The sequence below is a fragment of the Coregonus lavaretus genome (assembly GCF_964263955.1).
Source record: "Coregonus lavaretus genome assembly, chromosome: 6".
In the NCBI taxonomy this organism is placed as follows: domain Eukaryota; kingdom Metazoa; phylum Chordata; class Actinopteri; order Salmoniformes; family Salmonidae; genus Coregonus; species Coregonus lavaretus.
The window spans coordinates 63,942,100-63,994,583 of record NC_139993.1 but is presented as its reverse complement, the minus strand read 5'-3'; the positions used below and the strand labels follow the sequence as shown (position 1 = coordinate 63,994,583).

Genomic DNA, 52,484 nt, shown 5'->3' with positions numbered 1-52,484 from the left:
CACACACTCACACACACAGGCACACACACACACACACACACAGACACACACACACACACAAAGACAATACACACAAACAGACATGCACACACACACAAAGACCAAGAGATACACACTGACACTCTCTTTCCCTGCCTCTTTCTCTCTCTCTTTGTTCTCAGGACAGTTCATGAGATACTGTAATTGAAATTAAAACATATTGTCAAGGAGTGTGTGTGTAGCATGGCGCTTGCAACGCCAGGGTGGTGGGTTCGATTCCCGGGGGGGGGGGGGGGGGGGGGGGGGCAGTATGAAAAATGTATGCAGTCATTAACTGTAAGTCGCTCTGGATAAGAGCGTCTGCTAAAATTACTAAAATGTAAGGAGTAACACGGCTTCTGAAATGAGGTTACAGTGGCTCCACGACAGCTACAGTAGCACCACCTTGTGGGGATAGAGGCTTACTACAAGCTCTACGCAAACAAGATTCTGAGTGTCGCAATGTCGTTTTTTTGGGGGGGGGGGTCACAAAATGGACGGTTCCTTGTAATACCCTCCTGTAGCTCAGTTGGTAGAGCATGGCGCTTGCAACGCCAGGGTTGTGGGTTTGATTCCCACAGGGGGCCAATATGAAAAATTTATGCACTCGCTAACTGTATGTCGCTCTGGATAAGAGCGTCTACTAAATGACTAAAATGTAAATGTAAATACGCTCTGGCATTCAACAAGAATCCAATTACTTTTGTTTAGAAGTAATAACTAGTGATTGTGAAAAGGTTGAACTTGCTGTAGCCAACTAGATAGCCATGAGCAAACAATGATGTTATATTTTTAGCTTCTATGGGAATGAATACACAAGCAGCGTATCAAACTGGGATAGTGTTTTAGGTTACACTGGCAAGTATACGAATATTTGCCAGGGCATATTTTTTAAATTATAAATCAGATTATTTCACATGGAAAGCTAAAATGGCTAGCTAGCTAGGCTGCCAGCTGGCTACTACTAGCAAGGGAAGGTGACTCTTCCTTGCTTTCACAAAATGAAAAGACAAAAATAAAATAAACGTTGCTATTGGCCCCTTGTGAATGGGAGTGGGACCGGCGAGGATATCGTTTTACCAAAAGGTGTCTACTTCTCCAAACATCCCACTCCACTCACGATAACTCACGCACGTAGATCAACAGAGTGAAGCTTGTAGTAACCTTAATACTTAAAGGGATACTCCGGATTTTGGCAATGAGGCCCTTTATCAACTTCCCCAGAGTCAGATTTAACTTGTGGATACCATTTTTATGTCTCTGCATGAGGTTTGAAGGAAGTTGCTAATTAGCGGTAGCACAGATTCTAACTAGCGTTAGCACAATGACTGGAAGTCTATGGTAGCAGATACCAAGACTTCCAGCCATTGCACTAACGCTAGTTAGCATTGGCTTGCGAAACTACCTCAAACTTTCTTCATACTGAACACAGAGACATAAAAATAGTATCCACGAGTTCGTCTGACTCTGGGGAAGTACATAATTGCCAGAATCTCAAAGTATTCCTTTAACATTACGTAACATCATGGTACGAGGTGACGTCATGCTAATAGTAATGATACTGATATGTGTCAGAAGAAAGCCATGGACAGACAGTACTTGCTCTTCACAGAGGAGATCACATGACACTAGCATGTCCTTTATGCTCCTTTATTATAATAATGTTATAGCTTGTAGTATTGTTACGTTATACAGTGCATTCGGAAAGTATTCAGACCCCTTGACTTTTCCCACATTTTGTTACGTTACAGCCTTATTCTAAAATGTATTAAATAGTTGTTGTTTTTTCCCCCGTCATCAATCTACACACATTACCCCATAATGACAAAGCAAAAACTGTATTTTAAAATAAATTGTTGCAAATGTATCAACAAACCCCCCCCCCCCCCGGAAATATCACTTTTACATAAGTATTCAGACCCTTTACTCAGTACTTTGTTGAAGCACCTTTGGCAGCGATTACAGCCTCGAGTCTTCTTGGGTATGACGCTACAAGTTTAGCACACCTGTATTTGGGGAGATTCTCCCATTCCTCTCTGCAGATCCTCTCAAGCTCTGTCGGGTTGGATGGGGAGTGTCGCTGCACAGCTATTATCAGGTCTCTCCAGAGATGTTCGATCGGGTTCAAGTCCAGGCTCTGGCTGGGCCACTCAAGGACATTCAGAGACTTGTCCCGAAGCCATTCCTGTGTTGTCTTGGCTGTGTGCTTAGGGTCGTTGTCCTGTTGGAAGGTGAACCTTCGCCCCAGTCTGAGGTCCTGAGCGCTCTGGAGCAGGTTTTCATCAAGGATCTCTCTGTACTTTGCTCCGTTCATCTTTCCCTCAATCCTGACTAGTCTCCCAGTCCCTGCCGCTGAAAAACATCCCCACAGCATAATGCTGCCACCACCATGCTTCACCGTAGGGATGGTGCCAGGTTTCCTCCATACGTGACACTTGGCATTCAGGCCAAAGAGTTCAATCTTGGTTTCATCAGACCAGATAATCTTGTTTCTCATGTCCTTTAGGTACCTTTTGGCAAACTCCAAGCTAGCTGTCATATGCCTTTTACTGAGGAGTGGCTTCCGCCTGGCCACTCTACCATAAAGACCTGATTGGTGGAGTGCTGTAGAGATGGTTGTCCTTCTGGAAGGTTCTCCCATCTCCACAGAGGAACTCTGGAGTTCTGTCAGAGTTACCATCGGGTTCTTGGTCATCGCCCTTCTCCCCCGATTGCTCATTTTGGTTGGGCAGCCAGCTCTAGGAAGAGTCTTGGTGGTTCCAAACTTCTTCCATTTAAGAATGATGGAGGCCACTGTGTTCTTGGGGACCTTCAATGCTGCAGACATTTTTGGGTACCCTTCCCCAGATCTGTGCCTCGACACAATCCTGTCTCGGAGCTCTACGGACAATTCCTTCGACCTCATGGCTTGGTTTTTGCTCTGACATGCACTGTCAACTGTGGGACCTTATATAGACAGGTGTGTGCCTTTCCAAATCATGTCCAATCAATTGAATTTACCACAGGTGGACCCCAATCAAGTTGTAGATACATCTCAAGGATGATCAATGGAAACAGGATGCACCTGAGCTCAATTTCGATTCTCATAGCAAAGGGTCTGAATACTTATGTAAATAAGGTATTTCTGTTTTTAATACATTTGCATACATTTCTAAAAACCTGTTTTCACTTTGTCATTACGGGGTATTGTGTGTAGATTGATGAGGAAAAAATATTATTTAATCAATTTTAGAATAAGGCTGTAACGTAACAAAATGTGGAAAAAGTCAAGGGGTCTGAATACTTTCCGAATGCAATGTAGCTTGTACTATGCATCTGACTACAAGTTTCTAAGATTGGAAAGCTTACTGTAGGCCTACTTATTGCTTTCTCTTTAAATAACAACTATTCACCAAGAACACAAAAGGTATTCACACTGAGAATAAAATGCACTTACAGTAACCCCATCCCTTGCCATAACTATAACTTGATGTCAGCAGACTACATAACTATAACTTGAAGTCAGCAGACTACAAATTATTTTTAAAAAATATCAAAAAAAAAAGAAGGTACAGTGAAAACAACTACTATTCAAAATCAAAAATCTCAGCCTCCTTCTCTTTCCAGAAAGCGAAACTCCTGTCTATGTATTTACAAATCTCATCGTTGCTGAAACTGGAGATGTCTGCTCCTTGTTTAATCAAAGCCCCTTCATCTGGTGTCGGGGTTTGGAGGATGACTTTGGGCACCGGCCTGACCTCTGGAAGGAACTGTTGTTTCTCTACCTCTGGCAGTTCAGACTGAGTCGTTGACACGTTCCCAAAGAATTTGACCTTAATGTCCTCGAAGCCGTCCTTCCACTCACGTTTCCCAGCCTCGATGTCCATCATGACGGCCTTGTGGAACTCCCGGACGCTCTCCCAGGTGAAACGACCAACGTGGTCAAACACCTCGAAGCACAGCAGGTGTCTCATCTTCCTCTCGTCCGCGGGGAGTTCGAGTTCCAGGATGTGGAAGTAGCCCAGCATGAAGAGGTCAAGGGTCAGGCTGTCGTAGTCCGCCGTCGCCCCGTCCACCTTGTGGAGGAATTACAATCAGATTCAGAACACAATCAATTTCTGTGTTTGTAGAAAGTGTCTGTGTTTGTAGAAAGTGTCTGTGTGTGTATAAAGTGTCTGTGTGTGTGTGTGTGTGTGTGTGTGTGTGTGTGTGTGTGTATAAAGTGTAGAATGACCTTGGGGAGGAACTGTTCAGGGGAGTATGGCGCCTGCTGCCGGTGGAGACGGCGGATCTGGCGAGACGGAACACTGGAGATCATGCTCCTCCAATCACCAATCATCTTGTTGATGACACTCCTCTGTTTGAAGAAATGTCCCAGAGGCATCTGAGATCCCCTCCGTGGTCCCCTCCCATCTGTCCCCCCAGGTTTACCACCAACCTCGTCCACACTGGCTCTCCTCTCGGCCTCTCTGGTCTTCAGAGTCACCGTGTAGGCTGACTTCTTCCAGTGGCCCAAGAACAGCACCACGATGCGCTCCTTACGTAGACTGGTGGTTTCCCTAACGTCGGTCATGTTGTCACCATGGGCTATGCCCGAGTCACTGTTCTGGTCAGCTTCAGGGGCTGGGTTAATCTCTTTGGGCCGTTCCTGTATTCCTCTGACCTCTGACCCCAGGCCTTCCTCCTGTATGTCTGACATCACGTGGACGTCTACTTCGGTTTCTTCTTCATGACCTTCAAAGTTGGACTTCAGATTCCGGACAGAAACCCCAAACTGGTGGATCTCGGACTCTATCTTCTCCCTGCGCCCCCGGGCAGAGGTGGGTCTGTCCGGGGTCTGGGAGAACACAGTGGATAGCTCTGTGTTGGGCATCTTAGAGTACGGCCCGTCTGCCAGGTTGGCCATCAGCAGGGACATACTCTTTACGATGCCTGAGATGCGGTTGCACCACACGGGCAGAGGGACCTTTTATTAAGGGATCACAATGAAAATAAGTCATTGACTTCATTGTGTGATCCTATAAACATTGTTTGTAGCATATAATTACATTTATCCTTTAATAGGATCTCTGTGGTATGCACTGTTTGTATTTCTTTAAAAGAAAATGATCAAATAAACTCAAACCTGAGACTCCTGGTTGGGGTTTCTGAACTGAGTGCTGGCTGTGATGTTGACGATGGGAGCTGGCAGGATGGTCCTGAGCTCCTCAGCCAGACGGGCTAGCTCTGTCTCATAGCCCTCACATTTCTTCTGGTTGGACACGCTCCGGATCTGCTTCTCCAGGTAGATCAGGTCGTCCTCGGTCAGCAGCTCTCCAAACGGGCCCAGGATAGCGTTGTGGGCCTGGGAGTACCTCCAGCTCACCGCTTTGGAAGTGGTGTTCCCATTCTCCTACAGAGGTGAAGACGACACAGTACAGAGTTTAATATACAGTGCATGTCATATCACTGACATACCAATGCTGAGGGCCGGTATCTTGGACACAAGAAATGAGTAGGTTTAATCTGGGTCTGAGAATCCGGCTCTTTACGCCCTGATTGGTGTAATGATACGAATAACATGCCAGCTCTATTGACGTGACCATACAGCATCATGGGATATCCAATCAGAGCTGCGACCGTATTGGGATATCCAATCAGAGCGCCTCACCTTCCTCCTCTGGTCCTCCTCGTCCAATAGCCTGGCTTGTAGCTGACGCACCATGACCTGTCTCTTCCACTCAGCGATCGGCCGACCCCGCTCGTCATGGGTGGGAACCAGGTAGTCGATGTCTGACAGGTTGGCCTCTTCTGTGGGCAGAACTACCATCCTGTTCTGTTGGCGACAAAAACAATTACAACACCAATTTACCATCAGTTGTAACAGCTCGGTGTATTAGTCCAATATGGAGGCTGAGCTGGACGAGATGGGTCTCTCATGGGACAGGGCAGAAGCTGTGGCCAAAGACAGACTCCAGTGGCAGAAGATTGCTGCTGCCTTAAGTCCGACACCAGACGAAAGGGACTAAGTAAGTAAGTATTAGTCCAAGTAGAGAAATCTCAAAAGGAGAAGTGATGTGATGCTTACTGCTTGTGCTACAGCTACTGTGGTTATCTCTGTCTGTTTCAGAGATGTGATGGATTTCATGTTGTCGAGGAACTTTTTGTCACCGAGCAGGTTTTTGCCAGCCAGGAGATTTTTGTCAGAAGCCTTCGTCAGATCGACAGTTTTTACCTCAGCCTTTACCAGTATATTACCCTGTTTAAGACAAAGAAAGTGACCTTTCATCCGTTATAACAGTTTGGTGTATAAATCTAAGAACAGAAAATGGAAAAACAGAAGAGGAAATCTGATGTAAGTGTTTACCGTGTGTGCTGCATTCGCTGAAGACTTCATTTCAGTGAGGAGCCTTTTGCCACCAAGCTGAACGTTATTGGTCAGATCAACAGTAATCACTTCTTCAGAAGGTTTGTTGTGACTGACTCCTTCTGCGGAAAGCGTGTGTCTCGCCACCATTTTACTCTGGTGAAGACGAGGCAAGTTAACCTTCATCAGTTATAACAGAGTGGTGTATTAGAGGCCAAGATTCAATCAGATCAAGTGTTAAATAGGCAATAACCGACACCCGCATAGCTGATGTTTTGGGGGTTGTCGGAGGTGTAACTGGTTTGGAGATATCAAATCGGTGAGCAGCTGCTTTTGTGATCATTATCACGAAGCCACACTCGTCCCACTCGTGTTAGAAGTTCAGAATGAGAAAAGTGTAGGCTATATTGAAATAACGACACTCAAACTGAAAATCATTAAATGATATATAATGAGGATTTGATCATCATCCTAATCAAGGTGTAGATTACATCACACATTCCAGTGTTCGAACTTGTAAACATGGCTGCGTGGGATTCCTACTAATGCGACTCCGTGCAGCCAATGGCAATGTCCGCGATAGCTATAACGCCGGGAGCCGCTTGTGGATTGGACAGCTCTAAAGCGGTTCCACCTCCGACACCGTCAGAACACCAGCTACAGTATGTGGGTGTCGGCTAGCGCAAATCTGATTGGATCGAGCCCTTAATGAATTCAAACAGAAATCTCTGCATTAGATATCATCCAATGTTAGTGCTTACTGCGTGTGCAGATTCCGAAGACTTCATTTCAGTGAGGAGCCTTTTGCCACCAAGCTGAACGTTTTTGGTCAGATCAACAGTAATCACTTCTTCAGAAGGTTTGTTGTGACGGAGTCCTTCTGCGGAAAGCGTGTGTCTCGCCACCATTTTACTCTGTTGAAGAAAAGCAAGACCGAACATCGGTTAAAACAACTAAAGTCCAAGAACAGAAACAAGACATCAGAGAGTGAAGAGTAATTACAGCGTTTGTTGAAGCTTCTGGAGGCTTCATTTCACAGAGGGGTTTTTTGCCACCGAGCCCAAGGAAGTTTTGGGTCAGATCAACATTAGACTCTTCAGAAGGTTTGACCTCTTCTGTGGAAAACGACACCATCTTACTCTGTTGAAGACAAAAGCCATATCATTCATCAGTTACATACAGTGTCATTATTAGGTCAGACTCAGCAGGACTTGTTTCCATATCAGGATGTCCTGATAAGGACACCATAATTACAACAGAAAGGAGTATTAATACAAAAACACAAATATCTGAGGAAGAGCAAAGAGGAAATCCAATGTATTGGCTTTTCATCAGCATAACATAACATTTTGCCGTATTAGTTCAAGAACAACAAAACAGAGGTGTTTGGTTAAAAATCAGAAAAACAAATATCTGAGGAAGAACTAACTGCTGCAGCTGCTGAGGATTTCATTTCACAAAAGGAGCTTTTTGCCACCCAGCTGAACTTTGGTGAGATCGACAGTAATCTCTTCCGCCGCTATCTTATTCTGTAGAAGACAAACTATTTATCAGTATAACAGCCTTGTATATCATCCTTGAAGCAGAAAGAGAAATATCAAAGGGGGAAGGTAACGTGATGCTTACTGCTTGTGTTGATACTAGCTCTGATCGTTTCAAATTAATCATCGACTTCCTTTCTGTCAGGAGCCTTTCATCACCGTTGCTTTTCCCAGCCAGGAGGTTTTTGTCTGAAACCTTGGTCAGATCGACACTTTTCACCTCCTTGCTGCTCTGTGTTAAAGTTTTCACCACTGAAATAAAACAGTGACAGCTGTGTTTGTTGTTGTGTGTTTGGATGAGAGCGTTGTCCTACTCGTGTTAACACATGGAAACAACCGACTCAAACATAAATTCCAAACGTCATGGATTGACCAATGATTGAACTGAACCAATGGTGACATCAATTCCCAAACCGACTTTTACAAGTAGTGACTTGCTTAGTAAAAACAATGGTTAAATAAATAAATAAATAAATAAATAAATAAATAAAGTTGAAATACAGTGCAATACTGGTATAACACTAAACTGGTAGGGTCGGGACGATACCAGTATTGCGGTAGTCGTTAGTATCGTGGCAAGGAAACAAAACATGAAGCAGATTTACCTTCTTTAGGAAAACAACCCTAATGTTGGAAACAAACATCACTATGTTGTCATCCAGAGTCACATTTATTTATTTCCCAAGATATAGCACACAATATTTTATTGTTTTTAAAGGACCAAAGCGTTTTGTCTGCTTTGTGTTTTCATTTTTGCCATGGAAAAAATATTGTGATACTGCTATGATCACAGCCCTACTAACTGGTGTTAACCTCACCTACTATCATCACAGCCCTACTAACTGGTGTTACCCCTCACCTACTATCATCACAGCCCTACTAACTGGTGTTACCCTCACCTACTATCATCACAGCCCTACTAACTGGTGTTACCCTCACCTACTATCATCACAGCCCTACTAACTGGTGTTACCCTCACCTGCTATCATCACAGCCCTACTAACTGGTGTTACCCTCACCTGCTATCATCACAGCCCTACTAACTGGTGTCACCCTCACCTGCTATGATCACAGCCCTACTAACTGGTGTTACCCTCACCTGCTATCATCACAGCCCTACTAACTGGTGTTACCCTCACCTGCTATCATCACAGCCCTACTAACTGGTGTTACCCTCACCTGCTATCATCACAGCCCTACTAACTGGTGTTACCCTCACCTACTATCATCACAGCCCTACTAACTGGTGTTACCCTCACCTGCTATGATCACAGCCCTACTAACTCGTGTTACCCTCACCTGCTATCATCACAGCCCTACTAACTGGTGTTACCCTCACCTACTATCATCACAGCCCTACTAACTGGTGTCACCCTCACCTACTATCATCACAGCCCTACTAACTGGTGTTACCCTCACCTACTATCATCATAGCCCTACTAACTGGTGTCACCCTCACCTACTATCATCACAGCCCTACTAACTGGTGTTACCCTCACCTGCTATCATCACAGCCCTACTAACTGGTGTTATCCCCATCTGCTATCATCACAGCCCTACTAACTGGTGTTACCCTCACCTGCTATCATCACAGCCCTACTAACTGGTGTTACCCTCACCTGCTATCATCACAGCCCTACTAACTGGTGTTACCCTCACCTGCTATCATCACAGCCCTACTAACTGGTGTTACCCTCACCTACTATCATCACAGCCCTACTAACTGGTGTTACCCTCACCTGCTATGATCACAGCCCTACTAACTGGTGTTACCCTCACCTGCTATCATCACAGCCCTACTAACTGGTGTTATCCTCATCTGCTATCATCACAGCCCTACTAACTGGTGTTACCCTCACCTGCTATCATCACAGCCCTACTAACTGGTGTTACCCTCACCTACTATCATCACAGCCCTACTAACTGGTGTTACCCTCACCTGCTATCATCACAGCCCTACTAACTGGTGTTACCCTCACCTACTATCATCACAGCCCTACTAACTGGTGTTACCCTCACCTGCTATCATCACAGCCCTACTAACTGGTGTTACCCTCACCTACTATCATCACAGCCCTACTAACTGGTGTTACCCTCACCTGCTATCATCACAGCCCTACTAACTGGTGTTACCCTCACCTACTATCATCACAGCCCTACTAACTGGTGTTACCCTCACCTACTATCATCACAGCCCTACTAACTGGTGTTAACCTCACCTACTATCATCACAGCCCTACTAACTGGTGTTACCCTCACCTACTATCATCACAGCCCTACTAACTGGTGTTACCCTCACCTACTATCATCACAGCCCTACTAACTGGTGTTACCCTCACCTACTATCATCACAGCCCTACTAACTGGTGTTACCCTCACCTACTATCATCACAGCCCTACTAACTGGTGTTACCCTCACCTGCTATGATCACAGCCCTACTAACTGGTGTTACTCTCACCTGTTATCATCATAGCCCTACTAACTGGTGTTACCCTCACCTACTATCATCATAGCCCTACTAACTGGTGTTACCCTCACCTGCTATCATCACAGCCCTACTAACTGGTGTTACCCTCACCTACTATCATCACAGCCCTACTAACTGGTGTCACCCTCACCTACTATCATCACAGCCCTACTAACTGGTGTTACCCTCACCTACTATCATCACAGCCCTACTAACTGGTGTCACCCTCACCTACTATCATCACAGCCCTACTAACTGGTGTTACCCTCACCTGCTATGATCACAGCCCTACTAACTGGTGTTACCCTCACCTACTATCATCACAGCCCTACTAACTGGTGTTACCCTCACCTGCTATCATCACAGCCCTACTAACTGGTGTTACCCTCACCTGCTATCATCACAGCCCTACTAACTGGTGTTACACTCATCTGCTATCATCATAGCCCTACTAACTGGTGTTACCCTCACCAGTTGATGCCACTTTAACATGTTGTACACTGGAGATGGCAGATGGTTGTGGTTGAGAGGAGGATGAGGTGGGTAGAGGAGGTTCAGGGGGAGGAGCCTGAGGGGACTCCTCTGTCTCTGGTTGCTGGGTAGGAAAACAAAGAGATGGTGAGTCTTTGGGATATAGGATATGCCGATATGGGATATAGGATATGGGATATAGGATATGTGCTGATATGGGATATGCCGATATAGGATATGCCGATATAGAATATGCCGATATGGGATTTACAACATTTCCCCATCAGACCTGGAATTCGAATCGGCAACCCACTGGGTACTGGCCCGCCTCTCAAACCTTAAAACAGAAGCCCATCAGTATGCCAACGATCAGCTCAGTATCATACTGTCAGTATGTAAGCGAATCACCTTTAAGCTCTCCATATTTGTTTTGTTGTTATTGTGGAAGTAGTCCCGGCCGGGGTCGCTAAGGCGACGGTAGTAGTCCTCTTTACTGGGCTGCCACGTCACAGCCTGTCTCCCCCTCACGTCCTCTTCCACCGGACCTAGTTCTTCTATTGGCCGGTCTGTTGAGAAGGGCTGGGAGGGGGACAGAGAGAGAGAGAGAGAGAGAGAGAGAGACAGAGAGAGAGAGAGAGAGAGAGACAGAGAGACACACAGAGAGAGAGAGAGACACACAGAGACAGAGACAGAGAGAGAGAGAGAGAGAGAGAGAGAGACACACAGAGAGAGAGAGAGAGACAGAGACACAGAGAGAGAGACAGAGAGACAGAGACACAGAGAGAGAGACACAGAGACAGAGACGGAGAGAGAGAGAGAGAGAGAGAGAGAGACGGAGAGAGAGAGAGAGAGAGACAGAGACAGAGACGGGGAGAGAGAGAGAGAGACAGAGAGAGACGGAGAGAGAGACAGAGAGAGACAGAGAGAGACAGAGAGAGAGAGACAGAGAGAGACAGAGAGAGAGAGACGGAGAGAGAGAGACAGAGACAGAGACAGAGAGAGAGAGAGACAGAGAGACAGAGAGAGAGAGAGAGACAGAGACAGAGACAGAGACAGAGAGAGAGAGAGAGAGAGAGAGAGACAGAGAGAGAGAGAGAGAGAATCTCAGATCGGAGAGGTACAATGAGTTCAGAGTAGAGAGGAGAGGAGGAGAAAGAAACAAACATTGTATTGGCAGGATTCCAACCCCCGCGGGGAGGATGCAGGATATATGGAAGCGTTTAGATCTCCCCTAATGAACCTGTAATGTCCTAATCGAGGCCATGCAGAATGCAGATCAAATTCTGCTCTCCAAGGACAGGATTAAAACCCACAACTCTCTGTGTCCCAAATGGCACCCTATTCCCTATATAGTGCGCTACTTTTGAACATAGGGCTCTAGTGTACTGTTTAGGGAATAGGGTGCCATTTGGGACACGCGAAACATCAAAGGAAGGGCTGATACGTTGCGACACACTGTTGTGCTTTGTCTCCAAGGGGCGGTCCCAACCATTTCCTCTCTCACACCACTTTGATGTGGAACAGCACCAAATATGCTGTGACGTTGCTGCATCGCTCAAGATGGCGCGGAAAGACATGGTCACCCTGTTCCTAGCTCCTAGCCGACATTGCAGTATTTTTGCTGTTGTTGTGTTATTTCTTACATGATTTGCTCAGAACGTTGTCTTGCATTATTACCTACAGCCGAAAATAACTTATGGTTATTAGATTGGCGGTCACCAGATATTTCGACCAGAAATGAGACTTTCCTGAAATGGATTCTTTGTTCATACCCCTAGAGGCATTTCCACTCATCTCAGGGGCTGCTTTAAGACGCCGCCGACGGAGAAGAGGAATACGGAGTGAGCTTTTAGTCCGACTTAGGAGGCGGGCATACTATTCACCGCTTCCGAGTATATTACTCGCTAATCTTCAGTCCCTGGACAATAAAGTACACGAGCTCAGAGCGAGGATCTCCTTCCAGAGAGACATCAGCGACTGTAACATACTTTTCCGGAAACATGGCTCTCTCCGGATATACTGTCCCCGTCCATACAGCCAGCTGGGTTCTCAGTACATCGCGCGGACAGGAAGAAAGAACTCTCCAGGGGGAAAAAAAAAGAAATGGCGGTGGTGTATGTTTCATGATTAACTATCATGGTGTGATTGTGGTAACGTACAGGAACTCAAGTCCTTTTCTTCTCCCGATCTGGAATACCTCACTATCAAATACAGACTGCATTATCTCCAGAGAGAATTCTCTTCGGTCATCGTCACGGCGACGGCTCTTAAGGAACTACATTGGACTTTGTGCAAACTGGAAAACCGCATATCCTGAGGCCGCATTTATTGTAGCTGGGGATCAATAAAGCAAATCTGAGAAGAACGCTACCGAATTTGTATCAACACATCGCATGCGCTACTCGTTCATCAAGAACTCTTGACCATTGCTACTCCCCCTTCCGGGACAGCTAAGAGGCACTCTCCTGCCCTCCTTTTGGCAAATCAGATCACTCCTCCACATTCTGCTCCTCCTTTCCTATAGGCAGAAACTTAAACAGGAAGTACCCGTGGTAAGGACTGTTCAATGTTGTTCTGACCAATAGGAATCTATGCTTCAAGATTGTCTTGATCAAGCGGACTGGGATATGTGCCGGGTTGCTTATGAGAATAACATTGACGTATACACTGACTCGGTGACGGAGTTCATCAGAAAGTGTATAGAAGATGTTGTTCCCACTATGACGATTATCCAAACCAAAACCTGTGGATAGATGGCAGCATTCACGCAAAATTGAAATCGTAGGCCTGATTACCAACAATGTCGAGACTGCCTACAGGGAGGAGGTGAGGGCCCTGGCGGAGTGGTGCCAGGAAAATAACCTCTCCCTCAACGTCAACAAAACAAAGGAGCTGATCGTGGACTTCAGGTGACAGCAGACAGAGCACACCCCCATCCACATCGACGGGGTGAAAAGCTTCAAGTTTCTCAGCATGCACGGCACTGACAACCTGAAATGGTCACAGACAGTGTGGTGAAGAAGGCGCAACAGCACCTCTTTCGGCCTGGCCCCCTAACACCCTCACCAACTTCTGCAGATGCACCACTGAGATCATCCTATCACCGCCTGGTACGGCAACTGCACCATCCGCAACCGCAGGGCTCTCCAAAGGGTGGTGCGGTCAACACAACGCATCACCGGGGGCACACTGCCGACCCTCCAGGACATCTACAGCACCCGGTGACACAAGAAGAACCTCATCGAGGACCTCAGCCACCCGAGCCACGGCCTGTTCACCCCGCTACCATCTAGAAGGTGGAGACAGTACAGGTGCATCAAAGCTGGGACCGACCGACTGAAAAACAGCTTCTATTTCCAGGCCATCAGACTGTTAAATAGTCACCACTAGCCGGGCCTCCGCCCAGTACCCTGCCCTGAACCTTAGAGTTCTGCTCTATGTCCATAGTCATTGAACATTGGTCACTTTAATAATGTTTACATACTGTTTTACCCACTTTATATATATATATATATACTGTATTCTAGTCAAGGCTCATCCTATATAACTACTGCTGTACAAACCGTTTCTATAAATATACTGTCCATACACACCATCATACAGTGTATTCAGAAAGTATTCAGACCCACTGACTTTTTCCACAATTTGTTAGGTTACAGCCTTATTCTAAAATTGATGAAATAGTTTTTTCCCCCTCATCAATCTACACACAATACCCCATAATGACATTTTTGCTAATTTGTAAAAAAAAAAAAAAAAAGATGGAAAAATCACATTTACATAAGTATTCAGACCCTTTACTCAGTACTTTGTTGAAGCACCTTTGGCAGCGATTACAGCATCGAGTCTTATTGGGTATGACGCTACAAGCTTGGCACACCTGTATTTGGGGAGTTTCTTCCATTCTTCTCTGCAGATCCTCTCAAGCTCTGTCAGGTTGGATGGGGAGCGTCGCAGTACAGCTATTTTCAGGTCTCTCCAGAGATGTTCGATCGGGTTCAAGTCTGGGCTCTGGCTGGGCCACTCAAGGACATTCAGAGACTTGTCCCGAAGCCACTCCTGCGTTGTCTTGGCTGTGTGCTTAGGGTCATTGTTCTGTTGGAAGGTGAACCTTCGACCCAGTCTGAGGTCCTGAGCACTCTGGAGCAGGTTTTCATCAAGGATCTCTCTGTACTTTGCTCCGTTCATCTTTGCCTCGATCCTGACTAGTCTCCCAGTCCCTGCTGCTGAAAAACATCCCCACAGCATGATGCTGCCACCACCATGCTTCACCGTAGGGATGGTGCCAGGTTTCCTCCAGACGTGACGCTTGGCATTCAGGCCAAAGTGTTCAATCTTGGTTTCATCAGACCAGAGAATCTTGTTTCTCATGGTCTGAGAGTCTTTAACTGCCTTTTGGAAAACTCCAAGTGGGCTGTCATGTGCCTTTTACCGAGGAGTGGCTTCCGTCTGGCCACTCTCCCATAAAGGCCTAATTGGTGGAGTGCTGCAGAGATGGTTGTTCTTCTGGAAGGTTCTCCCATCTCCACAGAGGAACTCTAGAGCTCTGTCAGAGTGACCATCGGGTTCTTGGTCACCTTCCTGACCAAGGCCCTTCTCCCCCAATTGCTCAGTTGGGCTGGGCGGCCAGCTCTAGGAAGAGTCTTGGTGGTTCCAAACTTCTTCAATTTAAGAATGAAGGCCACTGTGTTCTTAGGGACCTTCAAAGCGGCAGACATTTTTTGGTACCCTTCCCCAGATCTGTGCCTTGACACAATCCTGTCTCGGAGCTCTGCAGACAATTCCTTCGACCTCATGGCTTGGTTTTTGCTCTGACTTGCACTGTCAACTGTGTGCCTTTCCAAATAATGTCCAATCAATTGAATTTACCACAGCTGGACTCCAATCAAGTTGTAGAAACATCTCAAGGACGATAAATGGAAACAGGATGCACCTGAGCTCAATTTCGAGTCTCATAGCAAAGGGCCTGAATACTTCTGTAAATAAGGTATTTCTGTTTTTTGTTTTTAACAAATTTGCTAAAATTTAAAAAAACCTGTTTTCACTTTGTCATTATGGGGTATTGTGTGTAGATTGCTGAGGAATTTGTTTTATTTAATCCATTTTAGAATAAGGCTGTAACGTAACAAAATGTGGAAAAGGTCAAGGGGTCTGAATACTTTCCGAATGCACTGTACATGTATATTTATATTCCAGACTCTGATATTGCTCGTTCTAATATTTCTATATTTCTTAATTCCTTTGTTATTTTTGGATTTGCGTGTATTGTTTACTTGTATTACTGCACTGTTGGACCTAAAAACATAAGCATTTCGCTACACCCGCGATAACATCTGCAAAATATGTTTACGCGACCAATACAATTTGGTGTGTGTGTGTGTGTGTGAGTGCATTTAATTAAAGCCATTGGCCTCAGCTGTGCATTTGGTTTTCATCAGCAGCTCCTCATGATCCCCAAGCTGATGAGCTAACCCTATTGGATAACCCCAGCCGTACTATCCCCAGCCATACAACGCCAACCGTACTAACCCCAACCGTACTAACCCCAACCGTACTATCCCCAGCCATACAACGCCAACCGTACTAACCCCAACCGTACTATCCCCAGCCATACAATGCCAACCGTACTATCCCCAACCGTGCTATCACCAGCCATACTAACCCCATCCATACTAACCAAAACCATACTAACCCCATCCATACTAACCCCATCCATACTAACCCCAACCATACTAACCCCATCCATACTAACCCCATCCATACTAACCAAAACCATACTAACCCCATCCATACTAACCCCAGCCATACTAACCCCAGCCATACTAACCCCAACCATACTAACCCCAGCCATACTAACCCCAACCATACTAACCCCATCCATACTAACCCCAACCCTGATCCCCCTCTGCTCTGCTCTGAGTTTTTACAGCCACACAGACACTGACACAGAGACTGACAAGCACAGTTTATGGGGCCTGTTTAGTCACTATATCCGCAATCTAACACTGGCTGCGTTTACACAGGCAGTCCAGTTCTGACCTTCTGCCCAATTACTGGCAAAAGAGCTGATCTGATTGGTCAAAAGACCAATTAGTGGAAAAAGATCAGAATTGGGCTGCCTGTGTAAATGCAGCCACTGTCACACAAAACAGACATACCAATCATCAGTAGCCCCTTGGAGAAGGATCTGATGGACTGATCATCAGTAGCCCCTTGGAGAAGGATCTGATGGACTGATCATCAGTAGCCCCTTGGAGAAGGATCTGATGGACTGATCATCAGTAGCCCCTTGGAGAAGGATCTGATGGACTGATCATCAGTAGCCCCTTGGAGAAGGATCTGATGGACTGATCATCAGTAGCCCCTTGGAGAAGGATCTGATGGACTGATCATCAGTAGCCCCTTGGAGAAGGATCTGATGGACTGATCATCAGTAGCCCCTTGGAGAAGGATCTGATGGACTGATCATCAGTAGCCCCTTGGAGAAGGATATGATGGACTGATATTCCTCCATCAGATGATATCAATCTCTGCAATAAATGCATCTTACATTGTCATGGAAAGAGACACATTCAGCTGATCTGAGCCAGTCAGTACTGAGCAATCAATGTTAATAAGGAGGTATACCAGAGTATGATAGTAGCACCTGAAACGTAGCTAGGTATACAGTGCTATACTTTGTAGAAAAATGTATAATTTGACAAAAGTGCAACATGGGGCACATAAAATCGATACAGCCCATATAGTTTCCTGTAACTATTAAATATATTGCATTCCCAACGTCAGAGAGATCCCTTTCTCCTTAGATGTAGAAACCGGTAACCTACTCATTACTACTAGTACCGTTGCAAACAAAACCTGGCTTTTCCCACCACCTTAGAATCACCATGGGGTGGGAGTTTTACTGCCAAAGTTTAAAATACAGATTATTTTGCAATGGGTCTACTAATGCTCTGGTATTAAGTCAAAGTCCAGTATATGAAGTCAGAGGGTCCTACAGAAAAATAGCTGTCACGAATGCTAGAGGTTACCATGTGAATATCTAGGTATCTATGTGTAGATCTAGATCATATATTTCTATGTTGGCCGGGTGTGGTTCCCAATCAGAGGCAGCTGTCGATCGTTGTCTCTGATTTGGGGTTCATACTTAGGCAGCCATGTTGCCTACCTATGTTGTGGGATCTTGTCTCTTGTTTGGCTTGTTTGTGTGTAGCCATTGTGAGCTTCACGTTACGTTGCTTTTGTTGTTTTGTCGTGTGTTAACTTAGTGAATAAACATTTATGCATTCCACGCTGCACCTTGGTCCAATCCTGTACTCAACGAACGTGACAGAAGATCCCACCATCAACGGACCAAGCAGCGTGGCCAGGAGGAGAAAACACCCTGGACACAGGTGGGGAAGATGTGGTCTTGGGAGGAGATATTTGCGGGTAAAGGACCCTGGGCGAAACCCAAGGAGGAGAGGATCGACGGCGACTCCAAAATGCGAAACGACGAAGGAGACCCGAGAGGCAACCCCAAGAAAACATTTTTTTTGGGGGGGGCACACGGGGTGGTCGAAGAAGCAGCAGGAGGCCGTGAAAGGGCTGACTGTGGAGGAGGAGGAACGCTATTGTAGAGGTCCTCCAAGACCTGCGGATCAGCAGTATGAGAGAGGAGGCCACCACATTACGGGGGCTGTTAGAGAAGAGGGAGTAGGAGCTCTCCCTTCAGAAGGAGGCGCTGCAGGAGGCCCAAAGGGAGAAGGAGTCAGGGGATGCACGGAGAGAGGAGCTGGCCAGGCAACAGAAGGAGCGTGGGACCATACAGGCACCCTGTTCTGCTGTGATGCTCATTCACAGCCCGGTGCGAGTGGTGCCCGCGTCCCGCTCTTGTCGGGTGAAAATGAGCGTTCAGCCAGGACGGGTTGTTCCTGCTCTTCGCACCAAACCAGTGGTGGGTGTCGCCAGTCCGGTACGTCCCGTACCTGCTTCCCCGTAGCTAGGTATACAGTGCTATACTTTGTAGAAAAATGTATAATTTGACAAAAGTGCAACATGGGGCACATAAAATTGATACAGCCCATATAGTTTCCTGTAACTATTAAATATATTGCATTCCCAACGTCAGAGAGATCCCTTTCTCCTTAGATGTAGAAACCGGTAACCCGTGTCGCCAGCCTGGTACGCCCCGTGCCTGCTCCTCGCACCAGACCAGTGGTGCGTGTCCCCAGACCGGTACGGCTGGTGCCAGAGCAGTCCGCTCCACCGGTGCCTGGTCTAGCTCCGGTCAGCGGCTCCAAGTTGGCTGGATGTCCAATGGGTGGTGGACCATTCTTGATACCCACGGGAAACTGTTGAGTGTGAAAAACCAAGCAGTGTTGCAGTTCTTGACACACTCAAACCGGTGCGCCTGGCACCTACTACCGTAGCCAGTTCAAAGGCACTTCAATATTTTGTCTTTCCCATTCACCCTCTGAATGGCACACATACACAATCCATGTCTCAATTGTCTCAAGGCTTAAAAATCCTTCTTTAACCTGTCTCCTCCCCTTCATCTACAATGATTGAAGTGGATTTAACAGCTGACATCAATAAGGGATCATCGCTTTTACCTGGATTCACCTGGTCAGTTTATGTCATGGAAAGAGCAGGTGTTCCTAATGTTTTGTATAGTCAGTGTATAAATATCGGTTTTCGGCAGTAACCGAAAGGTCGCTGGTTTGAATCCCCAAGCCGACTATGTGAAAAAGCCTATCGTTGTGCCCTTGAGCAAGGCTAAGGATAAGAGCATCTCCTAAATGACTAACATATCAAATAAAAAAAAGAGACATTCAGTCACACATCTGTTGTTGTTCTGGCTCTGTACTCCAGCACTTTGGATCTGAAATGATACAATGACTATGAGGTAAAAGTGCAGACTGTCAGCATAAAATTGAAGGTATTCTCATACAAAAAAAGGATATATGTATGTATGTATGTGAGGGAAAAAAGTATTTGATCCCCCCTGACAAAGAAATGATCAGTCTATAATTTTAATGGTATGTTTATTTGAACAGTGAGAGACAGAATAACAACAAAAAAATCCAGAAAAACGCATGTAAAAAATGTTAGAAATTGATTTGCATTTTAATAAGGGAAATAAGTATTTGACCCCCTCTCAATCAGAAAGATTTCTGGCTCCCAGGTGTCTTTTATACAGGTAACGAGCTGAGATTAGGAGCACACTCTTAAAGGGAGTGCTCCTAATCTCAGCTTGTTACCTGTATAAAAGACACCTGTCCACAGAAGCAATCAATCAATCAGATTCCAAACTCTCCACCATGGCCAAGACCAAAGAGCTCTCCAAGGATGTCAGGGACAAGATTGTAGACCTACACAAGGCTGGAATGGGCTACAAGACCATCGCCAAGCAGCTTGGTGAGAAGGTGACAACAGTTGGTGCGATTATTCGCAAATGGAAGAAATACAAAAGAACTGTCAATCTCCCTCTGCCTGGGGCTCCATGCAAGATCTCACCTCGTGGAGTTGCAATGATCATGAGAACGGTGAGGAATCAGCCTAGAACTACACGGGAGGATCTTGTCAATGATCTCAAGGCAGCTGGGACCATAGTCACCAAGAAAACAATTGGTAACACACTACGCCGTGAAGTGGAGTGGTATAACATTCACTGCCATTGGACTGGAGCAGTGGAAACGCGTTCTCTGGAGTGATGAATCACGCATCTGGCAGTCCGACGGACGAATCTGGATTTGGCGGATGCCAGGAGAACGCTATCTGCCCCAATACATAGTGCCAACTGTATAAAGTTTGGTGGAGGAGGAATAATGGTCTGGGGCTGTTTTTCATGGTTCGGGTTAGGCCCCTTAGTTCCAGTGAAGGGAAATCTTAACGCTACAGCATACAATGACATTCTAGACGATTCTGTGTTTCCAACTTGGTGGCAACAGTTTGGGGAAGGTCCTTACCTGTTTCAGCATGATAATGCCCCCCGTGCACAAAGCGAGGTCCATACAGAAATGGTTTGTCGAGATCAGTGTGGAAGAACTTGACTGGCATGCACAGAGCCCTGACCTCAACCCCATCGAACACCTTTGGGATGAATTGGAACACCGACTGCGAGCCAGGCCTAATCGCCCAACATCAGTGCCCGACCTCACTAATGCTCTTGTGGCTGAATGGAAGCAAGTCCCCGCAGCAATGTTCCAACATCTAGTGGAAAGCCTTCCCAGAAGAGTGGAGGCTGTTATAGCAGCAAAGGGGGGGACCAACTCCATATTAATGCCCATGATTTTGGAATGAGATGTTGGACGAGCAGGTTTCCACATACTTTTGATCATGTAGTGTACATTCAGCCTCTTGCGAATTGAAGGAAAATTATGAAACACAGAGATATATTTTTTTATGTTTTAGAATTGTTTTCTTTGTAAATATTTTTGGGAAGCCTGGCTTCCCTTGGCATCCATGAACACACGACACTGCTTCCAACGTCGTTTTAGATAATTTGGCAGTACATCTAACCAGCCTAAAAAACCGCAGACCACGTGTATGGCGATGTGTGGGAGAGCGGTTTGCTGATTTCAACGTTGTGAACAGAGTGCCCCATGGTGTCGTTGGGGTTATGGTATGGGCCGGCATAAGCTACGGACAACGAAAACATCCCAGTCATGTGAAATCCATCGATTAGGACCTAATGAATTTATTTCAATTGACTGATTTCCTTATTTGAACTGTAACTCAGTCAAATCTTAGAAACTGTTGCATGTTGCGTTTTATATTTTTGTTCAGTATAGTTGCCTACCCCTGGCCTAGTTAAGTAATGAATCAACACTATTGACAAGCATTTGACTTAAAAGCAGTGTATCAAATAAAGCCATAGCAATCAACAAAATCAATAAGTAACTTACGGCTCAGACCCGAGTGATGCTACGTCTTGCAGTCAGTCAATTAGTTAGTTAGTTATCCGGTCAGTCGGCCCTCAATGATGAGGACGTGACAGAATCTGCCGATAGATCCCACCCAGTCAGTCAGTCAGCCGTCTAGCCTGCCAGGTAACCAGGCAGCCAGTCATTCAGGTAGGCGTTTGACACCCCCATGAACAGACAGCCAGCCTCCACACTGCCGCCCTGCCAGCCAATAAACAATAACACTGATCGGAGAATGGTGTTAATTATTAAGGTGTAGGATGGGATGGCCGGTAATGTCCCTAATGCAGGACAAACCAACAGCTATGTTGCTGTGGCACCGAACAAAGGAAGAGAACTGTCAGCGGAACTAAGGTAGTGTCCCAATGGCACCCTGTTCCCTTTATAGTGCACTACTTTTGACCAGGGCCCATAGGGAATAGGGTGCCAGTTGGGACGATACCTAAGGCTGTCAAAGCAGCTGGAAAATAGACACTTTATACACAAAAAGTATGTGGACATCAATTCAAATTAGTGGATTCAGCTATTTCAGCCACACCCGTTGCTGACAGGTGTATACAACTGAGCACACCGCCATGCAATCTCCATAGACAAACATTGGCAGTAGAATGGCCTTACTGAAGAGCTGTCATAGGACGCCACCTTTCCAACAAGTCAGTTCGTCAAATTTCTGCCCCGGTCAACTGTAAGTGCTGTTATTGTGAAGTGGAAACGTGTTTCAGCTGATCATTATATCTGTTTCAGCTGATCATTATCTCTGTTTCAGCTTATCATTGTGAAGGCCCTTTCTTGACTTTCCATTGTAAAAAAAAAAAAAAAAAATCACATTTCAAGAAGTCCACTGTCTTTCTGTGTGAATGAAGAGCGGAAGTCCTAGCCTGCGTCCCAAATGGCACCCTATTCCCTACATAGTGCACTAATTAACAGGGCTCTGGTCAAAAGTAGTGCACTACAGTCGTAGTCAAACTTTTTGAGAATGACACAAATACACATTTTCACAAAGTCTGCTGCCTCAGTTTTGATGATGGCAGTTTGCATATACTCCAGAATGTCATGAAGAGTGATCAGATGACTTGCAATAGATTGCAAAGTCCCTCTTTGCCATGAAAATGAACTGAATCCCCCAAAAACATTTCCACTGCATTTCAGCCCTGCCACAAAAGGACCAGCTGCCATCATGTCAGTGATTCTCTCGTTAACACAGGTGAGAGTGTTGACGAGGACAAGGCTGGAGATCACTCTGTCATGCTGATTGAGTTAGAATAACAGACGGGAAGCTTTAAAAGGAGGGTGGTGCTTGAAATCATTGTTCTTCCTCTGTCAACCATGGTTACCTGAAAGGAAACACGTGCCGTCATCATTGCTTTGCACAAAAAGGGCTTCACAGGCAAGGATATTGCTGCTAGTAAGATTGCACCTAAATCAACCATTTATCAGATCATCAAGAACTTCAAGGAGAGCGGTTCAATTGTTGTGAAGAAGGCGTCAGGGCGCCCAAGAAAGTCCAGCAAGCGCCAGGACCGTCTCCTAAAGTGTATTCAACTGCGGGATCGGGGCACCACCAGTGCAGAGCTTGCTCAGGAATGGCAGCAGGCAGGTGTGAGTGCATCTGCACGCACAGTGAGGCGAAGACTTTTGGAGGATGGCCTGGTGTCAAGAAGGGCAGCAAATAAGCCACTTCTCTCCAGGAAAGAACATCAGGGACAGACTGATATTCTGCAAAAGGTACAGGGATTGGACTGCTGAGGACTGGGGTAAAGTCATTTTCTCTGATGAATCCCTTTCCGATTGTTTGGGGCATCCGGAAAACACCTTGTCCGGAGAAGACAAGGTGAGCGCTACCATCAGTCCTGTGTCATGCCAACATTAAAGCATCCTGAGACCATTCATGTGTGGGGTTGCTTCTCAGCCAAGGGAGTGGGCTCACTCACAATTTTGCCTAAGAACACAGCCATGAATAAAGAATGGTACCAACACATCCTCCGAGAGCAACGTCTCCCAACCATCCAAGAACAGTTTGGTGATGACCAATGCCTTTTCCAGCATGATGGAGCACCTTGCCATGAGGCAAAAGTGATAACTAAGTGGCTCGGGGTACAAAACATCGAAATGTTGGGTCCATGGCCAGGAAACTCCCCAGACCTTAATCCCATTGAGAACTTGTGGTCGATCCTCAAGAGGCGGGTGGACAAACAAAAACCCACAAATTCTGACAAACTCCAAGCATTGATTATTCAAGAATGGGCTGCCATCAGTCAGGATGTGGCCCAGAAGTTAATTGACAGCATGCCAGGGCGGATTGCAGAGGTCTTGAAAAAGAAGGGTCAACACTGCAAATATTGACTCTTTGCATAAACGTAATGTAATTGTCAATAAAAGCCTTTGACACTTATGGAATTCTTGTAATTATACTTCAGTATACCATAGTAACATCTGACAAAAATATCTCATAACACTGAAGCAGCAAACTTTGACTGGCTGGCTGGCTGGCTGACTGGCTGGCTGGCTGGCTGACTGTAGCAGAATGCTAGCTAAATAAGGAGGAGGGAAGGTGATCTCTTTCGGAGAAAACCAAACATGATGAAAAACCTAGCACGCAACTCTCTGGCTACCGGCCCATTAAAAGCTGCCAATCGGAAATGAGACGAAGTGACGGACTGACACTTTAGAACGGACAGAAACCCTACAACCCTGTGAAAGTGTGACACTAAGGGACATGTAATTAAAACGACCCAGTGGATTTATACTGCACGTTTTTTTACAGAACTACTGTTGCAATGACTTCAATTTCATGGGATTAAATAGATAAAAAAGTACAAGAATTATCCTTGAGAGTTTACACTTTACACCAAATTTTAGGGCCTTTGTTGAGAACAGCCCTATTCTAATCTAAACTAAACCACCATAATATGATATGCTATGTGTAATGGGTGATCTGGAAACAGAACATGACACACAATCAAACCGAGGAGGACGTGTGTTTGAAGCCAACATGACATCCTGCTCCTGAGGGATAGAGTTTCCGGTTCCAGGCATCAGAACTGCAGTGAAAATGGTGAAACCGAAGACATCAGATCTCATAACCGGCTCAGGCCCCATAGGCCAGGCCCTCTCCCCGCCACCTGAGCTTCCTATCTGGGGTAACTGATAGGTCCCAGGGGCTCACGGCGTCTCCAAACAGCAGCTGCAACACTGCAGCGCCAGCGGCTCCACAGTTAATTAGCAGTCCCATTTTTTAACAGGAGGCAGGAGGATTATTTCAGGTGGAGGGGGAGGTGAAGCTATCCCCCGGGAGCCAAGCTTTGCTGGGTACGCCCCAAATGGCACCCCCTATTCCCTATGTAGTGCACTACTTTTGACCGGTGCTCTATGGGAATAGGGTGCCATTTGGAGTGCATAGTCTTTCCATCCTCATTCTAACATGTCACATGTGTAGGGGACACATCAATGGGTATCTATGGGCTGCCAGGCAGAGAGCTGCTATCACTGTGTAGGGGACACATCAATGGGTATCTATGGGCTGCCAGGCAGAGAGCTGCTATCACTGTGTAGGGGACACATCAATGGGTATCTATGGGCTGCCAGGCAGAGAGCTGCTATCACTGTGTAGGGGACACATCAATGGGTATCTATGGGCTGCCAGGCAGAGAGCTGCTATCACTGTGTAGGGGACACATCAATGGGTATCTATGGGCTGCCAGGCAGAGAGCTGCTATCACTGTGTAGGGGACACATCACTGGGTATCTATGGGCTGCCAGGCAGAGAGCTGCTATCACTGTGTAGGGGACACATCAATGGGTATCTATGGGCTGCCAGGCAGAGAGCTGCTATCACTGTGTAGGGGACACATCACTGGGTATCTATGGGCTGCCAGGCAGAGAGCTGCTATCACTGTGTAGGGGACACATCACTGGGTATCTATGGGCTGCCAGGCAGAGAGCTGCTATCACTGTGTAGGGGACACATCACTGGGTATCTATGGGCTGCCAGGCAGAGAGCTGCTATCACTGTGTAGGGGACACATCAATGGGTATCTATGGGCTGCCAGGCAGAGAGCTGCTATCACTGTGTAGGGGACACATCAATGGGTATCTATGGGCTGCCAGGCAGAGAGCTGCTATCACTGTGTAGGGGACACATCACTGGGTATCTATGGGCTGCCAGGCAGAGAGCTGCTATCACTGTGTAGGGGACACATCAATGGGTATCTATGGGCTGCCAGGCAGAGAGCTGCTATCACTGTGTAGGGGACACATCACTGGGTATTTATGGGTATGTAGAACTGTGGACGTGGTGGACTGAGGCGAGCACACACACAACAACACACACAACAACACACACAACAACACACACACATAACAACACACACACAACAACACACACACACACACACAACAACACACACACACACACACATAACAATATACACACATGACAACACACACACACACACACCTAACAATAGACACACATAACAACACACACATATAACAACAACAACACACACACATAACTACACACACACACACATAACTCACACACAACAACACACACACACACACACACACACACACAACAATACACACACACAACAACACACACACACACACACATAACAATATACACACATGACAACACACACACACACACACACACACAGCAACAACACACACACATAACAATACACACACATAACTACACACACACACACATAACTCACACACAACAACACACACACACACACACACACATAACAATACACACACACACACAACAACACACACACACAACAATACATGTGATGTAACTATCTGGACATCATGTGGTCATGGGATGGATCATGGGGGGTCATAAGTTCATGCTCTGTGTCCATCAACATTTCATGTTTTCCCAGATCCTTATTGCCTCTGTATATTACAGCCGCTATCGGACATTTTGACTGTAGTGTCAAAAGCAACATTTAGGGTTGGAACTTCCAGATAGATCAGTATTCTAGAGTATTACACATCGTATAGCAATGTGGTAGAGAACTATGTCCAGTTGAAAGAGTACACTCCTCTATAGCTATTGAACACTCCACTATATCTAGTGTACACTCCCCTATATCTATTGAACACTCCCCTATATCTAGTGTACATTCTCATATCTAGTGTACACTCCCCTATATCTATTGAACACTCCCCTATATCTAATGAACACTCCCTTATATCTAGTGTACACTTCTCTATATCTATTGAATACTCTCCTATATCTATTGAACACTCCCCTATATCTAGTGTACACTCTCCTATATCTATTGAACACTCCCCTATATCTAGTGTACACTCTCCTATATCTATTGAACACTCCCCTATATCTAGTGTACACTCTCCTATATCTATTGAACACTCTCCTATATCTAGTGTACACTCTCCTATATCTAGTGTATACTCCACTATATCTATTGAACACTCCCCTATATCTATTGAACACTCCTCTATATCTAGTGTACACTCTCCTATATCTAGTGTACACTCTGCTATATCTAGTGTACATCCCCTATATATATTGAACACTTCCCTATATCTAGTGAACACTCCCCTATATCTAGTGTACACTCCCCTATATCTAGTGTACACTCCCCTATATCTAGTGTACACTCCCCTATATATAGTGTACACTCCCCTATATCTAGTGTACACTCCCCTATATCTAGTGTACACTCCCCTATATCTATTGAACACTCCCCTATATCTAGTGTACACTCCCCTATATCTAGTGTACAATCCCCTATATCTAGTGTACACTCCCCTATACCTAGTGTACACTCCCCTATATCTAGTGTACACTCCGCTATATCTAGTTTACACTCCCCTATATCTAGTTTACACTCTTCTATATCTAGTGTACACTCCCCTGTATCTAGTGTACACTCCCCTATATCTAGTGTACACTCCCCTATATCTAGTGTACACTCCCCTATATCTAGTGTACACTACCCTATATCTATTGTACACTCCCCTATATCTAGTGTACACTCCCCTATATCTAGTGTACACTCCCCTATATCTAGTGTACACTCCCCTATATCTAGTGTACACTCCCCTATATCTAGTGTACACTCCCCTATACCTAGTGTACACTCCGCTATATCTAGTTTACACTCCCCTATATCTAGTTTACACTCTTCTATATCTAGTGTACACTCCCCTATATATAGTGTACACTTCTCTATATCTATTGAACACTCCCCTATATCTAGTATACACTCCCCTATATCTAGTGTACACTCTCCTATATCTAGTGTACACTTCTCTATATCTATTGAACACTCCCCTATATCCAGTGTACACTCCCCTATATCTAGTGTACACTCCCCTATATCTATTGTACACTCCCCTATATCTAGTGTACACTCCCCTATATCTAGTGTACACTCCCCTATATCTAGTGTACACTCCCCTATATCTAGTGTACACTCCCCTATATCTAGTGTACACTTCTCTATATCTATTGAACACTCCCCTATATCCAGTGTACACTCCCCTATATCTAGTGTACACTCCCCTATATATATTGTACACTCCCCTATATCTAGTGTACACTCCCCTATATATAGTGTACACTTCTCTATATCTAGTGTACACTCCCCTATATCTAGTGTACACTCCCCTATATCTATTGTACACTCCCCTATATCTAGTGTACACTCCCCTATATATAGTGTACACTTCTCTATATCTATTGAACACTCCCCTATATCTAGTGTACACTCCCCTATATCTAGTGTACACTCCCCTATATCTAGTGTACACTCCCCTATATCTAGTGTACACTCCCCTATATATAGTGTACACTCCTCTATATCTATTGTACACTCCCCTATATCTAGTGTACACTCCCCTATATCTAGTGTACACTCCCCTATATCTGGTGTACACTCCCCTATATCTAGTGTACACTCCCCTATATTTAGTGTACACTCCCCTATATCTAGTGTACACTCCCCTATATCTAGTGTACACTCCCCTATATCTAGTGTACACTCCCCTATATCTAGTGTACACTCCCCTATATCTAGTGTACACTCCCCTATATCTAGTGTACACTCCCCTATATCTAGTGTACACTCCCCTATATCTAGTGTACACTCCCCTATATCTAGTGTACACTCCCCTATATCTGGTGTACACTCCCCTATATCTAGTGTACACTCCCCTATATCTAGTGTACACTCCCCTATATCTAGTGTACACTCCCCTATATCTAGTGTACACTCCCTTATATCTATTGAACACTCCCCTATATCTAGTGTACACTCCCCTATATCTAGTGTACACTCCCCTATATCAAGTGTACACTCCCCTATATCTAGTGTACACTCCCCTATATCTAGTGTACACTTCCCTATATCTAGTGTACACTCCCCTATATCTAGTGTACACTCCCCTATATCTATTGAACACTCCCCTATATCTAGTGTAGACTCCCCCTATATCTATTGAACACTCCCCTATATCTAGTGTACACTCCCCTATATCTAGTGTACACTAGTTTACATTTTTTTTTACATTTTACATTATTTAGCAGATGCTCTTATCCTGAGCAACTTACAGTTAGTGCATACATTATTCTTTATTTATTTTTCATACTGTCCCCCCGTGGGAATCGAACCCACAACCCTGGCGTTGCAAACGCCATGCTCTACCAACTGAGCTACATCCCTGCCGGCCATTCCCTCCCCTACCCTGGACGACGCTGGGCCAATTGTGCGCCGCCCCATTGGTCTCCCGGTTGCAGCCGGCTACAGCAGAGCCTGGATTCGAACCAGGATCTCTAGTGGCACAGCTAGCACTGCGATGCAGTGTACACTCCCCTATATCTAGTTTACACTCCCCTATATCTAGTTTACACTCTTCTATATCTAGTGTACACTCTGATATATCTAGTGTACACTTCTCTATATCTAGTGTACACTCCCCTATATCTATTGAACACTCCCTTATATCTAGTGTACACTCCCCTATATCTAGTGTACACTCCCCTATATCTAGTGTACACTCCCCTATATCTAGTGTACACTCATGTCTAGTGTACACTCCCCTATATCTAGTGTGCACTCCCCTATATCTAGTGTACACTCTGATATATCTAGTGTACACTTCTCTATATCTAGTGTACACTCCCCTATATCTATTGAACACTCCCTTATATATAGTGTACACTCCCCTATATCTAGTGTGCACTCCCCTATATCTAGTGTGCACTCCCCTATATCTAGTGTACACTCCCCTATATCTTGTGTACACTCCTCTATATCTAGTGTACACTCCCCTATAGTAAGCTAATAACATTTACTCCTGATGTACTGACCTGTTGCAACCTCTACAACCACTGTGATTATTATTTGACCCTGCTGGTCATCTATGAACGTTTGAACATCTTGGAGAAAAATCTGTCCTTAATGGCCATGTACTGTTATAATCTCCACCCGGCACAGCCAGAAGGGGACTGGCCACCCCTCAGAGCCTGGTTCCTCCTAGGTTCCTGCCTTTTCTAGGGAATTTTTCCTAGCCACCGTGCTTCTACATCTGCATTGCTTGCTGTTTGGGGTTTTAGGCTGGGTTTCTGTATAGCACTTTGTGACATCTGCTGATGTAAAAAGGGCTTTATAAATAAAAATGTGATTGATTGATTGAGTGATCTGATTCCTGGCCATGTGACTTGTGTCTGAACGGTCAAATCGAATTTATTTGAACTCAAGTGGTTTTTAGACTGTTATTTGGCATATATTGTTGCTTGCTACCTACTGTTGACAGTTTGACAAGAACATGTGGTAGCCAACTAGCTTGTTAATTGTTTACAAACAAATGAGTGCATGTACTAGAAAGCTAAACAGCTAGTTGGCTGCTGTGGCTAGCCAAAAAGGACTCGTTTTGAAAGTTGGATCATCTTTATCCTTTGAGGCTTTAAAAGTTGTCTTACACTTTCATTTTGAACATTCAAAGCAACTGGGGAAACGTCCATGGCAGGCACTGCTCTCACCTTCGCTTGCTACATAACTTCAGCGTGACAGGAAGCACGAGCACCACCGACCAAATCAGCCTACACCACTGCGCGCACCCGTCGTTACTATGACAACTAGCGTAGCCATGTCAGCAAATGACTGCTGTCTGAACACACACACACACAAATCCGATTTGGTCACTTGTAACTTGCTGTTTGGACAGTCCGTATTCCAAAATGGATTTTGAAAAACTAAACTGATTTGAGCATTAAGGCCTGCAGTGTGAACAAGGCTTAAGGTCTGAACACTAGACACACGGACAGTCTCAAATCACAACACGACTGTAAGAGACAAACAGTTTTCCCCTTTATAGATGTTTTCAAGCTTGTTCCGACTTGGATTTTAATGCAAAACAAATATGCTTGGGAACAATATACAGTTAGAGAGGCCACAAAAACAAGAAAATAATTTCTGAACTAAGAAATATGGTATAAAGGGAGAGGTTTTGGGTCTTACGCATGTCTCCACGGCTCGGAGGTAGCCGGAGGTTTTGGGTCTTACGCATGTCTCCACGGCTCGGAGGTAGCCGGAGGTTTTGGGTCTTACGCATGTCTCCACGGCTCGGAGGTAGCCGGAGGTTTTGGGTCTTACGCATGTCTCCACGGCTCGGAGGTAGCCGGAGGTTTTGGGTCTTACGCATGTCTTCACGGCTCGGAGGTAGCCGGAGGTTTTGGGTCTTACGCATGTCTCCACGGCTCGGAGGTAGCCGGAGGTTTTGGGTCTTACGCATGTCTCCACGGCTCGGAGGTAGCCGGAGGTTTTGGGTCTTACGCATGTCTCCACGGCTCGGAGGTAGCCGGAGGTTTTGGGTCTTACGCATGTCTCCACGGCTCGGAGGTAGCCGGAGGTTTTGGGTCTTACGCATGTCTCCACGGCTCGGAGGTAGCCGGAGGTTTTGGGTCTTACGCATGTCTCCACGGCTCGGAGGTAGCCGGAGGTTTTGGGTCTTACGCATGTCTCTACGGCTCGGAGGTAGCCGGAGGTTTTGGGTCTTACGCATGTCTCCACGGTTCGGAGGTAGCCGGAGGTTTTGGGTCTTACGCATGTCTCCACGGCTCGGAGGTAGCCGGAGGTTTTGGGTCTTACGCATGTCTTCATGGCTCGGAGGTAGCCGGAGGTTTTGGGTCTTACGAATGTCTCTACGGCTCGGAGGTAGCCGGAGGTTTTGGGTCTTACACATGTCTCCACGGCTCGGAGGTAGCCGGAGGTTTTGGGTCTTACGCATGTCTCCACGGCTCGGAGGTAGCCGGAGGTTTTGGGTCTTACGCATGTCTCCACGGCTCGGAGGTAGCCGGAGGTTTTGGGTCTTACGTATGTCTCTAAGGCTCGGAGGTAGCCGGAGGTTTTGGGTCTTACGCATGTCTCCACGGCTCGGAGGTAGCCGGAGGTTTTGGGTCTTACGCATGTCTCCACGGCTCGGAGGTAGCCAGAGGTTTTGGGTCTTACGCATGTCTCCACAGCTCGGAGGTAGCCGGCACAGTCGTAGTGTCCGTTGTACTCTGCCAGGTCTGCTGCTGTGAACCCATCTATGTCCTGCTCTGATGGGCTCACCTGGTTGGCTAACAGGATCCTGCAGCACTAGAAGGAGGGGTAACAGTTAGCAAACAGACTGAATCAAACCTCTGTTACTATGACTTAACATGACTTCAATATACTGTAGATAGTTAGGAGTTCTGATTTACGATCAGTTTTAACTTTTAGACCACTGTGAATCAGATTACATGGACAAGGGGGACCAGATCCTAGATCAGTACTCCTACTCTGAGACTCTGATCTTGTCATATCTCTCACCTCCAGCTCTCCGTTTTCAGCTGCATCATGTAGAGGGGTTCCCCCCCAGTAGTCTCTGATGACCTTTGCCCCCATGCGGAGCAGCCTCTCCAGGATGCGATGGTGCCCCCCACTGGCCGCGAAGTGAAGAGCAGTCGCCCCCTCCCTGTCCTGGCACTGCAGGCTAAGGTCTGTGAAGGTGGCCTATGAGTTACAAATGTCAACAGACCAGAATGTTAAGGTGGCCTGCGAGGGACAAATGACAGGGGAGGAGAATGTTGTCTCAACATAAGTAAGTAAGCCTTTGATGAATAAGAACACCTCCTGGAAAGGAAGCTTGTCTGTCGCAGGACCTTATAACTCAACATAGTGAACTAATACCATCTGTGGTGGAGCTGATGGGTGGGATTAAAAACAACAAGTAACTAATGTCAAATATACTGTGTCTGTAAAATGTATATAGGTTCAGAACTTTTGTGAAACAGCTCAGTTAAAAATATACGCAAAATAGAACTCAAACTGGATTGGCTTCAGAGATAGATGGGAGGGGTTGATGGTAGCTGAATGATGGGGTTAAAAACAAACAAAATATAACTATTGTAAAATACATTGTGTCCGTAAAATGTATATAGTATGTATAAGCTGGAAGTAGAAGCCTAAGTGTTGTTGTCCATTAGTTTACTCCAATTAGTGGAGGGATGGTAGGGTTAGGGGAAAATAATAAAGGAACATATATTTTTAAAACGTGTGTGTATATGTGTGTATACACACCTACTCATTCAAAGGTTTTTCTTTATTTTTACTATTTTCTACATTGTAGAATAATAGTGAAGACATCAAAACTATGAAATAACACATATGGAATCATGTAGTAACCAAAAAAAGTGTTAAACAAATCAAAATATATTTTACATTTGAGATTCTTCAAAGTAGCCACTCTTTGCATTGATGACAGCTTTGCACACTCTTGGCATTCTCTCAACCAGCTTCACCTGGAATGCTTTTTCAACAGTCTTGAAGGAGTTCCCACATATGCTGAGCACTTGTTGGTTGCTTTTCCTTCACTCATCCCAAACCATCTCAATTAGGTTGAGGTCGGGTGATTGTGGAGGCCAGGTCATCTGATGCAGCACTCCATCACTCTCCTTCTTGGTAAAATAGCCCTTCCACAGCCTGGAGGTGTGTCATTGTCCTGTTGAAAAACAAATGATAGTCCCACTAAACCTAAACCAGATGGGATGGCGTATCACTGCAGAATGCTGTGGTAGCCATTCTGGTTAATTGTGCCTTGAATTCTAAATAAATCACAGACAGTGTCACCAGCAAAGCACCCCCACACCATAACACCTCCTCCTCCATGCTTTACGGTGGGAACTACACATGCGGAGATCATCCATTCACCCACACCGTGTCTCACAAAGCCAAGGCGGTTGGAACCAAAAATCTTCAATTTGTACACCAGACCAAAGGACACATTTCCAATGGTCTAATGTCCATTGCTCCTGTTTCTTGGTCCAAGCAGGTCTCTTCTTCTTATTGGTGTCCTTTAGTACTGGTTTCTTTGCAGCAAATCGACCATGGAGGCCTGATTCACACAGTCCCCTCTGAACAGTTGATGTTGAGATGTGTCTGTTACTTGAACTCTGTGAAGCATTTTTTTGGGTTGCAATTTATGAGGCTGGTAACTCTAATGAACTTATCCTCTGCAGCAGAAGTAACTCTGGGTCTTCCATTCCTGTGGCGGTCCTCATGAGAGCCAGTTTCATCATAGCGCTTGAGGGTTTTTGCGTCTGCACTTGAAGAAACGTTCAAAGTTCTTGAAATGTTCCGTATTGACTGACCTTCATGTCTTAAAGTATTGATGGACTGTCATTTCTCTTTGCTTATTTGAGCTGTTCTTGCCATAATATGGACTTGGTCTTTTACCAAATAGGGCTATCTTCTGTATACCCCCCTACCTTGTCACAACACAACTGATTGGCTCAAATGCATTAAGAAGGAAATAAATTCCACAAATTAACTTTTAAGAAGGCTGTTAATTGAAATGCATTCCAGGTTACTACCTCATGAAGCTGGTTGAGAGAATGCCAAGAGTGTGCAAAGCTGTCATCAAGGCAAAGGGTGGCTAGTTAAAGAATCTCAAATATAAAATATATTTTGATTTGTTTAACACTTTTTTGGTTACTACAGTGAGGGAAAAAAGTATTTGATCCCCTGCTGATTTTGTACGTTTGCCCACTGACAAAGAAATGTTCAGTCTATAATTTTAATGGTAGGTTTATTTGAAAAGTGAGAGACAGAATAACAACAAAAAAATCCAGAAAAACGCATGTAAAAATGTTATAAATTGATTTGCATTTTAATGAGGGAAATAAGTATTTGACCCCCTCTCAATCAGAAAGATTTCTGGCTCCCAGGTGTCTTTTATACAGGTAACGAGCTGAGATTAGGAACCCACTCTTAAAGGGAGTGCTCCTAATCTCAGTTTGTTACCTGTATAAAAGACACCTGTCCACAGAAGCAATCAATCAATCAGATTCCAAACTCTCCACCATGGCCAAGACCAAAGAGCTCTCCAAGGATGTCAGGGACAAGATTGTAGACCTACACAAGGCTGGAATGGGCTACAAGACCATCGCCAAGCAGCTTGGTGAGAAGGTGACAACAGTTGGTAATATTATTCGCAAATGGAAGAAACACAAAAGAACTGTCAATCTCCCTCAGCCTGGGGCTCCATGCAAGATCTCACCTCGTGGAGTTGCAATGACCATGAGAACGGTGAAGAATCAGCCCAGAACTACACGGGAGGATCTTGTCAATGATCTCAAGGCAGCTGGGACCATAGTCACCAAGAAAACAATTGGTAACACACTACGCCACGAAGGACTGAAATCCTGCAGCGCCCGCAAGGTCCCCCTGCTCAAGAAAGCACATATACAGGCCCGTCTGAAGTTTGCCAATGAACATCTGAATGATTCAGAGGAGAACTGGGTGAAAGTGTTGTGGTAAGATGAGACCAAAATGGAGCTCTTTGGCATCAACTCAACTTGCCGTGTTTGGAGGAGGAGGAATGCTGCCTTTGACCCCAAGAACACCATCCCCACCATCAAACATGGAGGTGGAAACATTATGCGTTGGGGGTGTTTTTCTGCTAAGGGGACAGGACAACTTCACCGCATCAAAGGGACGATGGACGGGGCCATGTACCGTCAAATCTTGGGTGAGAACCTCCTTCCCTCAGCAGGTCATTGAAAAAGGGTCGTGGATGGGTATTCCAGCATGACAATGACCCAAAACGCACGGCCAAGGCAACAAAGGAGTGGCTCAAGAAGAAGCACATTAAGGTCCTGGAGTGGCCTAGCCAGTCTCCAGACCTTAATCCCATTGAAAATCTGTGGAGGGAGCTGAAGGTTCATGTTGCCAAACGTCAGCCTCGAAACCTTAATTACTTGGAGAAGATCTGCAAAGAGGAGTGGGAAAATATCCCTCCTGAGATGTGTGCAAACCTGGTGGCCAACTTCAAGAAATGTCTGACCTCTGTGATTGCCAACAAGGGTTTTGCCACCAAGTACTAAGTCATGTTTTGCAGAGGGGTCAAATACTTATTTCCCTCTTTAAAATGCAAATCAATTTATAACATTTTTGACATGCGTTTTTCTGGATTTTTTTGTTGTTATTCTGTCTCTCACTGTTCAAATAAACCTACCATTAAAATTATAGACTGATCATTTCTTTGTCAGTGGGCAAACGTACAAAATCAGCAGGGGATCAAATACTTTTTTCCCTTGTAGAAACATCTCAAGGATGATCAATGGAAACAGGATAAACCTGAGCTCAATTTTGGGTCTAAATACTTATGTAAATAAGGTAGTTCTGTTTTTTATTTATTTTTTAACCGTTTTTGCTTTGTCATTATGGGGTATTGTGTGTAGATTGCTGAGGGAAAAAAAATATTTAATCCATTTTAGAATAAGGCTGTAAACGTAACAAAATGTGGGAAAAGTCAAGGGGTCTGAATACTTTCCGAAGGCACTGTATATATATTTACAAAAAAATATATGGGGGATTGGAAATGATGCAGACAATTACATTGATGGAATCTACAATCTATCTGCACTATTAAAGCTGATCTACCCCCTAAAAAATAAAATAAAAATAAAACATCTTGTTCCAGATAAACTATACTTTAGTGTATGTAACACAGGAGTGCTAGTGTCCAAATCCACAACAAGAGGATTACCTGGGCTTACCTTGGACATGTGATTCAGACATGAATCTGGGCTTACCTCGGACATGTGATTCAGACATGAATCTGGGCTTACCTCGGACATGTGATTCAGACATGAATCTGGGCTTACCTTGGACATGTGATTCAGACATGAATCTGGGCTTACCTAGGACATGTGATTCAGACATGAATCTGGGCTTACCTAGGACATGTGATTCAGACATGAATCTGGGCTTACCTAGGACATGTGATTCAGACATGAATCTGGGCTTACCTCGGACATGTGATTCAGACATGAATCTGGGCTTACCTAGGACATGTGATTCAGACATGAATCTGGGCTTACCTCGGACATGTGATTCAGACATGAATCTGGGCTTACCTAGGACATGTGATTCAGACATGAATCTGGGCTTACCTAGGACATGTGATTCAGACATGAATCTGGGCTTACCTCGGACATGTGATTCAGACATGAATCTGGGCTTACCTAGGACATGTGATTCAGACATGAATCTGGGCTTACCTAGGACATGTGATTCAGACATGAATCTGGGCTTACCTATGACATGTGATTCAGACATGAATCTGGGCTTACCTATGACATGTGATTCAGACATGAATCTGGGCTTACCTCGGACATGTGATTCAGACATGAATCTGGGCTTACCTAGGACATGTGATTCAGACATGAATCTGGGCTTACCTCGGACATGTGATTCAGACATGAATCTGGGCTTACCTAGGACATGTGATTCAGACATGAATCTGGGCTTACCTATGACATGTGATTCAGACATGAATCTGGGCTTACCTCGGACATGTGATTCAGACATGAATCTGGGCTTACCTAGGACATGTGATTCAGACATGAATCTGGGCTTACCTAGGACATGTGATTCAGACATGAATCTGGGCTTACCTATGACATGTGATTCAGACATGAATCTGGGCTTACCTCGGACATGTGATTCAGACATGAATCTGGGCTTACCTCGGACATGTGATTCAGACATGAATCTGGGCTTACCTATGACATGTGATTCAGACATGAATCTGGGCTTACCTATGACATGTGATTCAGACATGAATCTGGGCTTACCTCGGACATGTGATTCAGACATTAATCTGGGCTTACCTCGGACATGTGATTCAGACATGAATCTGGGCTTACCTCGGACCTGTGATTCAGACATGAATCTGGGCTTACCTCGGACATGTGATTCAGACATGAATCTGGGCTTACCTCGGACATGTGATTCAGACATGAATCTGGGCTTACCTCGGACATGTGATTCAGACATGAATCTGGGCTTACCTCGGACATGTGATTCAGACATGAATCTGGGCTTACCTCAGACATGTGATTCAGACATGAATCTGGGCTTACCTCGGACATGTGATTCAGACATGAATCTGGGCTTACCTCGGACATGTGATTCAGACATGAATCTGGGCTTACCTCGGACATGTGATTCAGACATGAATCTGGGCTTACCTCGGACATGTGATTCAGACATGAATCTGGGCTTACCTCGGACATGTGATTCAGACATGAATCTGGGCTTACCTCGGACACGTGATTCAGACATGAATCTGGGCTTACCTCGGACATGTGATTCAGACATGAATCTGGGCTTACCTCGGACATGTGATTCAGACATGAATCTGGGCTTACCTCGGACATGTGATTCAGACATGAATCTGGGCTTACCTCGGACATGTGATTCAGACATGAATCTGGGCTTACCTCGGACATGTGATTCAGACATGAATCTGGGCTTACCTCGGACATGTGATCCAGACATGAATCTGGGCTTACCTAGGACATGTGATTCAGACATGACAACTGGCTGGGGGGGTACTCAAGGAGAGGTTTGAGGAAACACTGTTCTACAGCATATTGGCATGCAGTCCACTTACCAGCCAGACCACCAGGGCATGGTGACCCATGTGTGCAGCAGCGTGCAGGCCGGTCATGCCATCGTGGGCCCTGAGGTGTACGTCCGACCCGCAGTCCTTCACCAGGTACTCCACTACATGCAGGTGGCCCTCCTGACACGCCAGGTACAGAGGGGTGGCACCGATTCCGGTCTGACGGTTCACACACCTGGTGGAAGAAACACACAGGGAGGCATCGTAAAGATGACACCAGAATGTACATTATACAACTCCAGTTACACAGTAATGTTAGTGGGCAGATAATACATTATAAAACTACAGTTATACAGTAATGTTAGTGGCAGATAATACTTTATACAACTACAGTTATACAGTAATGTTAACATTAGGTTAAAAGGTCAGGTTAGGTTAGGTTAGGGCCAGGTTAGGTTAAGGCCAGTTTAGGATAGGTTAGGTTAAGGCCAGGTTAGGTTAGGTTAAGGCCAGGTTAGGATAGGTTAGGGCCAGGTTAGGTTAAGGCCAGGTTAGGATAGGTTAAGGCCAGGCTAGGTTACGGCCAGGTTAACCCTAACCTGGCCTTAACCTAACCTAACCTAACCTGGCCTTAACCTAACCTGACCTGGCCTTAACCTAACCTATCCTAAACTGGCCTTAACCTAACCTGGCCTTAACCTAACCTGGCCCTAACCTAACCTAACCTGGCCCTAACTTGGCCTCAACCTAACCTAACCTAACCTTAACCTAACCTGGCCCTAACCTGGCCTTAACCTAACCTAACCTGACCTGGCCTTAACTTAACCTGACCTGGCCTTAACCTAACTTGACCTAGCCTTAACCTAACCTGGCCCTAACTTGGCCTTAACCTAACCTGGCCTTAACCTAACCTGGCCTGACCTGGCCTTAACCTAACCTGGCCTTAACCTAACCTTAACTTTAACCTAACCTGGCCTTAACCTAACCTGGCCTTAACCTAGCCTGGCCTTAACCTAACCTGACCTGGCCTTAACCTAACCTTAACTTTAACCTAACCTGGCCTTAACCTAACCTGACCTGGCCTTAACCTGACCTGGCCTTAACCTAACCTTAACCTTAACCTAACCTTAACCTAACCTGACCTTAACCTAACCCTAACCTAACGTTAACCTAACCTAACCTGGCCCTAACTTGGCCTTAACCTAACCTAAACTGGCCTTAACCTAACCTAACCTGACCTGGCCTTAACCTACCCTAACCTGGCTCTAACCTAACCTAACCCCCTGAATGAAACAAAGTAGAGTGGCATGGTTGCCATGGTGCCATCACCCATCGTGTGTGAATCTCTGTGGGGTTTCGAGGTGGCTGACCTGGATGGGTCGTGTGTGTGTCCCATGCCCTGGCGATCACATGTCAGCGGGGCAGAGTGAGAGGAGTCATGGGATACCCTGTGGTTACCTCTCTGGGTCAACTTAAGGTTAGGGTTCATCATGTCTTACCACCACTACTTCCTGTTCAATCAACAAATACACTATGACCACTGTAGGACAATGAGGACTATATTCTCCACTATGACCACTGTAGGACAATGAGGACTATATTCTCCACTATGACCACTGTAGGACAATGAGGACTATACTCTCCACTATGACCACTGTAGGACAATGAGGACTATATTCTCCACTATGACCACTGTAGGACAATGAGGACTATATTCTCCACTATGACCACTGTAGGACAATGAGGACTATATTCTCCACTATGACCACTGTAGGACAATGAGGACTATACTCTCCACTATGACCACTGTAGGACAATGAGGACTATATTCTCCACTATGACCACTGTAGGACAATGAGGACTATATTCTCCACTATGACCACTGTAGGACAATGAGGACTATATTCTCCACTATGACCACTGTAGGACAATGAGGACTATATTCTCCACTATGACAACTAGGACAATGAGGACTATATTCTCCACTATGACCACTGTGGGACAATGAGGACTATATTCTCCACTATGACCACTGTAGGACAATGAGGACTATATTCTCCACTATGACCACTGTAGGACAATGAGGACTATATTCTCCACTATGACCACTGTGGGACAATGAGGACTATATTCTCCACTATGACCACTGTAGGACAATGAGGACTATATTCTCCACTATGACCACTGTAGGACAATGAGGACTATATTCTCCACTATGACCACTGTAGGACAATGAGGACTATATTCTCCACTATGACCACTGTAGGACAATGAGGACTATATTCTCCACTATGACCACCACTAGGACAATGAGGACTATATTCTCCACTATGACCACTAGGACAATGAGGACTATATTCTCCACTATGACCACTAGGACAATGAGGACTATATTCTCCACTATGACCACTGTAGGACAATGAGGACTATATTCTCCACTATGACCACTGTAGGACAATGAGGACTATATTCTCCACTATGACCACTAGGACAATGAGGACTATATTCTCCACTATGACCACTGTAGGACAATGAGGACTATATTCTCCACTATGACCACTGTAGGACAATGAGGACTATATTCTCCACTATGACCACTGTAGGACAATGAGGACTATATTCTCCACTATGACCACTGTAGGACAATGAGGACTATATTCTCCACTATGACCACTAGGACAATGAGGACTATATTCTCCACTATGACCACTGTGGGACAATGAGGACTATATTCTCCACTATGACCACTGTAGGACAATGAGGACTATATTCTCCACTATGACCACTGTAGGACAATGAGGACTATATTCTCCACTATGACCACTGTGGGACAATGAGGACTATATTCTCCACTATGACCACTGTAGGACAATGAGGACTATATTCTCCACTATGACCACTGTAGGACAATGAGGACTATATTCTCCATTATGACCACTGTAGGACAATGAGGACTATATTCTCCACTATGACCACTGTAGGACAATGAGGACTATATTCTCCACTATGACCACTAGGACAATGAGGACTATATTCTCCACTATGACCACTAGGACAATGAGGACTATATTCTCCACTATGACCACTGTGGGACAATGAGGACTATATTCTCCACTATGACCACTAGGACAATGAGGACTATATTCTCCACTATGACCACTAGGACAATGAGGACTATATTCTCCACTATGACCACTGTAGGACAATGAGGACTATATTCTCCACTATGACCACTGTAGGACAATGAGGACTATATTCTCAACTATGACCACTGTAAGACAATGAGGACTATATTCTCCACTATGACCACTGTAGGACAATGAGGACTATATTCTCCACTATGACCACTAGGACAATGAGGACTATATTCTCCACTATGACCACTAGGACAATGAGGACTATATTCTCCACTATGACCACTAGGACAATGAGGACTATATTCTCCACTATGACAATGAGGACTATATTCTCCACTATGACCACTGTAGGACAATGAGGACTATATTCTCCACTATGACCACTAGGACAATGAGGACTATATTCTCCACTATGACCACTAGGACAATGAGGACTATATTCTCCACTATGACCACTAGGACAATGAGGACTATATTCTCCACTATGACAATGAGGACTATATTCTCCACTATGACCACTGTAGGACAATGAGGACTATATTCTCCACTATGACCACTGTAGGACAATGAGGACTATATTCTCCACTATGACCACTGTAAGACAAGCAGTGACAACAATCAACCATCCAACACATTGACTGGATAGACGTGTAGAGGCAGCAGTCCTATCCATACATGTTGTTCATCTTTGGTCCTACCCAGGTGCTTGGTGGACCAGTAGTTTCAGACAGGTAAGGTCTCCCTTGGCAGCAGCGTAATGGGCGGGGACTGCCCCACAGTCTGTCGTCTCCTCGGCCACGCCCCCAACCAACAGCAGCCAATGGACGACCTCTACCCGTCCGAACCGGGCTGCGAGATGGAGCGCTGTCGCCCCGGCTGCATCCTGGTCCTACAAACAACCAGAGAGAGAGACACAAATCAATAGCTTGGATTAAGTCAGGATGAGATGATTAGAAGACATACATTATCATGACAGTCTTATGAATGTGTTATAACGGCATCATAATGCATTATACCTGCAGGTTTTAAGTACAGTGTTACCAAATTATTTTAAGGATTGATTTACCTTGCACATTTACACACACAACCATAGATATGTCTGCATACTGTAATATATTACGGCTAGAAAACAAAACAGACCCAGAGATCTATTCATAATGGTTCTACTGTATCAACACAGAGCACAAGACATGTTATGAAAATCCATCCAAGAAGCCAATCATATTATGACATCATCACAAGAACATAATCCTAGGGGTCAACTGTCTGAACACCCCTATTGGCATATGAACATCTATCAAACCTAAAGCTTACAGATCACTTACTCCCACCCAGTTGAGGACAGCATAATCAGATTAATACATCTTCAATCATGTAAGGGAATGTTAATGAATGATTTAAACATCTTCTTGCCCTTTTCACCTCCCGTTGTGAAGCACAATAGGCTGGAGCAATACAGGTCCCCTCTATGGGAGAGACCACCAACCAAGAATAATGTTATCACTTTGTCTGAACAATAACAAGGGACTCTGAACGTGTTCTTTAACTTGGAGCAGCTGTATTTAAATGAGATCAAGAGGTCGGTGATGTTGAGACGGGCCGGTTTGCGTTAGGGTGAGAAAGAACTGAAATAGAACCTATGAGGCGGGGTTGACTTACACACTACTGTTAACGAAAAGATTTTTAGCAGGGAGAGGGAGGGAGGGAGAGCGAGACGGGAGAGAGGGGGAAGAGAGAAAGGGGGAGGAGAGAGAGAAGAGAGAAAGGGGAGGAGAGAGAGAGAAGAGAGAAAGGGGGAGGAGAGAGAGAGAAGAGAGAAAGGGGGAGGAGAGAGAGAGAGAAGAGAGAAAGGGGGAGGAGAGAGAGAAGAGAGAAAGGGGAGGAGAGAGAGAGAAGAGAGAAAGGGGGAGGAGAGAGAGAGAAGAGAGAAAGGGGGAGGAGAGAGAGAAGAGAGAAAGGGGGAGGAGAGAGAGAAGAGAAAAAGGGGGAGGAGAGAGAGAGAGAAGAGAGAAAGGGGGAGGAGAGAGAGAAGAGAAAAAGGGAGAGGAGAGAGAGAGAGAAAGGGGGAGGAGAGAGAAGAGAGAAAGGGGGAGGAGAGAGAGAAGAGAAAAAGGGGGAGGAGAGAGAGAGAGAAGAGAGAAAGGGGGAGGAGAGAGAGAGAAGAAAGAAAGGGGGAGGAAAGAGAGAGAAGAGAGAAAGGGGGAGGAGAGAGAGAGAGATGAGAGAAAGGGGGAGGAGAGAGAGAGAGAAGAGAGAAAGGAGGAGGAGAGAGAGAGAAGAGAGAAGGGGGAGGAGAGAGAGAAGAGAGAAAGGGGGAGAGAGAGAAGAGCGAAAGGGGGAGGAGAGAGAGAAAAGAGAGAAGGGGGAGGAGAGAAGAGGGAAAAGGGGAGGAGAGAGAGAGAAGAGAGAAAGGCTGAGGAGAGAGAGAGAAGAGAGAAGGGGGAGGAGAGAGAGAGAAGAGAGAAGGGGGAGGAGAGAGAGAAGAGAGAAAGGGGGAGGAGAGAGAGAGAAGAGAGAAAGGCTGAGGAGAGAGAGAGAAGAGAGAAGGGGGAGGAGAGAGAGAGAAGAGAGAAGGGGGAGGAGAGAGAGAAGAGAGAAAGGGGGAGGAGAGAGAGAGAAGAGAGAAAGGGGGAGGAGAGAGAGAGAAGAGAGAAAGGGGGAGGAGAGAGAGAAAAGAGAGAAGGGGGAGGAGAGAGAAAAGAGAGAAGGGGGAGGAGAGAAGAGAGAAAGGGGGAGGAGAGAGAGAGAAGAGAGAAATGGGGAGGAGAAAGAGAGAGAAAGGGGGAGGAGAGAGAGAGAAGAGAGAAAGGGGGAGGAGAGAGAGAGGAGAGAAAGGGGGAGGAGAGAGAGAGAGAAAGGGGGAGGAGACAGAGAGAAGAGAGAAAGGGGAGGAGAGAGAGAGAAGAGAGAAAGGGGGAGGAGAGAGAGAGAGGAGAGAAAGGGGGAGGAGAGAGAGAGAGAAGAGAGAAAGGGGGAGGAGAGAGAAGAGAGAAAGGGGGAGGAGAGAGAGAGAAGAGAGAAAGGGGAGGAGAGAGAGAGAAGAGAGAAAGGGGGAGGAGAGAGAGAGAAGAGAGAAAGGGGGAGGAGAGAGAGAGAAGAGAGAAGGGGGAGGAGAGAAGAGAGAGAAAAGGGGAGGAGAGAGAGAAGAGAGAAGGGGGAGGAGAGAAGAGAGAAAGGGGGAGGAGAGAGAGAGAGATAATACTACTGGACAACAAAGTAACGCCACACCAGATAGTGACCAGTCATCTGGAACGCCAACTGACACACCAGATAGTGACCAGTCATCTGGAACGCCAACTGACACATCAGATAGTGACCAGTCATCTGGAATGCCAACTGACACACCAGATAGTGACCAGTCATCTGGAACGCCAACTGACACACCAGATAGTGACCAATCATCTGGAACGCCAACTGACACACCAGATAGTGACCAGTCATCTGGAACGCCAACTGACACACCAGATAGTGACCAGTCATCTGGAACGCCAACTGACACACCAGATAGTGACCAATCATCTGGAACGCCAACTGACACACCAGATAGTGACCAGTCATCTGGAACGCCAACTGACACACCAGATAGTGACCAATCATCTGGAACGCCAACTGACACACCAGATAGTGACCAGTCATCTGGAACGCCAACTGACACACCAGATAGTGACCAGTCATCTGGATCGCCAACTGACACACCAGATAGTGACCAATCATCTGGAACGCCAACTGACACACCAGATAGTGACCAGTCATCTGGAACGCCAACTGACACACCAGATAGTGACCAATCATCTGGAACGCCAACTGACACACCAGATAGTGACCAGTCATCTGGAACGCCAACTGACACACCAGATAGTGACCAATCATCTGGAACGCCAACTGACACACCAGATAGTGACCAGTCATCTGGAACGCCAACTGACACACCAGATAGTGACCAATCATCTGGAACGCCAACTGACACACCAGATAGTGACCAGTCGTCTGGAACGCCAACTGACACACCAGATAGTGACCAGTCGTCTGGAACGCCAACTGACACACCAGATAGTGACCAGTCGTCTGGAACGCCAACTGACACACCAGATAGTGACCAGTCGTCTGGAACGCCAACTGACACACCAGATAGTGACCAGTCGTCTGGAACGCCAACTGACACACCAGATAGTGACCAATCATCTGGAACGCCAACTGACACACCAGATAGTGACCAGTCGTCTGGAACGCCAACTGACACACCAGATAGTGACCAGTCGTCTGGAACGCCAACTGACACACCAGATAGTGACCAGTCGTCTGGAACGCCAACTGACACACCAGATAGTGACCAGTCGTCTGGAACGCCAACTGACACACCAGATAGTGACCAGTCATCTGGAACGCCAACTGACACAACGTAACCCTCTATTCTAGGAGCACGGTCATTAAGAACCCCAACGTAACCCTCTATTCTAGGAGCACGGTCATTAAGAACCCCAACGTAACCCTCTATTCTAGGAGCACGGTCATTAAGAACCCCAACGTAACCCTCTATTCTAGGAGCACGGTCATTAAGAACCCCAACGTAACCCTCTATTCTAGGAGCACGGTCATTAAGAACCCCAACGTAACCCTCTATTTTAGGAGCACGGTCATTAAGAACCCCAACGTAACCCTCTATTTTAGGAGCACGGTCATTAAGAACCCCAACGTAACCCTCTATTTTAGGAGCACGGTCATTAAGAACCCCAACGTAACCCTCTATTCTAGGAGCACGGTCATTAAGAACCCCAACGTAACCCTCTATTCTAGGAGCACGGTCATTAAGAACCCCAACGTAACCCTCTATTCTAGGAGCACGGTCATTAAGAACCCCAACGTAACCCTCTATTCTAGGAGCACGGTCATTAAGAACCCCAACGTAACCCTCTATTTTAGGAGCACGGTCATTAAGAACCCCACCGTAACCCTCTATTCTAGGAGCACGGTCATTAAGAACCCCACCGGTCAGAAGCCATGTGACTTTGGGTTAGCGTTTCCATGCAGTACAGTCTGATGGTTAAGCATCACATTCATGAGGCACAACATGTGCAGAGAACGAGACAAGACCCCTGGGAAGTCCAGGTACCATGGACTCATCTAAACTGGTCTTTACGCTGCTCCGTGTAATCCTTGTCCTGATACATGGCTGCTGGCTAGACGCCATGGGACTTTACATTCTTGTATGAGGGCAACAACTACACCCACTTTTCTCCACCTCTCTCCAGTCCCCTCAGTGTCTCAACCAGGCTCACCTCTATGATGTAACTCTCTGGTCCACCCTCAGTGTCTCAACCAGGCTCACCTCTATGATGTAACTCTCCAGTCCCCTCAGTGTCTCAACCAGGCTCACCTCTATGTTGTAACTCTCTGGTCCACCCTCAGTGTCTCAACCAGACTCACCTCTATGTTGCAGCCCCCTTGGTTCACCAGCCACTGCAGTTCCCGGGCGTGGCCAGTGGCGGCAGCGTCGTGGGCGGGTGTGGCTCTGTTCAGGGCCCGGGCATCGGCCGCCAGCCCCACCTCCACCACCAGGTAGCGCAGGCATTCCAAGCGGCCGCATCGCGCGGCGTGGTGCACCGGGCCGGCCCCCTGGGCGTCTGTGATGGAGGCTGAGACCGTGAGGCACCCAGAGGAGGAGAGCTTCCTCAGGGCTGAGAGATCGCCTGCCCGGGCTGCCTGGATCACCCGGTGCAGAACCATCATACATCCACACCTGGCTGATGGCTAGTCTATCTCCTACTCTGGCTCTGACAGTTGGCCCACGCCTGTCGCCTGGCCTACGGTAGTCTCTCTCTGGCTGGTCTCTGTCGTCAGGTGTCTTTCTGGCTCTGCCGGGTGGCCCACTCCTGTCGCCTGGCCTACGGTAGTCTCTCTCTGGCTGGTCTCTGTCGTCAGGTGTCTTTCTGGCTCTGCCGGGTGGCCCACTCCTGTCGCCTGGCCTACGGTAGTCTCTCTCTGGCTGGTCTCTGTCGTCAGGTGTCTTTCTGGCTCTGCCGGGTGGCTGTGGTGCTGCACAGGTAGGCTAGCTCTCCCCCGATCACGACAACCTAGCCTGCTCTCACACACACACACACACACACACACACACACACACACACACACACACACACTTGAATACACACATAGGCACACTTGATCACACACACACACACACAAACACACACACACCGAGCCTTCTCCCAGCCAGGAGCCCAGGGGAAAGTGACACCATGGGGGCAGCCAGCTGGCCAACAGGCAGGGCATAGGGAGGGAGGGAGGGAGGGAAGGGAGAGGGTCACAGCGGCCCAGTGAGGGAGAGACAGAGGGGAGAGGGTCACAGCGGCCCAGTGAGGGAGGGAGGGACAGAGGGGAGAGGGTCACAGCGGCCCAGTGAGGGAGGGAGGGACAGAGGGGAGAGGGTCACAGCGGCCCAGTGAGGGAGGGACAGAGGGGAGAGGGTCACAGCGGCCCAGTGAGGGAGGGACAGAGGGGAGAGGGTCACAGTGGCCCAGTGAGGGAGGGAGGGACGGAGGGGAGAGGGTCACAGCGGCCCAGGGAGGGAGGGAGGGACAGAGGGGAGAGGGTCACAGCGGCCCAGTGAGGGAGGGAGGGACAGAGGGGAGAGGGTCACAGCGGCCCAGTGAGGGAGGGACAGAGGGGAGAGGGTCACAGCGGCCCAGTGAGGGAGGGACAGAGGGGAGAGGGTCACAGCGGCCCAGTGAGGGAGGGAGGGACAGAGGGGAGAGGGTCACAGCGGCCCAGTGAGGGAGGGAGGGACAGAGGGGAGAGGGTCACAGCGGCCCAGTGAGGGAGGGAGGGACAGAGGGGAGAGGGTCACAGCGGCCCAGTGAGGGAGGGACAGAGGGGAGAGGGTCACAGAGGCCCAGTGAGGGAGGGACAGAGGGGAGAGGGTCACAGCGGCCCAGTGAGGGAGGGACAGAGGGGAGAGGGTCACAGCGGCCCAGTGAGGGAGGGACAGAGGGGAGAGGGTCACAGCGGCCCAGTGAGGGAGGGAGGGACAGAGGGGAGAGGGTCACAGCGGCCCAGTGAGGGAGGGAGGGACAGAGGGGAGAGGGTCACAGCGGCCCAGTGAGGGAGGGAGGGACAGAGGGGAGAGGGTCACAGCGGCCCAGTGAGGGAGGGAGGGACAGAGGGGAGAGGGTCACAGCGGCCCAGTGATGGAGGGAGGGACAGAGGGGAGAGGGTCACAGCGGCCCAGTGAGGGAGAGACAGAGGGGAGAGGGTCACAGCGGCCCAGTGAGGGAGAGACAGAGGGGAGAGGGTCACAGCGGCCCAGTGAGGGAGAGACAGAGGGGAGAGGGTCACAGCGGCCCAGTGAGGGAGGGACAGAGGGGAGAGGGTCACAGCGGCCCAGTGATGGAGGGAGGGACAGAGGGGAGAGGGTCACAGCGGCCCAGTGATGGAGGGAGGGACAGAGGGGAGAGGGTCACAGCGGCCCAGTGAGGGAGGGACAGAGGGGAGAGGGTCACAGCGGCCCAGTGAGGGAGGGAGGGACAGAGGGGAGAGGGTCACAGCGGCCCAGTGAGGGAGGGAGGGACAGAGGGGAGAGGGTCACAGTGGCCCAGTGAGGGAGGGACAGAGGGGAGAGGGTCACAGCGGCCCAGTGAGGGAGGGACAGAGGGGAGAGGGTCACAGCGGCCCAGTGAGGGAGGGAGGGACAGAGGGGAGAGGGTCACAGTGGCCCAGTGAGGGAGGGAGGGACAGAGGGGAGAGGGTCACAGCGGCCCAGTGAGGGAGGGAGGGACAGAGGGGAGAGGGTCACAGCGGCCCAGTGAGGGAGGGACAGAGGGGAGAGGGTCACAGCGGCCCAGTGAGGGAGGGAGGGAGGGGAGAGGGTCACAGCAGCCCAGTGAGGGAGGGACAGAGGGGAGAGGGTCACAGTGGCCCAGTGAGGGAGGGACGGAGGGGAGAGGGTCACAGCGGCCCAGTGAGGGAGGGACAGAGGGGAGAGGGTCACAGCGGCCCAGTGAGGGAGGGACAGAGGGGAGAGGGTCACAGCGGCCCAGTGAGGGAGGGAGGGACAGAGGGGAGAGGGTCACAGCGGCCCAGTGAGGGAAGGAGGGACAGAGGGGAGAGGGTCACAGCGGCCCAGTGAGGGAGGGAGGGACAGAGGGGAGAGGGTCACAGCGGCCCAGTGAGGGAGGGACAGAGGGGAGAGGGTCACAGCGGCCCAGTGAGGGAGGGAGGGACAGAGGGGAGAGGGTCACAGCGGCCCAGTGAGGGAGGGAGGGACAGAGGGGAGAGGGTCACAGCGGCCCAGTGAGGGAGGGAGGGACAGAGGGGAGAGGGTCACAGCGGCCCAGTGAGGGAGGGACAGAGGGGAGAGGGTCACAGCGGCCCAGTGAGGGAGGGAGGGACAGAGGGGAGAGGGTCACAGCGGCCCAGTGAGGGAGGGACAGAGGGGAGAGGGTCACAGCGGCCCAGTGAGGGAGGGACAGAGGGGAGAGGGTCACAGCGGCCCAGTGAGGGAGGGAGGGACAGAGGGGAGAGGGTCACAGCGGCCCAGTGAGGGAGAGACAGAGGGGAGAGGGTCACAGCGGCCAGTGAGGGAGAGACAGAGGGGAGAGGGTCACAGCGGCCAGTGAGGGAGAGACAGAGGGGAGAGGGTCACAGCGGCCCAGTGAGGGAGAGACAGAGGGGAGAGGGTCACAGCGGCCCAGTGAGGGAGGGACAGAGGGGAGAGGGTCACAGCGGCCCAGTGAGGGAGGGAGGGACAGAGGGGAGAGGGTCACAGTGGCCCAGTGAGGGAGGGAGGGACAGAGGGGAGAGGGTCACAGCGGCCCAGTGAGGGAGGGACGAAGGGGAGAGGGTCACAGCGGCCCAGTGAGGGAGGGACAGAGGGGAGAGGGTCACAGCGGCCCAGTGAGGGAGGGACAGAGGGGAGAGGGTCACAGCGGCCCAGTGAGGGAGGGAGGGACAGAGGGGAGAGGGTCACAGCGGCCCAGTGAGCTAAAAGGGTAATGAAAGACAGGTTGAAGGAACAATGGCCCGCCGCTTACAGCCTAGCGTTTCCCTTTGTGCTGGGCTGAACACATGCTGCCACACGCTCCCCTGCTTCACTGAACACAGGGGCCCCAAGGCCCAAGTCCCAAATGGCACCCTTATTCCATATGTAGTGCACTACTTTTGACCAGGGCCCTATGCGGTTAGGCTTACCCTAGTCCAAGATGTACTCTTAAGGAGCCTGCTGTTACTCCTTAAGGTCCAAGGATGTTCTATGTTAGTTTTTTCAGAGGTTGACTGGCTCTGGCTGCCAAAACTCCATCGAAACGTGACTCGATTCTCAAACGAGAAACATAAAGCCCTTTACTTTCATATCACAGCAAAAATAAATTTCACTAAATGCTAAATATACACTTACAGTACACTGTGTTAACCAGCTTCATCACAGTTGCAGCCGACAGTATTTTTTTCCAGTGACAACACGTTTCAGGCGGCCTTCTTCCGTTACACACAGATGTTCAGAGCATGCTAGATAGCTAATTAGCACAGGTGGTCCCTCCGGTCTTCCGTCTGTCTTCCGTCTTCCGTCTGTCTTCCGTCTTCCGTCTGTCTTCCGTCTTCCGTCTGTCTTCCGTAAACACGCGCTGTAACATGGAAATACGGCCGTGTGGGAACACTAACCTTAACCCTGTAAAGGTGTGTATCAGATAACACCTTTGTCCATTGACTCTTATGTGTAATGTAATGCAACGGAGAGTCATGATCAAGGGCTAAACTTAAGGCTATAGGTCCTGGTCAAAAGTAGTGCACTATATAGGGAATAGGGTGCCGTTTGGGACACTTGCGGGGGGGGGGGGGTGTACGGAAGGAGCACGATGGAAACTGAAGTAACGGGAGAATTCTCCATTGACGAGATGAAGGGGTAAATGAGATTACTAGCGCTATTTATCTCGGCGCGGTGGGGAGTGAACAGAGTGCTACTGTGTTATCTATCAGATTACAGCTATCGTGGGATTAGACTGCTGATTAGGTTCATACACACGTGGTCATTCAAATAGCATCCCTCCATCATAAAACAATGAACGTGAAGTAGAAGTTGATATACCAGTGCTTTATTTGCGGAAGCATTTACAAGCATCTCCAATTTTAAACAGCTGATATGCTATTCACATGGAAGTTTTTGTTAGCTCCCCTGATTAAGTATTAACCAGTGAAGCTGATGATTGATAGCAAGCACACTAAAGGGGATATCACTAGCACATTAGAGGCTGCTTCCTATAGACATAGACTAGAAATCACTGGCCACTTTAAGAAATGGAACACTTGTCACTTTAATAATGTTTACATATCTTGCAATACTCATCTCATATGTATATACTGCATTCTATACTATACTATTCTACTGTATCTTAGTCCATGCCGCTCTGTCATTGCTCGTCCATATATGTATATTTTCTTAAATCCATTCCTTACTTAGCTTTGTGTGTATTGGGTAGATGTTGTGAAATTGTTAGATATTACTTGTGAGATATTACTGCACTGTTGGAGCTAGAAGCTGTCTCTTGTGTTTATTTAGCATACACATATGGGTTATAGCCTACATAAAAGTAAATTATGTTTATTATTATTATTATTATTATACTGTATAGAAGTTATTGTGGTCCTCTGTAGCTCAGCTGGTAGAGCACGGCGCTTGGAACGCCAGGGTAGTGGGTTCAGGGTAGGACCAC

The 52,484-nt window shown here is 47.1% G+C and overlaps 1 pseudogene across 1 annotated transcript; it reads right to left on the bottom strand.

Moving 5' to 3' along the window:
• Window positions 1-3,499: 3,499 nt before the first annotated feature.
• On the bottom strand, window positions 3,500-47,514 carry LOC311130710 (espin-like protein; annotated as a pseudogene). The gene is made up of 16 exons: window positions 47,212-47,514; window positions 42,486-42,676; window positions 38,699-38,885; window positions 32,569-32,751; window positions 32,224-32,355; window positions 11,232-11,402; window positions 10,824-10,947; window positions 7,970-8,136; window positions 7,773-7,872; window positions 7,346-7,483; window positions 6,344-6,499; window positions 6,065-6,235; window positions 5,648-5,812; window positions 5,123-5,389; window positions 4,232-4,963; window positions 3,500-4,073 (listed from the first exon to the last, which is right to left on the bottom strand). The product of its transcript is annotated as an espin-like protein (transcript).
• Window positions 47,515-52,484: the final 4,970 nt, after the last annotated feature.